This window comes from Plectropomus leopardus, chromosome 4, assembly GCF_008729295.1.
Source record: "Plectropomus leopardus isolate mb chromosome 4, YSFRI_Pleo_2.0, whole genome shotgun sequence".
Classification (NCBI taxonomy): Eukaryota; Metazoa; Chordata; class Actinopteri; order Perciformes; family Serranidae; genus Plectropomus; species Plectropomus leopardus.
In genome coordinates this window covers 31,885,370-31,957,458 of record NC_056466.1, presented here as the reverse complement: position 1 = coordinate 31,957,458, position 72,089 = coordinate 31,885,370, and the positions used below count along the sequence as shown (strand labels likewise).

Below are 72,089 nucleotides of genomic sequence, written 5' to 3'. Positions count from 1 at the left end.
GGTGCAGTGTCACAATCAATGTTGCTGCTAATCATTGACATATTCCAGGCTGTGATCATAAAAAAAAAAATCTACTTTGCATGTAGTATTTGTGTGTGTGTGTGTGTGTGTTTATCATCTAAAAAAAGTAGTGGCATCGTAACAAAAACCTGGCATTTAAAGGCTTAAATTTCTGAAAATTAATAAATATTTGATATTTGTGATGCTGGTTTAAAAAAATAAACTAAATGAAAGTATAAAATCATATAATTGTATGATATTTTTAGAGCCTAAGTTTAAAGGGCACATTTTGTGTGCAGAGCAGTATGAGTGTATTTGGCACTGCATAATTTTGCAACATTTTTTTAAAAATGTATAAAAATGAATGTTGATGCTAACCATTGACATATGCCAGGCTGTGATCATAATAACAACTACTTGGCATGTATTATATTAACAATAATTCATTTTTTGTGTTTTTTTCACATGTTTGTATATGTATATGTATAATATTTTTTAGAGCTTGATTTTGAAAAGCACATTTTGAGCACATAGCAATACAAGTGTGTGTAATATTAAAGCGGGCCCTATGTGTTTATGACTTTATGTGGTTATAATGCAAGCAACATGTACAGTGTGGATTGGGTCTTACATGCACAAATGATGGGGACTTTGCAAGAAAGCTTAGCCTGCTCTGTGTTTCCTGCTCCCAGAGCATTCCCAACTCGTACACTGGCAGCCACGGAAAATCCTAGTGGGAACTGTGAAAGAAAATTACACAATGACAGGGATTATTAATGTGTAAATACACTATTTTAGATTATAATAGTATTTGAAACAAATACAACCTTGATTCCAAATATCCTGGGACACTGTGCAAAAAAAACAAAAAAACAAAAAACAGAATGCAATAATTTCTAAGTCTGTTTTGACTTATATTCAACTGAATAAAATAAAAAGATAAGGTATTTGATGTTCAAACCGATAAACTTTTTTTTTTTTTTTGTAAATTATATAAACTTGTTGAATTTGATGTCTGTAACATGTTCCAAAAAAGTTGGGACAGGGGGAACAAACGACTGGGAAATTTGGGAAATACTCAAAAAACACCTGGAACATTGCACAGGTTAACATATTAACTGGTAGAAGATTAACGGATCATGGCTGGGTATGAAATGGGCATACTTAAAAGGCTCCGTTGTTTACAAGCAAGGATTGCCAGTTTGTGAAAAACTGCGTGGGCAAGCAGTCCAACAGTTTAAGAACAACATGCAATTACAAAAGATTTGGGGATTCAACCATCTACAGTCTGTAATATCATCAAATGATTCAGAGAATCTGGAGATATCTCTGCAGGTAAGGGGCAAGGCTAAAAACCAACATTAAATGCCCGTGGCTTTCGATCCATCAGGTGACACTGCCTTAAAAACCAACATGATTGTTTGAAGAATATTACACCATGGGCTAAGAACACTTCAGAAAAACACTGTCAGTAAACACAGTTCATCGCTGCATCTACAAATACTGGTACAGACTCCGTCATGTATAGCGAAAGCCAGATATCACAAAACATCCAGAAACAACGCTGACTTCTCTGGACCCGAGTTCATCTGAGACGGACTGACACAAAGTGGAAAAATGTGCTGTGGTCTGATGAGTCCACATTTCAGATTGTTTTTGGACATCATGGACATCATGTCCTCTGAACTAGAGGAAAAGGACCATCCAGATTGTTACCAGCTCAAAGTTCAAAGCATCTGTGACGGTATGGGGGTGTGTTAGTGCCCATGGCATTAGAGGTAACTTGCATATCTATGAATATAGTATGAATGCTGAAAGGTACATACAGGTTTTGGGGAAACATATGCTGCCATTCAGACAATGCCTTTTTCGGGGACGTCCCTGTTTGTTTCAGCAAGACAATGAGACATATTCTACACGTGTTACAACAGCGTGGCTTCGTAGTAAAAGAGTGCAGCTACTAGACTGGCCTGCCTGCAGTCCAGTCCTGTCTCTAATTAGAAATGTGTGGCGCATTATGAAATGCTAAATACGACAACAGAGTACAGACTGCAGGACAACTGAAGTCATATACTACACTTCAGTTGTGTATACTAACAATTCTCAAACAGCTCCCTAACACTGTGTGTTGAAAGAGTGTTGAAAGGAAGATCTAACACAGTGGTAACTATATTCTGAACATTAATTATCCTATCTGCACTGTATCCAAATAACTATAGGTCAAAAAGGATTTAGAAATCATTGCAATCTGATTCCATTTATGTTTCACAAAGTGTCCCAACGTTTTTGGAATTTGGGTTGTTCTTGCCTTAAAGGAATATACTGGTTATTTTTTTTATTTGCTTTCTTGCAGAGACTTGATTAAATGAATGACACTACTCATGTCTCATGTCTGTACCATTAGCGAATTTGTGTTTCCTAGGATAGCGAGGGCATGGCCAGCCCTCCTCTGCATCTGACTGTCACACCCTGACATTCTTACTCTGACCCTAAGGCAACAAGTATCAGCAAAAACGGAAGGGCGAGTCAAGCCTTCACCGCATTAGGAAAAACAATTAGTATTAGTATATATTGCTTTTTTTGTCCAAAGGTAACACAATCCATCTACTAGTGATTAACACTGTAGTGCTGCCAAAAATGACAAACTATTCCTTTTTGTCCATGCTATTGTTATTCATATGTTGTAAAGAAGGTGAGGCTCAGTTGAAAAAGAGTCAATGTAAGATATTTCTGTGCACCAATCACAATCAAAATTTGATGATGCTGCTTGTGTGCTTTTGAACCAAAAATTTTAAACTTCCACTTACTACACAAAACAAAACACAATACTCAATACATCTAGAAAGAAAATATTTTTTTGTTTTTTTTTGTTTTTTATTGACGGCTACACATCCCAAATCATCATTTCATGGGAGCAACCACCAATACACTCTGAGTATCTCTAACTACAAGGCTTGAAAAACCAATGAGGAGTTACCATGTAAGCTGTAATGCACAGCTGGTATGCTATGGACTGAGCTCCCAGCTCAACCTCGCTGATCACACCGGCTAGCAATCCTCCGACTTCAAATATCCACCATGATAGACAAATCATGAGCATACTGGGAATGGCCAGTTTGACGAAGGGTCCCCACTCCTGCAGACAGTCCAGTGACCAGCCTGTGGGTCAATGATGTGGAGTTACAGACTGCAAATTAATTAAAAACCAAACACTTGAATGCTCATAAAACATGCTCAATTACAACACTATAAAATACAGAAGTGCTAAATAGGGATAACAACGTTTTAAATACTGTTAAACATTTTCACCATCAAAATCATGTTACAGTCATTGCAAAATGGAGAAAAGAACTGACCTCCCCATGTGGCCTTATGCAGACCCCTCCACCAGATGTAAGTGAATAAGAACACAGCCAGCAAATACTGTGAGATTGCATTAGCTGCAGCAGATCCACTTCAGCAGGATCATGGAGAACCAGCAGGTTCAAGAGACAGAGTAGTGAAGGAGAACAAGGAGAAATGACTCATTTCCTGATAAATACCCACAGGTTGACTGTTACAGTAATCTGTGCTTCATATAGTTTCTTTTCAGATTGTTATTGACACTGTGCCTCAATAATATAAGCCTAAACTAACTGACACAATAAAGAAACCCTTTTACAATGTAAAAGTTCTCACTAACAGAAGATAGTAACAAATTTGCAATCGAAATTTGAGAGATTGCATGAAAAATTCTTAGATCTTCAACTTAAACTTGTAAAAAATCAAGCAGAAAACGCAGCGGTTCAAGTTATTATGATGAATTGGAGTGCTGGGTCAGATGGACAGTCAGGTAGAGGTTAAAGACTAAAATGATACCTTGTTGATATTCACTACAGCTGCAATTGACATAAGCAGGAATATTGATATTGACAATGCTAAAGACTGAGTATTATAGTACATTAATAATTCATTCCATGTTATTAGGATTTTTTTAAACTCACGCGACTCCCAGCTCCAGAGGATAAAGGAAGACGTAGTTGATGATTACATTGAGGACATTTCCAATCACTCCGGTTATGACCTGAGGCCACATTATTCCCTGTAACCCACAGCACAGTTTAATGTTGATAACATCAAGTGTTCTTCAGCCATGGTTATATTTCACATCAATGCCTTGTATCAGGACACTGCACCTGATTTTGAAGATACCTTCCTTCTAACTGGTACATAAAAGTTGCCTGCAGAAAGAGACACACACAAGATTTCAACAGTGTTAATTTGGGATAGCTTGATTTTAGCTTGAGCATAATGATTAGGCTTGGGTGGAATCATGGTGTTTCGGTATGCCAGGGTATTTAGGAATCCTATGTCTTTGAATATATCATATATACAGGCCCTTTTCTTTCTAAACTAATTGTATGTCGTGCACAGCACGCACCACCAGAGCTCAGTCTCTGCTCTCTGCTGATGAAACAGGCAGCTGAGTCAAAAGACACTGTGATACCTAGTGGTGGACGGAGAAGTTACAGAACTGTAAACATCTGGCGGCCAGCAGGCAGAGAGAGACCATGGGTAATAACAGTGTGTTTTTTACATGAATTGAATGAAGTTTGTTTTATGATGAATACATCTTGAGAACATCTTGTCTTAACATAATGTAGGCTTATACTGTGTATTGTGCATAGCACTGCGCACTTACAACAAATATGCCGTATACCCCGGTAAAATTTCAGGAAGGTATGAAGGTAAACAACATTACATACTGCCCAAGCCTGATAATGATTATATAACAAATAGACACACACATTTGCAACATGTTGAACAAAGGATTGGGTTATATAATAATATACTGTATAAGGTGAGAGGATAAAGATTTGTGATTCGTCAATATACAGGATTGACCAAACACAGACATTTTGTTTTTTATGTACAATTGGTTTCTCATTTGAGTTTCTTCAAAATCAATAATATGATAGTATTGCAATATAAAATAAGATAAAAGATTTAAACTGAAAAGACCTTGACACAAAGGGTTGGGAAGGAAAACAAAGTTCACCAAACTCACCGGCAAAGCAGGCATGAAGATCTTCACATACAGCTGGGAGAGACTTCAAGCAGAAAGACAGTGTGTATGTCAAAAATATGTAGAACTGAATGATAACACTAAATATGGTTTTATACATATGAAGCTACCAGTAGAGGCAGAGATATCAGCGTGAGCACAGGTCACTGTACATGTAGGCTAACAAGTCATAAAGTGATTCAGAGCCGATCAAACTGTCAGCATTGCAATCACAAACTCCATTCTCTGCTCCACTGCAGACAAAAAAAACTCACCCTGGGGACTGACCTGGCAACCTCTGGGCTCCATCTCATAAAAAGCTAAACACAGTTAGAGACTAACTGGTGAACATAAGTCCCATTTCCACCAAGCAGGTCGGTTCAGTTCAGTTCTGTAAACATTTTTTCCGTTTCCATTACAAAAAGTTGTGGACGGTACCAAATGAACCAATCCTAACCATCCTCATTATTGGTCACCCTCAACAGAGTTTAATACATGACTATTCTGGCACAGACATCTACTCGCAGGTGAGATTTAGTCACATGTGGCACATGGCGGGTGTTAATTTCAGACCCCGCTGACAGTATTTACTGTGATTTCAAAGCACAATAATCACTCAGGATTATCATGAAAATCAAAAATGTGAATGACAATATTAACTGTCTGGGAATTTCACCACAATTGTCGTGATAACCGGTAACTGTTACATCCCTACCCCTCTGCTTGGGTTACCTAGCACACAGATCAGGAACTAAAAGGTGGAGCTAGAAACACTGCAGTGCATTTATTGGTCAGTAGAGAATCAACACTCTGCTCAGGGCTGAGCTGTGGCTGCTTTCACCACTGTTCATACCGTGACAAGTTTTTCTGCATTAATAAACTTTCATTATAAAATAAAAGGATGTTTCAGCCTCTAGCAGTAGCTGGAGACTACGAAAAAAGCATTTCATCCACTAGGCCAACTGCCAGAAACTTTTAAGGCCATTGCACTGTAATCTTACTCAATGATAAGCTGAAGATCAGCACACCTTAAATTTCAATACAACAACTTTGACCACTCCATCTGTTTTTGTTGTCTCTCTTGAATGACATATACTTTAAGTAATGAACAGATCTTTCACCGCTTAGAAAATGTATATTAATTGCAACCAGATTATGTGATCTGCATATATTCCGATTCTAACTTGGAGAAAAAAAATTAGGCTGAGCGTTGTTCCTGGGCGCTTTGGCATCTCTAAACCCCAGCTCGATAGACAAACCCGCTATTTTTAAATATCCCATAGAGATAGACTCTCACTCCAGCCTGCTCTTGTTTGTTCTTAAAATGTCAGCATGCAGCCCTGGTCTGAATATGATAAACAAGGTGCACACTTCAATCTGTATCAAGGGGGGGAAATCAAATGCTGGACAGAGCAGTAAGTGACAACAACCCAGCCAAAATTTAAGAGTACTGTCTGTGGGGAAAACGATAAACTGATCTAGGGTCTAGGTACATGTTTATAGGGGCTACTTTTGGTTCCAAAGGTACTATACCAAAAGCTTCTGGTGGAAACACAGCTATAGTGACGCGTTAAGCAGCTTAAGTCAGATATTTTTCTCTGGAGTTGGTGAAGATTAGTGATGCAGGATATTGGATTTTTTTTTGCCCATAGCAGATGTGCCAATATAAACAGCCCATTTGGCCACTAACCGATATCGATTTTTTTTTTTCCCTACCTCATTTTAATGATCATCAAGTCTCTTCTGTAGTGGAATTAACATCATATTATGCCAACTCTTATCTTATCATGATGGCCCACCAGCAGATGGAGACACAAAATACAATGCTTTTGAAATGTATGTAATATTCATTCATTGTGCAATAATAAGAAAAATACTTACTGAGGGTTGTTGTTTTGTACATGTTCACTTTATCAATAAAAAAAACATTTGTGATATCGGCAAAAATCTGCATGTTGGCTGATTACAATGTTGCATTTTAAGGCCAATATCTGCTGAAACCCATGACATGCATCCCAGTGAGGATCAAACCAGAACTAAAAGGAGAGTGACATGAGTTGTATAGGAAACCCAACCCGTTTTACTGGGCCTTGTTTCAAAGAGCAGATTTAATAAAACTCTGAGCCTAACCCTGAACTCTGTGTTGATGAACCCTGAGACGGAAAACTCTGGGTTTTAATTTCCCAAACTGGCTGTCAGTCTGGATAAGACCACATGTACAGTAGTCAAGTCAAGTCAATTTTATTTATAAAGCCCATTATCCAAAATCACAATTTGCCTCAGAGGGCTTTATAGCATACAACATCCCTCTGTCCTTAGACCCTCATATCGACTTAGGAAAAACTCCCCAAAGTGGGGGGAAAAAATCACAGAAACCTCAGGCAGAGCGACTGAGGGATCCCACTCTCAGGACAGACGAACGTGCAATAGATTAAATAAAAACAATTAAGTTACAAAAGATGACAAAATGAAAAATATAGCAAAGAGAAAGATAGCAAGGATTTTTTAAATTAAAAATTGACTAACCTGGCAACCTCTGGACTCTGTTTGGCAGCAAGTAAGAGATTTTCAGTGTTGATGAGAACAGCCCAGCAGGGGAAACAGGCCAGCAGCAGAATCAGAACCCCCCTCTGGAGAATCACTCCCACACGCTTCAAGTTTCCGCTCCCATACGTCTGCATGAAACAGGCAGATAAATAAGTGGAGTGAACAACACGGATCATGCTACCAAGCAAAGGCATGAACAGGCCAAGAAAACAAACTTGATACAGAAGCTCAATGTGCAGCAACCTCTGGAGAGGACACTACCTGAGATATGAGAGTATCACAAGTGGACGACAAACCAGTGCCAATGGAAACACCAGTTACATTAACCACCTGCAATTGACAAAAACATTATTAATCAATAAAATTTCAGAGGGCAACAACAATAAACAGGTGTTGATGAGCTCAGAGGCATGTCTCCTCACAACAGCTGCCAAAGATACTCCTGCTAGTTGAGTTTTCCCCAGGTGACCACAGAACACCATGCTGATGATACTGATCATGAACACCATCAGCTGGGAAAGGACCTGGAAAGCAAAAACAAACACAATATCCTTCCTCATTTTCTTGTTCATAGAAATCTCAGTGTACATATAAAAAAATGTGTTTGTATTGAAAGAGTAGTTGAAACACAAGTTGTCACAGAAACTTCTAATCACACACTAAAACCTTGACCAGAGTGAACAGGTGTGCTGCAGGGCTGCAGGACTGCACAGCATATTTATCCCCTTGTCCTACATATTGTAACAATGTCCGGCATTTTGATTGGCAATGGCTCTCAATGTTTTTCTGCATACTTTTCGCTGTTTAATTACTTTGAGCGCTGAAGCTGAATTCATTGTGAGCTACTAACAATAGAGGGGTAGCACAAAAGAAACAAAAGAAGGAGATAAGCATGTATGTGTCCTGCTACTAGCAAAAGAGACGGTTCGTTATCCGCTACATTACCAGCAAAGTCACACGATCAGAAACAGGATAACAAGTATGCAGATGAAGTTACACGATGCTACTAAACTGTGTTGCTGTGGACTGACCAGGTTATCACATGGATGTATTAAGAAAGTATGGATACAGCCTTGGACGTGGGCCCCCGTTCATTCCTATCACAACTGCTCACTGGTGCATGAAACAAAAAAAAGCTCTTTTTCGGGTACAGAATACCCAGATAAACGGACCCATAAGGCTTGCACAGGACAGACCTTCTCGGGTAACTTCTGCCGGTGGAGCAACTGACTTCTGGTTTAGCGCCTCGCTAGCTTAAATGGTACAAAAAATGTATTCCTGCTGCTCTTTTACACTTTCCAAATTTTATCGAACTGGACGGCTTAAATCTAGATTGTGAAATGAGTCATTTTTCGGGGGGGGTTTGATGCTCACAAAAAATGATCCACTGCTTTACACTTTAATCTCTTTACCAATGTAAGTTAATGGGGAAAAGTCTTTCTGGGCCAGTGGGCATCACGTGACAGACTCAAACAGTGTAATTCCACTTTTGGCCTCTATGTAAAATTTGCATCAGAGCCTGGCGCACTTCCTGGGGGCTTGGGGCATCATAGCGGAGTGCTTGTTACTCTTCTTCTTCTTGTGTGTGTTTGTGTGTGTTTGTTATGTGTCCTTTGCATATCTCAGGAACCATGCATCCCAAGCCCCCAGGAAGTGCACCATTGGTTGATGCAAAATTTAAATAGTGGCCGAAAGAGGAATTACACTGTTTGAGTCTGTCACGTGACGCACACTAGCCCAGAAAGACTTTCCTCATTTGCTATATGGGGAAAGAGATGTTTGTAAATCAGTAAATAATTTTTTGTGAGCATCAAAACCCCCATAAACGTCTTCTGTCCCTGTCTGGATGTAAACTATCCTATTCGATAACATTTGTTAAGTCCAAAAGAGCCCCAAGATTAAATTTTTTAGACCGCCATTCAAACTAGCCGAAGCTTTATCCGGAAAAGGGTCACTCTGCCAGCAGGACTTAACCGCTCAGCCGCACTCGGCAGCATTCGGCAGCATTCGGCTGCCGTTAATCTCTACTACACATGCTCTATGGGCCAGTAGACCCGAATATTTTACACATTTCTAAACCCGGAAAAATATGCCATTGAGCAGCTTTAATAGGAATGAACGAGGCTCCGCCCCCACTGCTGTATCCAGATTTATGATAGATCCATGGCTCATCCAAACTACCTCACATGTGGCAGGTGTATTTCTAGGGACCCAAGCGTGTATGTTGTCGAATTTGATGCAATTAAATAAAATAAAGTTAATAAAGTTGGAAAGAAAAACACGGATTTGAACTTCCTGGATCATAATTTAATAATTTAATTCCGTCGGTCACAATAGTGGCCACAAAAAAATGTTTTCAGTTTGCTCTAAAAATGTTACTGAATTTTGTTTCAATGCATTTCCGGCAAATACTGAAATTATAGTCTCAAATGAATAATGTGCAATGTCACATGTTTGGTGTAAATTGTCACATGACCAGAGCAGTTCTCTTCCTGGTTGTATGTTAACATAAAGATAGGACAGAGATTTTTGGCACACATATTCTTTAAGGTGTCTAGTATTGATATGTGCATTTGCAATAACTCATCTTTGTTCAGTGTTGTTATAAAGTGAGTGAACATGTTGCCGTGAACATGGCAGCAACAATAGTAAGCGGTGGATAACACAATGCATCTACATTTACTTACAAATGTAGTTATTTACAAGCCTGGCTGTTTAACGTCATACTATGAACTTATGCAAGCAGATCATGACAGGAACTACATTATCAGTGATGATGACCTCCGACTCACCGCCCTTTTATCCCATCATCCACCCCGCTCCCCAACCCCTGTCCACTGTTGAGAATGAAAAGCAAAGGCCCTCTACCCGCCAGAGGGTCCAGTCAGAACAGCGAAACTCAACTTGCTTTGCCTGGGGGCCACTTTTGCAAAATGACAGGAGGCGTGGGGTCAGTCGCAGCAGCCCCATATTGGTTCCTAGGGTTTTAGGACTTTTCTTGGATTTTAGGACATTTCTCTGACTGTAAGACATTGGGGATGTTTTTGGGATTTTAGGAAATTACTATGATATGAGCACATTTCTTAGACTTTGGGACTTTTCAAGAATTTTAGGACATTTCTCTGAATTAAAGCACATTTCTAGGATTAGAGACATTCCTAGGATTTTAAGACATTTGTAGGTTTTTAGGACATTTCTTGAACTGAGGACCTTTCAAGGATTTCAAGACATTTCTCGAATTTGAGGTAATTTCAAGGATTTGGGGACATTTCTCAAAATTTATATGATTTCTAGGATTTTAGAACATTTCTCAAATTTTAGAACATTTCTCAAATTTTAGAACATTTCTAGGATTTTTAGATGCTCCTCAGATTTTAAGACATTTTTAGGATCTAAGGAACTTTCCAGGATTTAAGGACATCTCTAGAATGTCAGGAAATCTCTAGAATGTTAGGACATCTCAGGGATTTTATGACAGCTATTGAATGTTGGGACATTTCTACTATTTTAGGACATTAAAGGCTTGGCTAGGACCTTTGTCAGGGGGATCCTCCACTGGCACTTTTCGATGAAGAAGCTCAAATTTGATGCTGTTTTACGCACTCTGGCACCTTATGTATACTAGGGCTGCAACAATAAAAGCAATAAAATCGATTATAATCAATTATTAAATGTGCTGGAAAAGAATAAAATTATCGATTCGTTGTGTCGCGTGATTAGTGCGTCACTCACTGTGTGGCAGGATTGTTAATGTCACATGCAGATGGAGAAGCCTGTGTTTTGAAGAGGCATGGCTGAGGCAGAGAGGACGTTTTGTACGAAAACTTCAAAAGTTTGGGAGCACTTCACATTATGCAAAACAAGGAAGCGTGTTAGCTGCAACATATGTAAAAGTGACAGAGCCTGGCACAAGAGCACAAGGGTTATGATGTAGCATTTAAAACGAAAGCGAAAGTGAGGGAAACAAACAAATCACAGTTGTGCCATATCTGCAGAACAGTGTGGACTTAATCTGGCTGGTTGTCTTTTTCTGTGTTTTAGTTGTGTTTTGCTTTTTTATTATTTTATCTATTTGTTTTTTACTATCTTATAGCGAGGTGGTCTTACAGCAACTGAAATAAAGACTGCAGTGGAATTACTTGTATTTGCCGACTCTAAGAATGAAAAAGTAGCCTTTCAAAAAACACTCCCACGCAGTCAGAGACCATTGTTCAATAATTACAGCCCAGTGCGATAGGAAGTCTTACCACCGGAGCAGCGAGTTTGAGGAGTTGTACCATCTCAATCCGGTATTCCGGCGGGATGAAGCCTCCGGTGCACTTTAGGTAGCCGTCACCGGTGTTCCGTGCAGGAGCTGCTGCAGGAGCTGCTGCAGGAGCGTCCATACCGAATCAGACGCGCTGTAAACGGGCTGATATCTGCAGCTGCTCCTCTGTGTTCAGCCTCGGATCCTCCACAGGTCTGTCACTAACATAGCCGGTAAACAATTGTAAAGGAGAGGGCACACGTTTTGGGGGACAGACTGTGCAGAGCAGTTCTTCAGAATTGGCTCCCGCCTCAAACCGAAACGGAATGTGCCTGGTCACGGGTCTACATCATGGCCTGACGTGAGCATGTCATCAGGAAATGAAGACAGCAGAGATCATGCTGGAGGTAATGTTACAATAACGGTTTCTGCAGAATGTTTTTACAGGAGTGTTTGATCACCGGAAGGAGAAGGCAGCGGGTCATCTCCACATGTCCCGACCGTCACCGTGGATGTATTATAGGGAAGTCTGGATACAGCCAGACCATAACTCTGCTCTTGTCTGGTGAGGTGACGTAACGCCGACGAGCAGCGGTAACATCACGAGACCAAGAAGAGACGCCTGCTGCTGCTCTCGTGACTCCTCAAAATCAGATCAAAATGAAAAACCAATTTTATATATATGGGCCTATAGGCTATCTCTCTCTCTCTCTCTCTCTCTCTCTCTCTCTCTCTCTCTCCGTCAGTGGAACCATCATGTCATGCGAAGACAGTCGTGAATATGGAAATAAAAGACTATATTTTTTTAAATAATATTTATAATTTTGTATTATTATCATTGCCTGCTTCACAGAATGAACACACAAAAAAGGCCAACCAGACAATTCAATATAAAAGAACATTTAAATACAGTTTCAAACAAACAAACGGGATTCAACAATTTTAATTTAAAAATGGTGGGGATTTGAGATCCTATTAATTGATATATCAACACAATTTATTTCTGCACCTTTTGGGCCTCTGACATCAGCAAAAAATCACAGCCTGTAGACACAGACTCCCAAAAAGATATTGATTAACCCAAATCTTTCAGTTTACCCTCTTTCTATGTGCGTCTATGTTATGTAACAATACTTATAAGATATCTATAATATGCAGTAGGAATGAATAATAGAAAAGAGGGTAGACTGCAAATTCAGGCCGGATTTGCTTTAACACTGAGTTCAGACCATGTTATTCGATTGGACAAAAGGGGGATTTATATAACAGATTAAGATGTATGCGTGCAGCTTTATATATCTGACAATGAATGTGAATACATACTTCTGTTTTTGTGTGTACACAGTTATAGTTGTGAATCTACACAGAGCTTTATGCATCTGGCCCCTGGTGAGCGTGGTCCTCCACAGCTCAGTGCAGACCTGGGACTGATCTGAGCCTACAGGTTTGGGGGAATATTTAGGATTTACACAAGACCCTCACACAAAGAATGTGCCATGTAAACACACACTATCTGTGTTTTCCATACTGACCATCTCTTAGATATCGATCATCTTGTAAAGCAAATCATCCACCAATCGTCATGCTTCCGTGAAGATGCTTTACGAGTGAAAGACCATCCAGTTATTTTTGCACCACCTTAAGCAGGTTTTTCCCTTGTATGAGAAGCTCTGTTCTACTGCCTCAAGTTCAGCATTGCACGTCATGTATGTCTTTTACACTTTATACTGGCAGAATACAACTTTTCAACATTATAAACATTTTAAAAATCAGAGGAAGAAATCTGACTTCGCTCATGTTGGAATATCCAAAAGCCTTATGAGCAAATTAATTTGATGTAAAAAGTAGGTGCCTGTGCAAACGCAGCATCAGTCATATTTGGTTGTGTTTTTTGGGGGGGATTTGCAATATAACTTTCTGAGTAATTAATCCAAAATAGAATTAAGTACTTCATAGTATAGTATTTTGTCCAAAATAGGGTAAAAAAGTCACAGTATAGTACATTGTCCAAAATTGCATAAAAACGTTATAGTATGACATCCAAAATAATATGAAGTCATAATATAGTATGTCTTCCAAAAAACCATCAAAAACTCATAGCATTGTATGTTAACAAAAATGGCAGAAAAATGTTATAGTGTGGTCTGTCGTCAAAAGTAGGATAAAATAGTCACAGTATAGTATGTTGTACAAAATCGAATAAACTAAATAACATTTTTACATGTTTTGTCTGGAGAGGAGTCTGACGGAGCGTAGAAGATACAAGTGGCTGAGCAATAAAGAAATTGCGAAAAGAAATTCTTGTCATTGTTTTTAATGGTGGAAGTTTGGAAGGATTACAAAGCAAGAGCAGACGTCATCATTCAGTCATTCACAGATAAAATCCCTGATGAAACAACGATGCATTTTATGGCTTATCACAGCATGCTACGTGAGCACAGATTACGAAAAAAAAAGCTTCCATTTCCATTTGTTTGGGGCAATTTTCTCTTGGAGATCATGGTAAAAGTAGGCTACTTATAATCTTTTCTGTTGCAAACTGGGGATAAAATACAGGAAATTATAGTCTGTTGCAATCACAGGGAACAAAACAGGACAAGGTAACAAGTGTTTCATTTGCCATTATCAATACATATACAGAAAACCACTCACTGTAAAAACAAACTATTTGTTTTGAATTAAAAAGTTAGAGTTCAGGCTGCCTTAAATTTTTAATTTGACTGAATATGAGAAGACAAGTTGAATCATTAAAACACTGCCTCAATTTATCCTCTCAAATTCAGTCAACTTAAAATTTCAGGGAGCCCGTACCATAGCTTTTTTTTAAGTTAAAATATTTAGTTTCTTCTTACAGTGCTGTCACTGTACCAATAAATTGTGTTCCCAGTACTGCAGTGGTGAAATTGTTTCTGAGAACTTGAATTTCTCCAGTGAACATGCAGGTCCGGTGAGTGTCAATCCCTGTTATTTGAAGAAACATTCCAAGTGAAAAAATGCTGTAATGCGACAGCTTATTCACAATAATAAGCTTTACGTAAATAAGTGTTTTAGGCTACATGATATTGTGACAAATGTGTTGAGTTCAACGGACTCCAATGAGAGGGTGTAAACCAATACTAGATGTTCTCTGAGATCCTCCCACTCAAAATGTTAATCGAAAAACTGAAAAAGCACATACAGATAGCCAACAGTGCTACACACTGTAATCCTGCACTGCTCATGTTCAGTCACTGGTTCCCTAGTGGTGGCCATACTGGGAAATCTGGAATTATAATGCACTTAGTGTAAGGGACATATCAGCCCATGTCCTTCCTGACTGTCCCCAAACCTCACAGAGAGGTGTGCAGCTTTTTATGATCTTGAAAAGCTTGAAGATTGCTTGAAACTTAAGATTCTTATAAAATGATGTAATATACCATAAATATCTTTTAGGAAGTCTCATTAAGCCTCATATAGAGAACAGACAACAACATCATGGCACAATGCATTCTGGGCATTCTTCAGGGCACACCTCTCCTAAGGAGAGAGAAATCCAGTATGGTGGGTGGCGGTATGCACCTGATAGTTGGTATTGCAATTTGCAAAAAAATGCATTAAAGAAGTCCAACAGCAAGTGCAACATGCTGTACCGAAAGAAGCCGAAGAAGGAAGCAAAGAAGCGCTACTTTGAAAAATTACAGGAACTAAATGGCTTCGATCAGTGTGATAACAAAGCCAAATGCAACTTTTTGTGGAGTAAGCACCTACAATTGCAGTTCAGAAATTATGGAGGTTAGTAACTTAATGGTCAATAAGCACACACACCTGTGTCACCACTTAAACCTCAAGAAAACAACATATTTTGGTAGTTTCTGTCGTAGTGATTAACGTTAGCTGTAAACATGGAGGGTATTTAGTTTTTTTTTTTTTTTTAATCATTTGTTTGATATTAGTAACAACCAAAGAAAAGATAACAGCGTAGAGGAACTAATGGCAAATACTCACTTGTTTTTACTTGATGTACCTGTGTGAAAATGCCTCGTCGGTATATGTTGCTGAAGTTTGTTTGTCTTACAACTGCTACCCATGATGTAACGGGACACCTCTTTGTCAAGTCAACAACCTGAGATCCATTGGTTTGCTTTCACGCTGGAAGGCTAAAAAATAATAAGTCACACTCCATTTACGATGCGCACTCCACGCAGGTTGCAAAATCTGTTATGGCAGTTGATACTGCAGCAAACATTCACAATCCCTGTAAGTTTTCAAGCTGGATAAACTCAACAGCATCTTCTTCTTCTTTTAGGCTTATTGTCAGTTGGCCAACAATGTTTTGGTAATTACTGTCACCAACTGGTATTGTACTCGTTCTCTAAAACAGCTTTTGTGCCAAAAGTCCCAAAATGCTTTGCAATGCTCAATACGGCTGACGTTTTGATCCTATTCTCTATTGAAGTGAGATTCTTGTTCTCAGTGTACATGTACTACAAGTACTAAATAGAAAAAAAGAAATAAATGTATGGAAAAGAATGGTGGTTGAAAGCCACGTCACCATGCACTGGAGGGTTCAGTGTTTCATCTGGAGGTGAAGAAAAAGACTGTGAACAAATAAATGAGAGAAAAGCTAGCAAATGTATTACATTTCCATAAATCATACTAAATGTCTGTACAAAATGACAACAAATTGAATGTGCAAAGAGCTGTATCTCATCCAACGGTTGTTTCATAAAGTCACATAATGTGCATACATCAGCATTCTGTTACTAGAGTTATAAAATGGCAAATGCAGCTTCAGGCTTGATTTGTGGGATTTGATCAAATAATTTCTCCCCCTAGTTTTTGGTTTTGTAAACAGTAACATTCAAAGAAGTCCTCACTGAAAGCCCGGAGAATGTAAAGATATAGAAGCATCAGTAAACTGCAGTGTTTCTTATCTTGACATGGTCAATCAGTCATACAAAAGGCCTGTGTATGAGCGGAATCATACGGATTCTCTGTGTTTTTGAGGTCGTGTGCTTGTGTGTGTTTGTAGAAGGCCCTCTACTCCTCCATCTAAAGATATGCCTGTAAACATTTGCAAAGTTCTTTCTTCCTTGTCTCTACATTCCTTGTTTGCTCACTGCAGTAACTTCTTAATTAAATGAATATATAAATAAACATTATAGATAGAATACATTCAAGTACATCAGTTCCTCAATACTGGAATGCAAGCAGATTCTGCTTTTGCAGCTTGCACCACTCTACAGTCTGGTTGTTGGCTGACTGTTTGGTTTGTGGGCTACAGTACGTGCACAGCATAGTCAGTAACCACATGCACCATGACCATCTCAAAACCTATGAGATTGAGAGTTATTGTGATCATTTGAACTGTCATGTAGCTCGGTGACACCAGTGTGTTTCTGAGGGAACCTCAGCTCACGCGGCCCATCCTGAACATAACTGTCCTTGGTCACTCCCTGCCCACACCCGCGGCAGCTGTGGGCTCACTGCTGACCTCATGTACTAAAGGTTACACACCGCAGGTTGCTTGTAGGTCATTTCAAAAGACTTCAGAGGCTGGGGTTCACTCATAGTGCAGTGAGTGTGCGGAATAGCTGTGTGAGGCAGAAGACAGAGGCGGTGAGCGCGGTGCACTGTTTGGCAAGCAGCTTGGTGCTCAGGTCCTGGCAGCTGCGCTTGCTGCTCGCTCGCTCCGCTGCCAGACAGAAGTCCCTGAATGAACGGGCCACATCTGCCAGACCTGCAACTGCCTCTGCGTTCCTCCGGTCACACCTTTCGCAACCAGAGAACCATAGACATATACCCGCTAACTCCACCAAGGTCCGGAAACTGTCAGCCAGGGAGAAAAGCATTTCCTCTGGGCTTTGTCCGATCCCCACCACCTTCTGGCAGCCTGACATCAGCCGCCGTGCCTCTGTCTGGAGCACCCTCTTGTTCTCTGTAAAGTGGGCTGGGCAGGTGTCCCTCGGGTGGCGACCCCCATGGCCTGCTACAGATCGGTCAGCACCACTGCTCTCCAGAATGGAAAGGAGCTGGTCCACGTCTACGCGGAGTACTTGGAAACCTGCTGGAGGTTCTGGATAGGGCTGCTGCCCGAGTCGACTGATGGTGTCCTTTTGTGTTTGTGACAGGAAACGGTCAGAGACGTCAGACAGTGGTGAGAGGAGAGGGCTGAGTTCAGAGGTAGAGGAAGAGAAAAGGATGGAGCGTGGGAAGGAGGGAGAGTGGGTGGAGGAGGTGGACAGAAAGCTGGGAACGTTTGGAGAGGTTATGAGAGGGAGACCTGATCCAGAAGTCTGAGTCACACCACTGCTCTGTGTGCGGCAAGAGAACTCGTAGACTGTTAGCTCCTCGTCAAAGCTGTCCCCACTGCCGAAGCAGTTGGTATAAACTGTTGGGCAACCACAAGCATCCAGTGGCACCTGCACCCCTTCCACAACTGACTCGCATCCAGACGCTAGCACAGAAGTGCAGCCAAACTCAGTCTTCAAGGGTGGGGAAGTCTCCAACTCGGCCGGGCTCTTTGTCTGGGACGGATCCTCACAGATGGTAAACACCTTACAGCCTGAAGAAGGTGTTGTTGCTGAGTTTGAATTCTGCTCTGTGGGCCTACAAAGACCCATCAAAGGTCTGTCGCTACTGGTCCGTCTAACTCTCTGTGACTGACTATGAAAAGGGAGTCCTGGCCCGTTCAGATTCTGTGTAGTGACCACTATCGGAGGGGCAGTAGAACGTGTCTGATTGTTCAACTTATAACCTGGAAAGTCTTCATCTGGACTTGTAAACTTCATCTTTGGAGCATCTTTTATAGGACCAGGAGTGTTCATCTTTAGGCCTGAAGTGTCTCTTTGGAGTCTGTTTGCTATCGAGGCTGGAGGCTTGGTTATTGGTCCTGGTGTGTTCTTGTTGGGTCCAGTGTACAGAAGCTGATTTTGGTGTTGAGGTTTGGGCTCAGTCTGGACAGGCAAAGGAGAGCTTACTTCCTTCACCTCTGACACTGAATGAAAACTCTTTGCCGAGCTTGTTTCAACAAAAAACTCTTCATCAACTTCGGATCCTGTAACTGTTGCATCTGAATCATCTGACTCCACTGATTCTACAGTTGTGCCCATGTCGAACTCCACTGTTTGTGTGATGTCATCAACATCCGTAACTTTGATGGTGATCTCAACTTTGTCTCTACTGTTGTCCTCAGCAGAACTCTGAGCTATATTCCCTACTTCAGCTTGGGTGACGGTTTCCTGGGAGCGCGATAAGTAAAGGGGCAACTTTTGAATCTTCTCCCTTAGTGTCGAGGCAGATAAGCGACTGATAATGCTCGGAGAACAGGTCTGAAAAAGGAAGTGAGTTGGGGAGGGAGGCGCTTTGGAGAGATCATGGAATGTGGCTGTGTTACTTTTTGCTAAGCTAGGACTGGGCATAGTGCAATCACTTCTGGGTTCGTCTTCATTTTGATCCAAACATGAAGAACTTCCATGTGTGACCTCACTTTGCAACCTGGCACCTGAACTAAACGTAGGAGAGGTGGCACTTGTTGCAGCTCCAAGCTTTGCAGTGATAGAGTTTATAGCTCGAGTATAATCAGAATTTACTGAATACATTTTTGGATGTGTTTCCATGTTGGTAAGAGACTTAACAGTCTTTTGTGACTCACCTTTACTTGCTGTGGTTGAATTTCCACTGATGCTATGCTTTGTAACTAAAGCCCAGTCATCTTTCTTGTCACTTGAACTAGAATTTAAGGAATTACTCACCTCTTCATCATCAAAAACATTGTCTGAATTGTTGCTGTCAGTAACTTCATCACTAGTGGTCACAGTGGAGCTAACACCACCCATGGCTTCATCCTCATTAACACTGGTCCTGATGTCTACAACTGATTGCGCTTTACTGGTGTGACTTTGTTTGCCAAGTGGCATCCCCTCAGAATTAGAAAAAGACATCTTGGTTGAAGTCCCTGGGTTTTCCATGCCACTGTCTTCACTCACAAAACAGTCACTTTGGGATTTGTGAAGAACTGCTTTAGGAGGTAGCGGTGTTGAGGGTGGAGCAGGTGGTGGTGAGTATGATGGAGGGCTGGACTTTTCACACACACCTTCAAGTTTATGTTCCTCTGCGTATTTGTTTTGCTCTAGGGCAATCAGATGTACTCCCAAAAGGCCATTACTGCTCTTTTTATTAAGGTCTATCAAACTTGTCAGCAGTGTGTTGGCCTCTGGCTGCCTTTCAGCACCTACGAGTGGTCTCTTTGAACTGGATGAGTACCCTCTCACCCCCTCCTTCTTCTCTCCTCCCCCCTTACATTCCTCTGTGCTATCTGGCAAAAACATGTGTTTAGTGAACGGCCCATTCCCTGACACACCTGCTGTCTCCTCCTTCTCTCCCTCCTCTTTCCCCTCACTCATCTCTTCCTGTTCCTCCCCTTCCTCCTTCCCATCACCCCTCCGATCAGCACTCTCCTTTCCATCTGGATCCACCCGACAGCGGACAACTGTGATGGTGGGAGCTGCTACCTTCACCAGATCTGTGACTGATTTGGATTCCATTGCATCTGGTTCCATCTCCATTTCTTGTTTCCTGCTCCTGGAGGGGGCCAGTGGACCTCTAGCCTGCTCATTGGAGTCCAAACCACATGGAGAGCTAGGTCCACGTGAGCGGGTTATGGGCAAGATGGGTTTTGACTCCAGCTGAGCTGGTTCCCCTTCAGAGTGAGTCAAAGAGGAGACAGTAGGACTGGGATTTTGGGTTTGCTCTGAAGGTTCAGGATCTAAACACAGCATCTGTGCATCACTGGCTTCTGCCAACAGGTTTTTATGAAGCCTACTAGAGACCAGGCCCTGCTTTTCTGGATCTGGCTCTGGATATGACACTGTGGAGGTGTAATCAGTTTCCATGAAGGAACGGCGCTTCCGGCACCTTTTTCTGAGCTGGAACAATGTTTCTCCGCCTCCTCCTTCCTCGTCTCCTCCTTTTCTCTCTTCCTCCACTTTGTCTTCATTGTCTGCATCTGTGACTGAAACTCTGATGTCACTGAGGCTGAGTGTGCTGAGGAAGTCTAGTTTCATCTCTGTGCTGATATCTGCAAGATAGTAAAAAAGGCTCAGCTAAACTTATGTAAAAGACACTGTACATCAAAAACAGCTTTTTATGTTTTCTTGTTTCTTCAACATTTTTCAGGTCCAGGACCCCTTAAAGAGACAGAGCAAGGACCCCCTGCTGCATATATGGAATTGAGCTGTATGTGAAACTGAACCTATATTAATCTGCAATTGCATTTAATGTCTTTTTCAGACATATTTTTATTTTTTGGAAAAAAAAAAAAATTTGATGGCTGCAGTACCTCTGAGGACCCCCTAGGGGTTGTGGCCCCTCAGTTAAAGACCCATGGCTGAGAGGGAAAATCTCTTTAAAGTGAAACCACTAACAACTAAAATATATACCAAATGTGACAAAGGGAATGGCTGCAATTTTTTGTCATGTGTCACCCGCCAGCCAGAGAGAAGTGGAACAACTGATTACATTTTTAATTTGATCACAAACACTTTCATTAATAAGTTGATTTTTCATGTGTTTGAAAAATGTATATTTATTTTAACCTTCTACCTTTCAACAGTCTACCTTCTGTATTCCATAAATCCATAAGTTCTTCTTCTATGAAGTATATAAAGCTACAGAACAAAAAACAAACTAAATAAACGGTACACATAAAAAAAGAAGGTAAGGTAAGGTAAGGCTCAAGTAGTGCTCCCTTAAATGACTGCTGTTGTCTCTGCTGTGGTGTAACATAACCACTAGATGGCAGCAAAGGCAAAATTACAGTCTGTGTTTTCATCAATTTACAGAGGATTCATATAATCAATGAAAACTCACCTCTCGGTACGGCCCCGGAGGTCGGGTCTTCAGGAGAGGTGAATCCGTCTCTGGCATCAAAGAACTCCTCATCAGAGCTGCTGTCTCCAAAGCCAGGAGGTGGATGTAGGATGGGGACAGGCTCCAGGTCAACCGCCTTCACTTCATCTCCCTCAACCCCGTCCCAATCCTCTCCCTCATTCTTCTGCAGCGGGTGGGGGAGGCTGCGAGCGCTGTCGGGGGTGATGTTGGAGCACAGTTTGTAGTAGCAGCGTGCGTCACTTTGGTCAAAGTTAAACACAAACTCCATGTGGGAGGAGGGGGAGGATGGAGATGGGGACGGTGGGTGTTCTTTAAAACTGCCCTCTGTGCTTTCGCTTCCTCTTTCACCTGCTCCTCGCAGCGTCTCGCCCGTTTCCTTAAACATCTTTCTCCTCCTCCTCCTCAACTCCTCCTCTTCATCTTCCTCCTCGCTGGCCTCTGGAGGACTCGGCAGGAAGTCCACAAGGCGGGAGAGGTCAGCGAAACACAGGGAGGTGTCGTCAGAGCAGAGGTTACCTGAATGTTTCTGCTGAAGGTTGGAGGAGGGGGAGACAGGAGCGAGGAGTTGGGGATCAGCTCCGTCGCCTGACCTCCTGCAGCCCTCTCTACCTCTGTCCTGAGTTGTAAGGATGAGGGGGTGGGTGTGAGCCGGTGGCGGGGCGAGGAGGTGGGGCTGAGCGTGCCCATGGGTGTAGGGGTGAAGATGAAGGGAAGAGTGGCTGTGGGCAGGAGCATTGGGATGGACGGAGGAAGAGGAACATGAAATTAAGTCATCTTCCTCCAAAGCATCGAGGGAGTCGCTGGAGGGGCTGGTAAGGACACGAGAGTCAGTATGACAGGAATCTGATGCTTCAGATGGCTGCTCCTCCGCTGCTCGCACCTCTTCTCCTCCTCCCATTTCACCTCCTGCTCCCACTTTTTCCTGTTGTTCCCTCACATCGTTGTCCATTACCTTCCTTTGTCGATCATCGTGCGCCCTCTCTGCCCCTTCCTTGTGCTCTGTGTCTTCATTCTTACTCTCTCTCTTCTTTTCCTTCTCAGGGTCAGTGTCCTTTTCTTCCTTTTGCCTTTTATCCTCCCAGTCTCCCTTTTCTTTGCCATCTTTGTTTCTTTTTGTGTTTCTGTCTTTTCTTTTTCTTCCCTCGGGGTCTGACGAGGATCTACCTCGAGGACAGGGCCTGTTGTCATGGGACACCTGGGCGACCAGTGGCTCCATGTCCAAGTCTGAGGAGGTTTCTGAGTCGCTGCCACACCGAGACACATAACCTGTGAACACACAGCGACATGAGAAGGAGACAGCTTGTACAGAACATTGCGGTGTGACTTTATGGAGGTATGTAGGGATGGGCGATATATCCAATTATACTCGACTTACTGCAGGCTGTTCCACTTACTATATATCAAATGACATGATATATCACAAACATTGAGTATAAATTATCCCAACTAATGTCTGCCTTATAGGGTTTTACAGGATAAAATGACAGTTATAAGAATGTGCTTATTGAAGTCTTAGCAACGGGAACACTGAGACTGCATCAATAAAAGGTCGGTAGTGTCCTTTAAAAGACTCAAAACACAAGGGACAGTGAGGTAGCTGCTGTATGTGGGCTGCTGAGCCGGAGTTCTTCATACAAACAAACTGCAGCACATTTCCAGCTGTTCATCTTCACACCAAGAGAAGCTCAAGAGAAATCATTTTGGTTCTCTCGCTCTCTCCTACGGTTCTCTGCCTCTCACAGACACACACACAAAGTAGGGATTTTGCAGAGCTCCAGACTGTGACTATTTAGTCACATTTTGCGACCATGGAGCACTACTGCGGTTTGCAAATACAATTAATATCTGAATTGGAGAGCTGTTAGTTTGTTTCCAGCTTACAGAGAAAAAATCATCCCATTTAACAAAGCTGTGGTAACAGTTTAACTTAATGAATGGTAGCGTAAGCAGGTGAGGCGTGTGTTTGTACATGCAGAGCTATGATTGCGACTGGTTGGTCCAATTTTGCAACCACAGAGCATCAATTCAACTTCAACAAATCTTTGCAATATATGATCTGTTTGTTGCCCGCTCACACAAGGTGCCGCAGAATCTGTTTAACTGTCTGCTAACGTTAACATACAACTTTTTACCAGAAGCTTCAAGTCCACAGCAAAAATAATCTAAACCTTTGGCCTGAGATGAGCCTGGTCCCTCAAAATAAAAGCACCATGGGGCTTGCTTTCCTTAAATCATAACAATACTTTTTTAAAATTTCATCATTAAAGTACTTTAACTTCCTCATAATTGTCTTTTCATAAATGTTTTTATAACTAGTGTGTTACACTTTATTATATGACAGTAGCAACTTTATTTAATTTTATTATAACTGCAGGTCATTCAATGATTTTGTATTTTAGTAGTTAACATTAGTTTAAAGGACATTTAACATTATCAATATATATATTGTGTATCCCGATATAGCTTTAAACTATCACAATGTTAATTTAAAGCCATATCGCTCACTGATCAGCCGTAGACATATGAATCATTTTTATGGCTGCACATCAGTATAAATGTGTACCTTCCTCAGCAGACACTCTGTGCTTCTTGGAGTCATGGATCCAGGGGAAGATGTTGAGGTTGGGGTCAACAAACACTCGACAGTACCCTGCGATCAGGCAGGACATGTCTTTGGCAGCTGCTGACTCCAGTAGTAATGTGATGGGCTTTGTTTGAGAGAGGAGACAAGATGACACGAGATGAGAAGTGGAAATAGGGGGAATGGAAAGACGATTTCACCAGTGGAAAAACACTCAGCATACAGCAAAACTGTCACACTGAAAAAGGGTCATTACATGATGAAAAAACTGGCATTTCTTTTGCTGCTTAAGTCTACAAATTGTTTACTGGAGGGATTCTACCAAATAATGTTAACAGGTTAATAACAAGACAAGGTCAAAACCTGGTGTATGACTGCGCCGTGTATGAAACGCTAGGGGACTTGTACCCGATAATGTAATAATTTCCTCAATATGTAAAGAAACTTGCGCTTTACCTAATCAAAAATGTAATAAAACCCAATAATGTAATAACTTGTATAATGGTGTCATAAAATGCCCTGGCTGGTATTATAATAACATTTTTAGTGACAATTTTATAACCTTTGAGGTCATTTTTCAAAACTAATGATGTAGTAAAATGAAATAGTACGCTTTTTTTTGTTGGAAATGTAAAGTGTGCAGGCATACAAAATATATATTACTGTTAGTGTTGTGTTAGCCTACCGACAACACTAACAATTGACACTTATTTTATGTTTTGGAAATGTAAACTAAAGACTTTAAGCAGAATTTGAAATTTACGACAGATGGCAAGTCATATGTTGATATTAGGTAAGGATGTCATAAATTAAAATCCCTATTGATGAGAAATTAATTATGGATTTTCTAGTTTTAAAGGGGTGCCTGACAAACTGCTTTAACACTTTTTTTTCTAGGTATATTTCACACTCTAAATTCCAAATTATGTATTATGGTAAAAATGTCACGACATTTTATTACATTATAAGTTAAATTATTACATTATTGGGTTTTACTACATATTGCAAATAAGCAAAGAAGTGCAAATGTTATTACATTTTTGGGTATTATTGCATTTACAGGAAATTATTACATTATTGGGTGCTACAATGCTTTTAATTTGAAACAGGAAGTGGCTGGCATGTACTCCATCACTGAATATATTTTGCCTCAACTTTAACTTACTGAGCTGGCCCTGTTGCAGTCCGGCCCAAAATTCATGTAAATACTCATTAAAGAACAGAACACGTGGAGTCAGACAGCAGGAGGCAGCGTCACTCTCTGGAGTTGTTTCCACTTATCATTTAACACAACCCTCCTCTCCCCTCTTCAGCTCCGGGTGGGGTTGTAATGTTACGCTCCTGCGTGACTGGTGGCAGCTTCACAGTTTTCGGCCACTTTCTGAGCCAAGTTCAGCTGACAGTGAGAGTTTATATAATGTTTCATTGGCGACAATTACCAATAGGAAAATTGTATTATTGTAGCAGCACCCGCTCTGACTTTATAACACATAGCAGCTAATAACATTTTAATTTAAGGCTTGTGTCATACCACGGCTGCTCCTCAAACAAAGGGATGAGGTGATCCTCTCAATGGTACAAACAAATAATACAATACACCATTAAAAATGTATAAATGTACAATATATAAGAGAGAATATAGAAAATAGGGGGACAGGAGCAATAAGTTACACAAATAATAAAAGAGAGCACATCTTATCAAATAGTAGTGATCTCTGATACACTCAGTCTGTGTTTAATGCCTGTATGGCATGGGGAATGAAGGACTTCTAAATATTCAGACTGAATCTGACCCTAAATCGACGGTCAGACGGGAGCAGCTCAAACTCTGAGTGTAACTGGTTCGCCAGCTCCACCAAGCTCTCATGCCCCACTGGTTACAGAAAGTGAGGGATACATTAATACAAGCCGGTCAGAGTCCACTGCTCTGTCACTGAGTCAGCGCCCATTTATTTCATGAGTCCAAGGGTCAGTGGGAAACAGCAACACTCATCACTCATCACTTCATCACTCACTCTTTTTTAGGACTTTTTTTAGGGCTGGCCTCACCTCTGCTGTCCACCCAAACAAAAATTTTGATTTAATCCTTAGGGACTCTTTAGCACATCTTACGCGGCTTTTAATTCTTCATTTTTTGATAATTTTGGCTGTATTCATGCATATGGGATACATTTTGTCAAGATAGTGTATTTTTGTTTAATCTTGGAATTTCTAGCTCAGCTCCTTAGTAAGTCTGAATACACCGTGGAAATCAAATTATAACATCCATAATGTGTTGTGCAAATGAATGTGCCATTTAAACTAATTTAAACTGCAATTTTTGATTCCACAGCCATCAAAGCACAAAAACATACATTATATTATTTCTGGGTGTCATTCTAGGATTTTTACTATTTTCCACCTCATGGCATCTTTTTTTTTTACCATATTTGGCGTATGGAGAAAACATATGGTATTTTCACTAGGTGCACTGTCACAGTCAGTGCTGCTGCACATCACTGACATATCCCAGGCTGGGATCGTCAAAAAAAACATCTACAACATCTAAAAACATAGTGGTATCATGACAAAAACCTGGTATTTAAAAGGTTAAAATTATGAAAATTAGTAAGTATTTGATATTTATGATTAGGATTACGTTGGTTAAAAAATTTACTCAAAGAAAGTAGAAAATCATATTAACGTATTATTTACCTATATTATTTTTTAAAGCTTGATTTTTTAAAGCTTGATTTTTAAAAGCGCATTTTGTGCGCAGAGCAATAAGGGTTAATTAATCTATTAAAGATGACAGCTACACTATATCTATTTCATGCTTCAAGTATTCATAACTGTTAAAGAAGTTGTTTGATTTGTGAGCTTCAGACCTTGAAAGAGGCCAAAGTGCCGATGCATCAACTGCACCAACAAAGGCTGAGCACATACTGCTAATTGGTACACAACCTAATATAATCCCCCTCTGCAGCAATGCTTGTGATGCTGATTCAGTTACTTCAAAATAAAAATGCTTTATGATGAGGTTTACAGTACTTTGCATATTCCTGCTCTCACCTTGATGTCCTGCAGGTATATCTTGACCAGGCTGACCTTGTCGGATTCAGGCAGCAGCTCGATGCGTGTGATGCTGGTGAACTCTGTCAGGGTGGACAGGATGCTCAGTTTGTGATTGACCACCTGACTCACGCCGTAGCGCGCCCCCACCAACAAGGTCACCATTGATTCCCTGTCCTGAAGCTGAGGGGTGGGGAGCAGAGAGATGGAGGAGGAGAAATTGTTGACATTGAGAAGATTGAAACTTCAATCAACCACATTGCAACAATAAATAAATATACATTTACAGCAGGGCTGTCAGAGTTAATGCGTTAATTCTAATGCGATTAAGGTCCCTATGTATTGCGTTTTTTAATTTACACTGCGCTAATCGCCATCAATCCTGTCCAACATTCCTGTCTTTAAGAGGCTATACCAGCCTGAGTTTTAAAGCTAAAGTGATGATACTGGTATCATATGAAGACCTGTCCAGTGAATCCAGTGGTACCAACCATGTCATGCTAGTTTTTCAGAAAGTTAGGATAAATTTTGACAAGAAAAAACGGCTTGGCCATTTCACAGTGGCCCCTTGACCTCTCACCTCAAGGTATTTGAATAAAATTGTGGATACACATTACTGACATGCCCACTTTATGCAAGTCCCATGCAGTCTGGGGCAAAACCAGGAAGTTTTTTGCATGAAGTTTAGGGGTGGGAAATATATCGAATGCACTATATATACGTATATTAAAAAATGACTATATCCCGAACATCAAGTATAAATTTTCCCATTATTTTTTTTTAAGCCACCAACATTCTTGCTCTGTCTCCTGCAGCTCTCTGCCTCTCACCGACACACACACACAAAGCAGGGCTTTTGCAGAGCTCCAGAGTGTGACTTTTAAGTCACATTTTGCGACTATGGAGCTCTACTGGAATTTGCCAATACTATCAATATCTGAACTGGAGATGAATCCCCACGGTTAAAGGCGCGGCAGTATCTGTTTAACTGTCTGCTAATGCTAACATCCAACTGTTGGAAGCTTCAAGTCCGCAGCAAAAACATCAACACCTCCTGTCTGAGACAAGCCAGGTCCTTCAAAATAAAAGCACAGTGGGTTATCTTTGATTTATTTAATTATAACAATGCTTTTAAAAATGTCATTATAAAAGTACTTTATTTAACCTTTACATTCCTGTAATAAAATTAAAATGCTATTATAACAGTAGTGTATTCAACTTCATTATTTGACAGTAGAAACTTCATTCAATTTTATTGTAACAGCAGTTCATTTAATAATTTTGTATTTTAGTAATTAACATTAGTTTAGAAGACACTTAAATATATCGATATATATATATATATCATGTATCCTGATACAGAGTTAAAATATTGCCTTATTATTTAAAGCCATATTGTCCAGCCCTAATGCATTATAAATGTGTTATTTTTGTTAATAAATTAGATTTTTGTATCATATTTGAATATTTCTGCACATTAGAGTCCATAAACAGTCTAATTGTTCCCACCTAAGAGCTGAGCACAAAGGTGGAGCTAATAACACTGATGTCAGTGGGCAACCGCATCGGCAAAGTCAGCAAATCTCTGTTTTGGAATGTGTGAATCTCCACAAATGAAAATGTGGATAAAACTAAATCGAAGATGTGAACTACAGCTGCTAAATGGGTAGAAATGGACTGCAGACCAGCCAACACGGTGGAAGACTCGGGTCTATGTGACGTCCTCAGGTTGTGGAGAACAATAGTTTCATGCATACAGGACCTGTATGAATCACAGAGAGCAACTGAACTGGAACTCCTGAAGAGTGTGAATGCTGTTCTTTCATTCCTAATCTTAACAATCTGGTGAGACTTGCTTTGCCTTGTCAATATGGAATCAAAACTTTTTTGAAATACAGAACAATTGAATTGTGATTAAATAATATGATTAGTCCGGATATACAGAAATAAAATTAATCATGATTTTTGACAGCCCTACTTTACAGTGAACAGCTGAACTACCTACCATCATGGTGGCGCTGAAGGATTTCCCTCCGAATGACTTGAGGTCGCTCAGCTCCTCCAGGTAGTTGATCCGGGTCTGATCCACTGACAGACCCTTCTGCTTGGGATCGTGCTGTGATTGGCTCTTCTTCATGTGGTAGCCGATGGCCTTCCTCAGATCTTTTTCTCGCATATTCCTCAGCAGGGTGGACGACACAAAGTTCTCAATGCCCCACGTCTTCCTGGAGCAAACACACAAACACACGCTGAGAGGAGCTGTCTGCGTTTAGGATGTGTGAATTTAGAGTATGGAAAAGCATCCTCTTTATCCCAAACCTTTTTTTGCATCTTTGACGCTCACCTGAGAGGCTGTGTACTACAAAGCCGCAGCTGTATGATACAACTTGTGTAACTGTGTGACTGTTCAGCAGAGTGCTGCTCAAAAAACATGTTCTGTAAATATTTATTATTGTCCCACCAAAAAGGTAGAACCAGCATGGAACCCCACTTTGCTTTTTGGTTCAGTTCAAATGTGTGTCTCACGTGATCATCTTCAGGTTGGTCTTTGGTGACTGTCCACAGCTCGCCAGGCGCTCCTGGATGTGCAGCGCAGCGAGCCGCAGGGCGGTGTTACACCTCATCTCTATTGCAAAGCGCTCCTGCAGCACATCATTCACCCCCTGACACACACACACACACACACACACACACACACACACACACCCACACACACACACACACACCACATTGTAAATCAGTTAAAATTTAATTTGAGAAACATTCTAATGTTTCGCGCACATTTCAGGACCATCCACCCACTCATTCAGACTGGCTTTTGTTATGTCTGGGATTTGCATGGGTTTATGTTTTATTTAAGTAAGCATATATATATATATATATATGTGTGTGTGTGTGTGTGTTTATGTATATTTATGTATGTATATTTTTTAAAGGTAGGTGTGTATATGAATGTGCATGTGTATGCAGAATGTGTATGAATTCCAACAAGTGCTGCAGCCTGGAGGTGATGTATGGCCCGACCTGCAGGTAGAGGTACTCAAAGGCAGTGGGATCCTCCTGCAGTAGCGTCTGGAGGGTTTTGGGCATAAAACAAACACGGAACAGACATCTGTAGTCATGGGCTTCTTTCTTCTGGACCACCTGAAGACACTCGCACACCCACACACACACACACACACACACACACACACACACACACGCACACACACACACACACACACACACACACGCACGTATGCATTGCTTCAAATGTGTGTCGTTGAATGCAGGTAAAAGCATTAGTACTGCCACAGGTTTAACCAACTAACAAATGGAGCTGTAGTGTACACATGTACTTTAAGGTAGAAGTGTAAAACAATTATTGGCGTGCGTGTGTGTGTGTGTGTGTGTGTGTGTGTGTTCGTGTGTGTACCTGCTGTATCCTCTCCTCCTCATGCAGCAGCAGTAGTTTGGTGATGCTGTGCTGCTGCTCGAGCACCAGGGAGAAGTGTTCGATGCGGCTCAGAGAAAGCTTCTCCTTCAGTGTCATCACAATGTCCTGATGCACACAGAAAACTACAGCTGAGAGACAATATTTGATAACATCAGGAAACAATTGCTGAGCTGAGCTGAGGATTGTACGTCTCAGTGAAGCAAGCGGAAGTTGGAGTGTTTGGCAAATCTATGATACTGATGTACAGTGTATCTAATACTGATAAAACGGAGGGAGAGTAAATATGAAGCTTCCTGCAGACTTGACAGTTTATCACATTAATTCATATTTACAGAGTTGGCTTCCTCAACTCCTACAGTCAAAATATTTTGTTTTATAACAACCCTTAGGGCCCACTTTAATATTACAACAACAGTGCTAATCATAAATATCAAATTTCAGAATCTTAACCCTTTAAATGCCAGGTTTTTGTCATTATACCACTATGTTTTAAGATGAAGAAAAAAATAATTATTTTCAATATACTACATGCAAAGTAGATTTTTTTTTAAAATTATTATTAACACAGTTTGAGATATGTCAGTGATTGTCGGCAACATTGATTTCGAAAGTGCACCTAGTGGAAATAGCATGTATTTTGTTCATATGACAAATATGGCAAAAATGACTTAATCAGGTGGAAAATAATAAAAACGTCACATTCCAAGGCAAAAGCCCAGGCTGTGGGATCCAAAATTGCAGTTTGAATGGGTTTCAGTGGCGCATTTTTTGCACTTAACAGTCTGAATGTAATAATTTTGTTTTCACGGTGTATTTCAGACTTATTGTAGGAGCTAAGATGGAAATTCCAAGATTAAAAAATACACAAAATTTTCCAGGAAACTTGTCATAATTTATGCCATAGGCAAGAACACAGACAAAATGATCAGTAAAGAATGAAAAGCGCATAAAATGCACCAAACATTCCCTAAGGGTTACGTGAGCATACAAATTGTCTCTAGTTTCTGACTTGCTTAAGAACCGCAAATGGGCACATCATGAACCTCGGCTTCCTTTTCTTAACCCTCCAAATTCTACTACAGCTGATCAGCATCTGGTATTAACAGTAAATAATAATAACTAGTAATGGATATCAAAACAGACTCTAACATTGCATAGTACCTTGACTGTGGTGTTGGGGTCAAATTTAAAGGCCTTGGTCTGCCCGTTCTCCAGATACACCTTCAGAACATTAGGCAAGAAGAGCAGCGAGTTGCCCTGCAAAGCAGACACGGGGTCAGAGGTCAGGGGAAGTGTCAGATGAAACTGTGTGCGATCTGTGAGTGTTGTAAAGCTTGCTGGTTCAGGGGGATTGTAAAAACAGCCTGACAGGGAGATATGAGATGGAGTCAAGAAAAGAAGCAGACTGTCTCTCTGTGTTGGTGTAGATCTGACCAGATAGCTTTTTCTGCTGTCAGAATGTTTGTCCTCAATTAAATTATAATTTCTTATTCAAAACCAGAGAAGGAAGACAAGGAATGTAAAACACAACAAAAGAAATACACACACACACACACACACACACACACACACACACACACACACACACACACATACACGATACACGTATGTATTTTATACACATACATATAAACTGAGCTGCATGCACACATGCTGAGGGATGTACCTAAAGTGAAAAAGGTTACAGAAGCCTAAAAATATGAATTAAGATTCAGAGATTTAAAATTAGATACATTTTGAAAATCTAAGTTCATCAGGAAGGTCGTTCGAGAGTAACAGCAAAAGCTATAAAACCCTAACAGCCGACAGCTTCCTGCCTGATGACATCAGACAGTAATTCAGAGGGGCAGTCGGGGCCACGAAGGTCTCTGAATGAGCAACATCGCACGATTGCACATGGATAATTGCACATTCTAATAATAAAAATAAAGTTATAAAATAAGGTTAAAATCAAATGACACACCTAGGTGTAATTTTAAAATTTTAGCCAAATTTCCAGAATATCGACAAAAGAATTAATGCCCTATCCATCCGCTACGGAGTTGAGTAATCGAGACAAAACAGCTGGTGGTATGATGGAAATATGACATTTCTGTTTGTTTCATCTTTTAATTTGAGGAAGGTACTGAGGTAAGGTCTTTTCAGCGCTTCACACAGATATGATGTTTTCATGTGCTGCTATTTTTAGTCTCTTCAGTGATGTTTCTGTGAGCATTCATGTAAGTCATGATTTATTTGCTATTTTTTTGCCATCGCATGTTGTCACTTTTTGCCTAAAAGTCATTGTTTGTTTTGATCAATACACAAACTTTTCCTTCCTGGCCAAGCTTTAAAACTTTTTTTTCTGTTTCCACTTTGTGCAGATCAAAAATCACATAAAAACAGCTGGATGGAAATGCCGCTAATGACATATGTGTGTGTTTTATTGGACTTTAATTGGAAAATTTGACAGGCATTTCTGCTTTTTCACAGAAACGTTTTGTAATTTTAAATAAAGAAATTTAAATACTTTGGAAATTACAAAATACTTAAAGTGCACCAAAGAGAAATAAGCCGTTTCATTTTCAGCTCCTCTCACAGAGCATCCGGCCTGTTTCTGTGTGCCCGGCGTGTTCACTGAAGTGAGTCATCTCTCCTGCCTCAGCCCTGTTCTCTCATCATTTTAGAAAGTGTTTTTCTGTATTGAAACTGTGGTGTAATGCAACATTAATGTTTGTACATTTTCCAGTTCAAACGTAGAGCTTTCAAATTTTAGACAACCCCTCCTCTGTCATCCTCCCATCTTCCATTTCTCTCGTTTTATCTCCATTTCAACAACAGCAACCCACCCAAACCCCCCCTCACTAACTCTCTGCTTATTGTTCTGTAATCAGAGACATTACAACTGGAGGATGAGGCAGATATTGATCGGTGTTTTCTCTCTGATTAGTAATGGGCACTTCAGCCTCTGTGGTTTTCCTCATCCAGCTAATTTCACATCCGCTGGCAGGATGTGAACTCTGACCAACCAGTGCACCGCTTAGAGGAGAAAAACTGCATGCAGTGTGGAATAATAACGATCAATCATAAAACATAACTCCCTGTTATTGTTCAAACATACAACTGGCAACAATAAATCCCATTTTTAAAGCACTGACTGTTGTATCAGTAATGTTGATAAATCATGAACCTGGAGGGTAAAGCCCAATGGCAAATGAAAACAGCAAGTTACTAAACCCAACACAAAATTAAAACAGCAGCACAGAAACACAGCAGCAAATCAGAAAATACAACGGCATGTGGTGAGATTCTTTGGGCATTTGTTGCATATAAGGTGTCCGTAGAAAATTTGAAAATCCAAAAATAAACACAAATACAACCATTTAAATTTGTATGCCCCTACCCCAAGCCAAAATAAAAACATCAGTCCCTCTCCAGAGGTTAAAAAATTAACAGCTCTTCCTCCCTCATAAATAACAAACAGTCCCTTCCCAGACTGCTCTAAGTCTTGTGATTGCCTTTACCCACTTAGTCATTATATCCCTATAACTGATGATTATCAAAAATCTCATAGTGTAAATATTTTTTGAAAGCACCAATAGTAAGCCCTGCAATGTTTTTGCATATTGATATTGACATATTTGGTAAAAAATATTGTGATATTTAATTTTTTTCCATTTCACCAGGGCTTAATTTGTGCTGGATATAAACAGTGTGTGAAGAACACCTTTGACGTTATATATTGTACTACAGAGATATCCACTGCTGAACAGCCAGGGACGGGCCGTCAATGGATACAGCCGTCAATGGATACAGCATAGCAGTTACAGTCTCACTGAATTAGTTGGTTAGTATGTAAAAAACATAGCAATAGCAGAAGCTCCAGGAAAATGAGCATAATCCCATCAGAAGCAGCTCGCATTGTGCAAAGTGTTGATTGAAAAAAAAAAAAACAGAGAAAAAGAATCTACACACTGTTTTTATGTATTTACAATCACAGGAGCCATGCAAAGTTACAACAACTGCAGCAGCTTGCTCCAGATGGGGCTCTGAGATGGCCTTGTTTTTCTCTAAATCATTATCTTATAATCATATAATTCTGTATCCTCTAAAATCTGACATTTTTGCAGGTCCTTGAACACAGTGTGGCAGGCAGAGATGAGTATAACTTCTTTTTTTCCTCCACAGCAGTTTGTCACTCACGGGGTGGATAATATCTGTTCATATCTGATCAGATCACATCGCTGGATGAGAGGAGCAGTTTGCAGATGTTTGTCAGTGAAAGCAAGGTTTTAGACGACGCAAAATGAACAGTTTAGGTCTGTTGCTCCATCTCTGCCCTAACTGAACCATGGTATATAAATATTCCAATAGTGCTCCTAATTAACAGTCCAGCACCAAAAATGTAGTAGTGGGCAGCGGATGTTTTAGTAGTAGCAGCCCGCCACAACTAAACGAATGTGTGGGAAACCCTGGGGGGTTTAGCTCATTTGCAAGTTCTAAGCATTACGGATGCAGAATATCTGCATCCACTGTTCTCACCTGAGAGTGTCCATTGACTTCCACCTCCTCAGCAAAGTGAACTTTGACAGGATTCGACCTGAGCTTGGCCCTCTTCTCTGGTGTGATGAATGAAGACTTCGGGCCCTGAGAGGAACACAAATCCATAAATCAGGTTTGAGGTTTCATCAATGAATCAGGTAAATCAAGTGGTTTTTTTTTAAAATAAGTGAATGTGGACTGAACATGGTGCAGTTATATTTCCAGCAAAGCACACGAGAGTTTGACCAAATGGGAGTTTCCTGCAATGTTCATGAATCCGGTGTAGGTTTTTATTATCTAGGTTTTTATGTGCAAATCTACTCACAGATTTACTGACATTTCATAAATGAGACCCATTAAGCATTGTGCTAGAATCAGCTTTGATTATTCACGAAAAAAAGTTGACATTGTAAAAAGTTCTAAAAAAAAATCACGAGCACTGTCTCGGATGGATGTGCACACTAGATATTGCAGAAATGTAGACAACAGAGAGAAGAATGAGACAAGAAATGACGGTATGTAGATGGTGCAGCCATATTTAAAAAATGCATTAATGTAGTGAAACTAATACTATTTCACTTTGCAATTCTATTAAAGGATTTACATTAAGAAAAAATACATTATGCATTCATATTAATCTTAGGTACATGTGCTCAGTAACAGAGAAGCACATTGTTGCCTCCATTACTGCAACACCAGTTATTGATGGGTGGTGAATTGAAAGCACCAGAGGAAACGGAAAAACAATCGTCCTGCTCATCTACCACTCTCTAATTAGAATAACAATCTTCATCGCCTTAAAATTTTGTAACCATCAACAAGCATGACGTAGATTAATATTTTCTGGGAAAGGATAATAAATCCTCGAAGCTCAATAATGATTCCTTGGAGGAGCTGGGAGCCATAAATCAGACGGTGAAGATGCTTCTATCAGCAGAGCGGCTGATGAGGATCACTAAGGAGCAGCCATTTACATATCTACTTCACCTCAGTGCAAACACGTTAGCATGACAGACTGAGCTACACACACACACACACACACACACACACACACACACACACACTCACATAGTACAGATTGAACGATCATGATACAGTGTGTATCTGTCGGGGTGTGTATGGGGAGTCCTCGAGGTTGTAAAGCGTTGTCACACTGATGTAGTGGTGGAACCTTGGTGACAGGTCGCTTGTTAGCAACAATCCCTGACCTCACTGACATGCTGATTAATGGCTTTGTTGACAATAGCATTTTAAAATCCCATGTGTATGAAGACGGCAGACATCTATAACATGCAAACATATGCACGTGTTTGCTTTTACAAGAGGAAATGTTAGAAGTTCATCTTAAATTCAGCTGGAATGCCAATTAACCCTTTAATACCTGAGCAGATTGGCTTGATTTCTTTCAAAATAATTGTGAAGAAGACAATGAGCATCAGAAGAAGAAAAGACCCAGAAATTAGCAAGAAATGAATAAAAAAAGACCAAGAAAATGACCTGGAAAATTAGTTAATATATATATATATATATATATATATATATATATATATATACACACACACATATATATATAAATAAAATGATAAATAAAAAACAAGGCAAACAAGACATTTTTTAATAGTTTTTTCCCTAGTTTTTTTTTTTTATTTTTCTCTCGACATTTTGCCTTAGATTTTTGAAAAAGAATTTTCTAAATGTACTATTTTCTTGCAGTTTGAGAAACATTCCTGACCATTGCATTTTTTACATGTTTTTAAAGAAAAAACACTTTTTTTCAGGATTTAAAGGTCTCAATGCTTGTCTTTATGCGTAAGTGCATGTTTGTGTGTTTAGACTCACCTGCATCGTTCTGAGGACAGTCATTGTCAGCGTATCTTGACACTCCCTGAAAAACAAAGAGGTGGCTGTATGAGGTCAGAGCAGAGGTGTGGAGCTTCATTTCAAACATTTTGTGCTACATGTGTGTACATATCTTCATGCATGTGTGTGTTTGTGAGCTGTCGGTGTAGACCTGATTATTTCAGCAGCTTGCTCCGGGGTCAAGTCTTCGACCGCGATGTTATTGATCTTCACAAGCTGGTCGCCAGGGACGAGACGGCCATCTGCGGGACCACCTGCACACACAAAATGTCCTTGTGTTGTCACGCCTCAGGGTGTTCAGCTGGCCTGCATTCATGCAGCAACTGGGCCTGATGACAGGCAGGAGCTTGTATTCTGGTGATCTCCTTTCATCTCACACTGATGCATAATTTTTCACCCAGCTCTCCAAACCTAACCATCCCATCACAGAAACCAGCAACCACGAGCACATCAAACAACTGTGTGTTTCTCCACCTCATTAAGCTGTCGCTCACCTTCCTTAACTCTATCACAGTGTTTAACACTAACGTCACCTTTCATCAACTTCATTACTTTCATTAACCTACGTCAGCATCCATCTCTTCAGCTGTGAGTGGCTCAAGATATTAACCCACTCATATCACTCGAAATGCCTTTTTCAAAATCAAGCTTTAAAAAAATATTATATATATAATAATATTTTACCCAACATAAGTCCTAATCATGAATATCAAATGTTGTTTGTTGTAATTTTCAGAATTTTATCCTTTAAATGTCAGGTTTTAGCCATGATGCCACTATGTTTTTAGATGCCCCCCCCCCCCCCCCCCCCCCCCACACACACACACACACACACACACAAAAAATGAATATTTAAAAAAAATACATGTTAAGTAGATTATTATTATTTTGATTATCACAGCCTATGATATGTCAATGTTAGCAGCATTTTTTATTGCATTATTATTTGTTGTACAGTACCAAATACACGCATACTGCTCTGCACACAAAATGACCTTTTTGAAATCAGGCTATAAAAAATATCGTACATTAATATGATTTTCTGCTCTCACTGAGTTTATTGTTTTTAGCAACATCAGTCCTAATCATAAATATCAAATATTCATTATTTTTTTGAATTATAACCCTTCAAGTGCCAGGTTTTTGTCATGATGCCACTATGTTTATAGATGAAAAAAAAGAGAATTGTTTTCAGTATACATAGCCTGGGATATGTCAATGATTAGCTGCAACATTGATTGTAATAGTGCTCTTAGTGGTAATAGAGTGTATTTTCTTCATATGCCAAATATGATAAAAATGACATCAGGTGAAAAAAAGGAAAAAAGACAAATTCCAAGGCAAAAGCCCAGAATGACACAGAAATAATACAATGCATGTTTTTATGCTTTGATGGCTGTGGGATCAAAAGTTGCAGTTTGAATGGGTTTCAGTGGCACATTTTTTGCATTTAACAGTATGAATGTAACAATTTTGCTTACGGTGTATTTTAGACTAATTAAAAGCAAGTAAAAAATGTACTTTGTGTCATAGTTGTTTGGCCCTCAGGTCCCTAACACAGTCTTAGCTGTCTGAGTTTGTCTAAGAATTTGAAGTACTCATGGGAAGGGACTTAAAATCTTAGAAACTTAAAACTTAAAAGGTTTTTCTAGATTAATAAATTAGAATTTTCATTCTGCAGCCATGCATTTAATTAGGCAGTGGTGATAGGTCCACTGAATTACTTTTTAGCATGCGTTAAGAAAGATAATAGTCTCCCATTAACATGGACATTGATCAGCCTTTCACTGTCTCCACAGACTACCATAGTGTTACTATTATCACCAGCATCTTCAGCATGTTTTTGTCTGAACAGCATGAGGTTACGCCCTGATACTGAGTAATGAGTGTGATACGAGTTATTACTTAATGTTACATCCAAAATAACTTGACACCAATAGCTCTGGAAATGCTTTAAATAAAGGATTCAATTTTAACTGTCAATATGCTGCAGCACCTGCCAGAGTGAATGGGAGAGAGGCAAGCTGAGCCAAGGGCTGGTGGAGATATTTGCTACTGTGTGTGTGTGTGTGTGTGTGTGTGTGTGTGTGTGTGTGTGTGTGTGTGTGTGTGTGTGTGTGTGTGTGTGTGTGTGTGTGTGACAAGCAGAAGCAGATGGTGACAGAGCAGACTTGAGCCAGACAGGCCAAAGTGAGGTAATCTGTGCCTGGACCTCAGGGGGATTCAGATCCTCGAGGCTCTGCAGCTCAGCAGCAAACTGTACTTCAGTGTACAAATATAGGCAGAATATGTTATATGTATTTCATGATGTTTAAGTGATTGTTTAGTTTCAGCCAGATGATGATATTAAAATATGGAAGCTGTATGTTTGTGTGTTCAGCAGTTACAGTATTTTTTAAGCATAAACTGAATCTTTTTAAGCTATACAGACACTTTAAAATTCAGATGTCTTATCTGCTTTATAATATGTAGTTATGGAAAGTATGTCATTGTTATTACCTGTAAACATTCATGGAGGTGGCATCTAGGGGAATTAATCAGTATAAACATAGTACAGGAATGCACTGACAAAATGCACTGTGCAGTTTGCTAGTATAGCTTGTTTTCAGTCATGTGACCCCGATGATGTGTGAAAGTCAGATGGGGGTCAGGAAGTGAAGAACACCGGTTGGGAATCATTGGAAATTGAGAAAAATTGAAAATTTCTAGAGACATTGGATATGATCCCTACACTTTACGTAAAAGGGATTTTACCCACGGGTTGACTGATTTGCTTGGCATGGAGGTGATCAATGTCACAAATGACTTCTTTTCAACTGTTGTTTTGAATAAAAAACCTGATTAATAATGACAGACGACATCCAGTGTGGAAGTCTCCAAAAAGACAGTGCAGTTTAAGGCTGGATTACAAAGCTTTTGATCACACCAGAGCCTGTGTTGGAGTGGCAGGGTGGCTAACATTAGCTACTTCATAGTGTCCAGTATGTCAGAGGCACTCAGGTGGAAAAGCTTTACAATGCAGTTTATTTTAGCATAATATTGCATTGTAGATCCATTTATTTTTCACCTTCGGCACCTGAACACAGAGCTAACTTACCCAGTGACAAGAAAAAAAATGCATTGGTGGACACATAACGCTGCCAAGTAGGATGCACTCACTGGATTTTGACCGATTCAGTTCATCTAAAGAAAATGCACAGATTTTTTGATTGGTTGAAGTGAAGAATTTCAGTTGACCAAGATTTTCTCTGATCAATTACAGCCCTACTGCCAATTGACTCTTTAGATTAAAGGATGGCTTAATTCAGTTCAATTTTATCTATAAAGCCCATTATCAGAAATCACAATTTGTCTCAGAGGGCCTTACAGCAAATGACATCCCTTTGTCGTTGGATCCTCAAAGCAACTAGGGAGAAACTCCCTAGCCCTTTAACTTGACCTGGACCAGTTTATGGATTCATGGACCAGTTTAAAGACTCCATTCACCATTATGTTCAGACCCCAAAAATGTGGAGAAGATTACAAGCTACACTTGATCTTCAGACACAAAACCCCCCAAAAATGGAGAGTACAAAGAGAAACTAAGGTATGTTCACCCCTCCATCAGCAAAACAATGAGACTTCCTTAACTATTAATACATAACAGTGTTAAATAACTTATGTCATTTAACACTGTTTCAGTCATATTTGAATGATTGATCATGCACAACATCCAGGCTGGCATCAGTTCCAAAAGTTAATGCATCCTAATCTGAAGGAGAACTATGATAGCTGTAAATAGATCACATGCAAGATGCTATATGAGATGAATGACTCTATTTTAGGAAAGGTGGAGAGATTGCAGCACTCCTTAGATGTGACATTTAAAGCAGCCAGTCGCTGGAGAAAAATTGTGATTCTGAACAGAGATGCAGCATGGGTAACCATTAGTGTCACATTACTCTTCTCTGAATTCAGCACAGAAATTGAGCATCATGTACCATAAAACCATCTGTGAGCAGGTCAGAATCATGCAAAACCATGTGTTTACATTGTGACCAGTAGGGGGTACTGTGCCATAAGATCCAGTGGAGACGACCCCTCAATCCTGAAACGCTGTGGTAAGATCTGGTAGTTTTGCAGTGGACATCAGAGCCTATTATATCCTATACTGTTATGCTACCATTTATTTAGCAATATCATATTTTTTCAAATGTAGGTGCTACATACCACAAACCTCACAGGTAGGCCTATTAAGTAATCAAAAATGACTTAAAATGCTGATGAAGGATGCAAAGGTATCCAACATCAAAGCTAACCAGTTTCGGTGTGATCTGAACATGTCCTATAACTTATGGATGAAACCATTTCTAAAATTTTTTATCTAATGAAAATTTCTGTTTCAACCCATATTTGTTGGCCAACATTTACCAACATTTTTTTGCAACCCCAACATTGAACCCAAGTCGGCGCCAATGCTGCTAACCCCTGTCTTAACCACATATTACATAACAGAAAGTGCATTAGGCGCTTAATTGGAAGAGGCTCTTGGGGACAGTGCATAGCCTGGGAGGAAGTGCTACCTGAGAGCTTCACATTAAAGTATATAAAGATATATATTTAAAATACTCCCTGGCCTTGAAAAGCCCATTTTTTGTTGTGCTTTCTCATTATAATAAATATTCTTTGTATACACACACACAAACACACACACATACACACACACACAAACACACACAAACACACACGCACGCACGCACACACACACACACACACACACACACACACACTGCAAATACACTGAGATGGGACCAAGTCAATGCAAGTCTTTGCGCTTGCCCTGAGTTATGTCCCAAACAGGTCTACACATTGAATTACGTCCTAAACAAGTTATAATGCATACTTCATTAAATATTAAATTCACAAAAATCAGGCTTTTTTAATATGCATTTATTTGTTAAACCAGGCTAGTTAAAAAGTTACTCAGCTGTTAAGCTAATGTTTACTAAGCATTAGCTTGCTACCTGTACTTATATTAGCCTCGACTTATTGTTCTTTGTCCAACTTCAAATGTCGAACAAAGTTGGAAGTTACTGCGTTTTTGTCTATAATTTTCATCTAGACCATTTTGCAGACTGCATTTCATTTTTGTTGACCACCACATAGATTTTGTATGTGAACAAAATGATCTTTGGTAACTTTTTTTTCCAGCTGGCACTCAGAAACTTAATTCAAGGTCTTCATGGTTCTCTCCAATAACTTTACTGGATGCTGTTGGATTAGAAAAAAATGCTTCAGGGAAATTAAGTGTTGACTTAAGCTAGTGTATTCAGGAAATGGAGGGAAAAATTGACTCGGCAGACTTTAAATAACATCCTTTTAATCTTTGAGATTGGGGGAAGGTATCGAGTATTATCGAGTCATAGGGCTCCAGTCCATGTGAAGTCCTGAGTCATTGGTGTTTAAGTCGAAGACATGTGACTCGAGTACACTCAGCTATAGCTCAGAGGTAGTGCAGGTCATCCTCTTATTGGAAGATTGGCAGTTTGATCCATGGCTCCTCCACTTAACATGTCTAAGTGTCCTTGAGCAAGATACTGAACCCCAAATTGTTTCTGATGGCTGTTATATAAGTGTGTCAGTGTGTGTGAATGGTTAAAAACTGAGTAGCAGGTGGCACCTTGTATGGTAGTCTCTGCCACTAGTTGTGAACATGTGTGTGAATGGATGAATGTGAATCATGGTGTGAACCCTCTTTGAGTGGTCCAAAATGACTAGAAAAGTGCTGTACAAGTGCAGGTCCATTTACCATTTACTTCTGCACATATGCACACACAGGCACACACACCATGCACACAGGATCTCAGTGACACAGTAGATTTTTGTGATTTTGTGGCCTGCAGTATCAGCATACAATCTCAGCCTCCCCTGGAGTTTCCACTTTTTACAGCCCGTCCTGTTCTCTGGCCAGAGGCCTGCAGTGGTCTGGCACAGCTCCACTCTTACATTTGCTGAGGACTTGCTTTATGCAAAATCAGAGACAATGGGGAGAATGGGATGGAAAAATGCCTCGTTTTGATCGGGCAGAATATATTAGGTAGTATACCTACAACACCCTTGAGTAAGTCCTGCATATCTTTGAGTATAGCTCTAACCCTCCCATGGGTGGGACAGGTCTTTCCAGGGCTGCTGCTATGAAGACTGTTGGGCAGGAGACACTGACAAAGCAGACCAAAACACTGCAGAGCTTGGCAGCAGAAACTGGCATAGAAAATGATATCTCCAGGGGAGAAGCAGCCTGGGCTGGTGTTGGGGAGAATTAGAGGAACCAACCAGACATACAGTAGCTGAGCTCACCTAAACCTGCACTGTCAGCTCTTGAATCAAACACCCTCACACTGAGTAATATTGAATTTCTTCTACTCATTATTTGTCCAGGGTGAGAAGTGCTGCATTGCTCTTCGGGACAAGAGTTACAAATCTTTGTATATAAGAACCATGTTTAAACACAACAAGGTTTGTATATAGTATAGGTCCAATTCAAAGTTCAGAACAGGCACTGGGTAGAGAAGGGGTTAGCTGTTAAAACGAATTCCTATTTTGTCTGCACTAGACCTTCTTGTTAATAGTGCTTTCATTTTCCCTCCTTAATCTCGAGCCATACCTGGGGTGACCTCCTGCACGAGGATGGGGTTCTGGGAAGACAGGGTCAGGCCATGTGAGTTGAGGTTCGGGTCCCGTTGGATCTGAACGATGAAGCGGAAGGGATAATTCCTCTGATCCGAGCCACTGCACTCTGCTGACTTCCCGTCCACCGCAACCCGGTCTCTGGAGGGGAGCAAGTGGACAATTCAGAATCTCACCTGGCATATTATTCAGTCCCTCCAGGACTCTGTGATGTTGTGACTGTAACAATTCACACAAATTCTGCGTGCCCTTCAATTTCCTCCAATGACTGCAACTTTACTCATTTCTGTGCACAGCGTATTGATCCACTCAGCCTCTCTCTTTCGCTCTCTGTCTATCATGAGACCACTGCTGCACCTGGGACAGTCACACATCGTGACACAGTAACTGTAAGCAGTATGAGGCTAATCATACTCAACAGTTATTAGCGACTCTGATTACTGAGACAAGCCATTTTAGTGTCACTGTGAGCAGCACTGGAACGCAAACAAGTGAGCCCCACACAGCTCAACCTGAGTGAAGCCCGGTCCTGCAGCACAGAGCAGGGGAATTTTTAAATCTTCCATAGTGAGGACACTTATTTCAGATGCACAACAAAATTTAACAGATCATTTTAAAACACTGGACATGGATTACACATTTGAGCAACTTTTAGAGGATTTAACTTTACAGACTATAAAGCTTCACAACAGCTGTCAAGCTGTCGGGGGCACACTGGGCTCTCCTTCACCTGATGCTGAAGCTGTTGTGGTTTGGGATCTTGGATTCTCCCTCACCTGGCGGAGAGGCTGTGAGTCGCACAGAGGTCTTGCTTTTATCTGTGTCTGACTCATCTGTAGTGTATTCCTTCTGTTGCTCACTCTCTTTACAATCACCTCGGTCTGTTTGGTCCTCGTGTACCTTGCGGTTTTTTAATCTTCCTGAGTGGCTCTGACTTACATCACAAAGAAAACTATGAACCAGCTAACATTTTTTTGCTTAAATATTTAGGTCAGTATTGGCTATGAAAATGCATCATATCATGATGTGAGTCTTTGTAATTGTAACTGTTTTAAAAATACAAATTCTTATGATTAAAAAAACGCCTAAAAATATCACAACTCTTTAGAAAAGCTACCACAAAATCCGGCATTTCAGGTTGTAAGAATCACAAAAAAAGCCTGGAGGGACTGACTACTTGCATTTCTGCTCTGGCAGCTTGATCAGTTATGTGGTGGACACCTTCATATTCGTGTTAAGTACAAGGATAAGGGGAGAAAGAATAAATACAACCAACAGTAGCAAAATACAGCATAAGTTATGTTATTTGATAGACAAAACTGATGCAGCACTGCAGCAACACAACTAATGGATTTCCAGTGACCTCCATATCTTCACACAGGTGCCTCCCTCAGTCAATGACATACAGCTCAGATGAAACTGAGAATTTAATTCATGTATTCAAGAAATGAGACAAAAACAAAGGCCTACCTGCTCAGAGAGTGAGACCTGCTGCCCAGATCCCGGGACCGTCTTAGCCATCGTCCCACCACCTGCTCCACCCGACTGGTTCTACGGGATGGGGAGCGGCTCCTGTCCTGCACCTCCATTTACCTACCAGGAGGGAAGGTCAAATGAGTTACACATGCAGTATAGTTGATTGAAGGGCTCTACATTACCAAAGCAGTGTCGGCATGCTGTAATGAAACATTCCATGCAGGAAGCAAATCAAACAGGAGGGAGCTCAGCTGCTAAAACCCCCAAACCAGATTTCCTCAACAGTGAAAAGCAGCCACAAGTGTTTTCTGTCCATTTCAAAACATCTTAACAAGTATGAGGAAGTGAAATGTGTGTAAATCAGTCAATACTTTAACATGATGTTAGAAAAAGTGGAATTATTGCGTTAGTCCGACTAAAACTGGACCTTTAAAATACATGTCAACATGTTAGTCCGACTGAAATTGCACTAAGTCGAATTTCTCAAAGTCGGACTAACACACCTAGATAATAGAAGGTAGAAGGTAGATTTATTGGTCATTTTTTAAACAACATTTAAAAAAACGAAATTCCGATGTGGTTTGGTTTACTCTTTCATGTATACGCCTCAAACTGACCTGAATTGGCCTAGGCGTTCTGCGAATGCTCCATAGTCCCTGCACCAGGCTTTGACCCAGAAGTCAAAAAGCATAAATTTGTAGCAAAAACGCAGGAAAAAACAAAAGAAGAGGCTGGGAAGAAAACAAAACCAGACACAGGTACCAAATAAAGTGTAGAGAATGTATGAAATGTACTGCACCAAAAAGTTATCCATGTTGTCACCGCTGAATATGCAACGCGTTTGCCACTTGCTAACTTGTTTGGTGTGTGAAGAAATAGGTCAACTGGAAGATAGGTCTAAAAGCAACTAACTGAAAGGGGGCATATGTAATAAATGGATTAACCCCCAGTCCTTGTATACTGGGACAAGACCTGTAGTCCAAATACATATCAAGCTATAACTGCTTCACTTAACTGTGCATGGAAACATACTGATTTTTTTCACAAGACAAACTTTTTTACAATCATAATGCAGGATGCAACTCAACCACAGGCATGGAAATAGCTTGCATAATACAATGCTTCTGACACACACACACACACACACACAGACAGAAATAGAGACACAGACACAGACACACACACATTTGGCTTGGGACGTCTGAGGATTCGACATGGGCTGAGGCCAGCGATGATGTCACTTGTGACTTCAGGCAGCCTAATAGCCTCTTAGCCTGAGTTATGAGCCAATTGCCTGCATGTTGCATTCAAGCCTCAGTAAACATCAATATCAGTAATTCCTAATGATCAATATCAATGGTGTCTCCCTTAGACTCCCCTGTTGTGTTTGTTGTGAAGCAGGCGGTCGTCATAAATGCCTGTCAACGGGCTGTGGTGGTTGGTGAGCTGGGTGTAATGGACACGGGTCACGTCTGGTGTCTGTGGGTTAGTCTGGCTGATACATGGACCTGTAGCTGTGCGTTAATGGCTCTTTGTGGAATCTTGCAATGTTCTACGTAATGCCGTATCCATTTACACACACACACACACACACACACACACACACACACACACACACACAAACAACACTAAGGCCTATGGACATTTATGTTGTCCTTGAGAGACAGATATACTGGAAAATTGACTTGGATCATTGTGTTTAGTGCTGTAACAAAAGATTCATTTTATTATCCATTATTCTGACTATCGTCTCCATTAATTCTTTGGTCTATGAAATACAATAATTTTCAGAGCCCAAAGTGACACTTTCAAATAGATGGTTTTGTATAGCCAGCAGTCCAAAACATAAAGAAATCCAGTTCACGAGCATATATGTTTGGCAAAGACAAACAACACATTTTCACATTTGAGAAGCTATAACCAACAAATTTGGTCTCTTTGCTTAAAAATGACTGAAACGATGAAATAATGTTTAAAGCAGTTTTTGTCAATAAACTGAAGATTAATTGATATATCATTTCTGCTCCTACTGATACTACAGTGTGTGTCTGCACAGATGTGTTCATATGTTTATCAGCACATGCAGCCCATGCCAGCAGACCGTGCAATAAACATTTTGGGCCGAATGCCGCAAGTTGGTTTATACCCTTACAAAAATCATCAGACAACGAAATTTACATCATGTGTGGTCTTTGGACCTTCACAATTATGCAAGCTTCAGTAGATTTCCATAACTAAATGACAAATGGCATGAACAAAGGTAGTTTTTAACACACCACATATACTTTTTTAATGTTAAGGAACACCCACAGAATAATGCTGTTTGCATTATAGTGAGCGTTAATTGTTGTAGACCTCGAGTTCGTCTGCTTTGGTCTAAATTAGAGACCAATTTTATTACAACGATGCATTAATTGCCTTGAGTTGGTTCGTGTTCTCACGTCAGAATTTACATGCAGACCAAATGTCCAAAAGAGGACCAAATAAAAAGCCTGAAGAAAACTGCTCTCTAATTTTCAGAATTTCCATGCTGGCAAACTTCAGGGAAAAAAAAGAATCTGAAGAAGAGTACACTTGCAAATCCAGATACAGAAAAAAGGTAACACTTTCCATTTTCACAATGGAGGGAGGCAAACCATACAGTTTGAAAAGGAGGCGCGGCTGTGACTGAAAAAAAAAAAAATGTTTTGATGCACTGGAGGCACCGAATAAGGATATCATGGCAGTGCACGAGGAGATGTGCATTAATAATCCTCCGGGACTGGAACACGCAGGCGACAAGACATCAGAAAGCTCTTTTCTCTGAGCTGTTTGATAAACACTGTAGATTTCAGTGTTCTAGTGTGTTGTTGAAAGTTGTCAGCTTATAAATCATCATCCATGGCTCCTCCGGTCAACATGTTGTAGAATCCTTGGGCAAGACACTCAACCCCATATTGCTGCTGATGCTCTGCCATTGGAGTGTGAGTGAGTATGAATGGTCACGGAGTAGCAGGTGGCATCTTGCACTGTAGCCTCAGCAATCAGCGTGTGAATATGTGTGTGAACGGGTGAATGTGACTCGTAGTGTCAAAGCACTTTGAGTGATTGGAAGACTAGAAAAGTGCATCACAAGTGCAGGACTATTTTAGTCTGACCAAATCTCTATGAGACACTGCATCTCCTTATGAGTCCATGTGTTTCTGCGATTGTTCAGATTCATCATTTTGCTTTTGGTAGTTGAATTAAATTAAACTGGTACTTATTCTCATCCCATAATGCACCATAGCTGACTACAGAGAATGGTTTAACCCAAACAATGCGCAATGCGTCCGCAGTTGGTTCGGATTGAGGTCTGAACACATCTTCACCACTAAGGAACCATAGCAGAGTTTGTTCCTAACTGGACCATCTCCTCAAGAAAGTCACAGTACAGTTAATTTGCTGTGCAATCAAATGTGATTACTGTGTTCACAGTTGCCCAAAAGAACTGCGCTTAGGAGGCAGGGATGAGCTTTAGTTTGATTCAACCAAACCAAACGGGGCAGGTGAGAAGGTACCCTAAGTAACCTAACACAGTCTTGTCAAAAGGCCCCAACATGAGCAAGTAGGGCTGCAAGATATGCAAAAAAAAGAAAAAACATATATCTTGCAACTATTTTTGAAAGATATTGCAATTGCCTTATGAGTCATGGTTTTAGCAGGAATGCTAGTTTTGGCATTTCATCTTCACTGAAAACAAAAAATACAAAAATGAGGATAATGTGATTTTTGCTGGGGTCTGTACCAAGCAAGCATGTTCCCTTACGTGCGGAATATGAGTTCCAGGCCTGAGAATCTGTGTAGCACCACAGTGTTTCATGTATAATGTTATGTGGTGACACATTTTACTTTCAAGAGACACAGCTCATGCAATTTGGATATTCTTACTGATGACATCACATCCCTCAGCCCTGGCTCCTCTCTATTTGCTCTATTGGGTCTGGCTCCAAGCTACATAACAGAAATGTTGATCCAGTATGAGCCAGTTTGCAGCCATAGATCCTCAGGTGGGGCCCCTCTGGTCTTAAATCTACAGGTGATGTGTTTTTGGCTTTGGAATGACCTGCCTGAGGAGATAAGGCTGCAGAGTCAGTGACTTCTTTTAAATCACTTCTTAAAACCCCTTTTAATAGACTTGCGTTTATGTGATGTCCTCTTTTTATTTATTTGACCTTTTCAATTTATGTTTTATTTATTTTATTTCCTTTTTTGTGATTTTATTGCTTTTGTTATTGTGGTTTTTGGTCTATTTATTTGTATTATTTTATATTGATATTTCACATTCTGCATTACTTTTCCTCTTGTTTTAACTCTACCCTAGTTTCGTCTCGCTTGTGTTCAATAGGACTGTTTGGCTTTCGCTGTTTGGCTGTTGCTATCTACGTATCCCATTTCTGCTTTGTTTGTGAAAGCACTTTGTTAACTCTGTTCTTAAAAGTGCTATATATTAATAAAGTCATCAGTATTATTGTATTATTATTGCACTTAGCTATATTATGATTTAAATAATGTTTCAAATATTTGTACAGCCATATTAGCAAGGATTACAAGGCTTTGCACACACACACACACACACACACACACACACACACACACACACACACACACTAATGACTGAGGCAGTCAGACAAAGACTTGGTCATTAGCCGTTACCTGATACCTCCTTCACATCATCGAAGGCTGACTCTAAACAGCCTGGGAAACAGATATGTACTTGTGAGCATTCATGTAGAATCACCTTACTGTGAATGACAGGTGGGAAAGCAAAAAATAAGCAGTGAATGAATACAAATAAGCAGTGAATGAATACTTGAACAGATGAATGAATGAATCGTTTACAGCAACCGAGTAGGACTTCAGCAGTTTGTGCATTCATACCAAACTGCCATGGTCTGAAGCACGCAGCAACATACAGAATACACGATGTGTACTTTTATATGCACATAATGTGGTAACAATTTTCACAAGTGCAAGTTGCTCCTGAAAACATTTAGCCTCATGCCATTGGCAACATGTACAGAGGTCAGCGCAACAAACTGATGGGCTGTCACATTATGACAAACACAAATGAAACGGTGCAGGATGACTTCTCTGACTCAAGATCTCAGTCAGCTACAACAGCAACGGGGAGAGTTGTGTATAAGACAAGGACAGTGCATCGCCAATGCTTCACCATGTGTGGGTTCTGTGAAAAGACATTTAATATACTAATGCACATTTCACAGAATCACAGATGTGCCAATCAGCGGGGCAGGACAACAAAAACAAACAAACCGGAGCTCGACTCCTCATCCCTGCTGCTTTCAAGCAGCCTTTGAACACTAAAGGGGAATAGAATAAAACATTTACAGAAGCATTTGGCACTAACTCTGGTGGAACTAATTAAAATACTCAATCTAGTGCAACTTTTATTTTTTATTCAATTTTATTATTATTATTATTATTATTATTATTATTATTATTATTATTATTATTATTATTATTATTATTATTATTATCATTATCATCATCATCTCATCATCATCATTATTTATTTATTTATTTATTTATTTATTTATATTTATCAATCTCATAGCAGAGGAGATTCTCTTTGGTTTTATAATGTTTTATGAAATAACACCTGTTCGGAAAGTTTTTTGTCAGTGGTTGTAAAGTGTTATTTCTTTTTTAAAGAAAATAGTTTATCAAGACGGCCAGTGGGCAAAATGTTCCCAGTAAAAGGATTATATCTGTCTCTGATGTTTGCACAACTTCAGTTCATTTTATTTCTGTGTGGAGTTTGCGTGTTTTCACAGTGTCAGCATGTGTTTTCTTAGGGTTTACCAGCTTCCTCCCACAGTTGAAAGTTGTGCAAGTTAATAGGTGACTTTAAGTTGCCCATAGGTATAAATACAATTGTAAATGGTTGTCTGTTTTTATGTGCCAACCCTGTGATAGTTTGTTGACCTGTCCAGAAGGCTTGGGCAGTATAATGATATCACGGTAAATCAGGGTATTTAGAAATCCAAAAGGTATGTTTTCAATACCATCATAAAAACAGGCCCTCATCTTTCTATTAAACTCATTGTATGTAGTGCACAGAACGCACCACCAGAGCTCAGTCTCCGGTCTGTGGAACAGACAGCTAAGCTGAAAGACACATCAGCACCTAGTGATGGAGGGAGAAGTTACAGGACTGTAAACAGCCTGTGGCCAGGCGGCAGCGAGAGTGCGTTGGGAATGACAGCATGCTTTTTTTCATCCAAGTCCGCGAATTAAGGATTTATTTTGACCAAACCGGAGGTGGTGATTGTAGGACACTTTTCTTTCTCTTTTTAAAAAAAAAATTAGCTGAAAGTAAGCAGTGTACTTGCCATCTTGTTCTGTGTGGAATTTGATGGTTTCCCCTTGTTGGCATGTGTTTTCTACGGGTTCAACGGCTTAAGTCTAAAGATGTGCAACTTAATAGGTGACTATAAGTAGCCCGTAGGTAGGCTAGACAGAGATAGGCCCCAGTCTACCCAAGACCCTGAAAAGGATCAGTGGTTATGGCTCATAAATGAATCAGTGAATGAGTCAATTTAATCAAAGTTATTTATCACATTAAAACATATTCCATCTTTTACTTTAAGTGAAAGGAATCTGTCCAGTTCCTTTAATTTGTACATCTAAAACCATGTAATGTTGTATGTTTATTGAAACGAACCACTCTTGCAGGGTGTTGCGGTAAGGGGATACCTGGAATTTCCTCAGTGGTCTAAGGTGATAGAGTCTCTGCCTAGCCGTTCTCAGGCCCTCAGTGATGTGGTTAACATGAATCAAAATTAATGCATTCTTATGCTTTGATTTTTTCCACTGCACTGAACTCCATGTGTGGTATGAGCCAAATTGCTTGAATACAGTAACACCCTTACAATCAAGTAATAAATGGTTAAAAAAAGGGATGGATGCATGAGTCCAAACAATATGTATGACTGAATGGTTGATAATTGAATTAATTCATGAGTAGATGGAATGATTGAGTGAATGATGTCAGCAGGCCTGTTGTGTTCCTCAGTGAGTACATAGAGAAAGGAATATCCCCCTGACAGTGTTGCTGATGATGGGCATTAGCATCATCCATTAGAAAGAACAAAAGGGCTGATGGGGAGGGTGAGGGGGGTTTCTGAGGAAAGAATAGAAAAGCAAGGTGTTTGGTGCATCATCAAGTACAGTCTAATGTAACAGGAGCAGAAAACTGAATGAATGGAGCATAGAAAACAATTGTGATAGAAGTTGACCGAGGAGGACGGCTTAATGATGAAAGTGGTGACACACCCAGGCAGCAATCTCTCCTGGGGGATCTTGAGTCATAAGCACATTATCCATCCATCTGTCTGTGAATACCAATCTCCTGCTTCTCTCTCGCTCTCTTTCTTTTCATCATATCCACCCCCCCTCTTTAAATCTCGTCCATAGCTCACTCTTCCTGTTTGCTTCGCTCACAGTTTCTCACTTCTCAGGTTACAGAGGCACAATGCAGAAGTGTACTTAGGTTTGTCAGCTCAGCAGCATGGCGCTCTCACGAGTGACATGGATACATACACAAACATAAAGAAACAGACCTCGAAGCTCTGAATTGTGGATTTCCAGAGGAGTTACTCCATTCTAAAAGTGGATAATGATGGATGGATTTCAGCCAAATGTCAAACACTGGGACAGTGTCTTCATGCACATCTAATCCGCTCTAATCCCGTAAACATGTTTCCCTTCTCAAGTGGCTTTGATCAACTATACTGATGAAGTACGAGCCCAGTGGTCCAGAGATCCACTCTATGTAAAATTGTGTTGATATGGCAGAGCCATTCCCATTTTGCAACCACAGCATTCAAGATAAGAGATCAAGACAGGAAGTGTCGGCAGAATTTTTTTAAAGGTGTAACATTAGAGGCTGCTGGGAAGATAATGCTGTACTTCCCTCGCACATCAATCACAAGACACGCTGCATTTCTCAGCCTGACACTTTTCATGAGTATTTTTGATGCATCCATGCAGAGTAACTTTCATTTCCATGCTTGGCTTGAATAGCTTTTTTAAAAGTTTAAATCATTCGGACATACCTGGAATTATCCAGCAATGTGAGGAAAAAAAGCAAAGTCTGAGAAAATAAACATCACTTTGACCAAACACTTGTATAAAGCCTACATTTTTTTAGCGACAGCATGTGCTGCCAGGCACTTGCACTGTAGTCACCTGGATGTTGTTTCTGGCAGAGTCTCAACACAACGGTAAACTGGTAACCCCACAGTGGGAACATTTCTGTATTTTTTTTTAATCTCTTCAATAAAATAAATGAACACATCAAGAAAGCTGTTTCCCTCTGCTTTCAGTCTTGGCTTGGTACAGACTCAATTGATATTTCCTTCATCTAATGTAGACACAGTATCTGTATTTCCTTCATTTAACTGGTCAACATGATGTTCCCTGTACGTCTGTTACAATAGCATGTTGTTAATTTAACTTCCCTAGAGAAATAAAAGGTCCTTTTCATACTGGTGCTTCCAGTCTGTTGTCTCTTTGTCCACTATTCACCATGCAGTCCCCTACTCGTGTGTCCCCATCCCACTCTGACTATTAGATTATTGTTAAACTGTGGGAGGAATCACATTCTCACAACTGTTAATCTGATCCTCTTTCCCTTTCACACAACTGCATGGAGCTTAAAGAAAACCTCCACCCACAGAGAATTACATATCAAATCTAATGTCATTTCATGTATTTTATGTCTTTATTTTTTGACTTTCAACATAATCCATAATTCATTTTGGAATGAAAAGTGAAAATCTGCATAGACTCTATAAAATATATAGATGTGAGTGACCTATACAACCTTTAGGCCAGGCCTGTTGATCTGCCATGGTGACATACTCATTGGTGTGTTATTATGTCCATACCCACATAGTTGGGACAGTTCAGCAGTGCTGCCAAGAGACAATCAAGTTGCATTTTTTTTCAAGTTTTAAGTTCATTTGCAATCATAGTGATTCACACAATATCTGAACTTGCCAAAAAAAATAAATCAAGAGTAATAATAATAATAGAAATAACTATATATTGTGGTTTTATGCGTTATGAAGGATATATTTTCTTGATTCACCTAAACTGAAAAGTATGTCAGGACAGTTAAATACACAATTACATTGTTTTAATAAGCTACCAGCGTTTGAGTTCCCTCGCTCTGTCCTACAGCTCTCTCTCTCTCACAGACACACACACACAAAGCAGGGCTTTTGCAGAGCTCCAGGCTGTGACTATTAAGTCACATTTTGCGACCATGGAGCACCACTCTGACTTGCAAATAATATTAATATCTGAACTGAAGAGCTGTTAGTTTGTTGCCATCTTACAGAGAATAAATCATCACATTTAACAGCGCTACGGTCACAGTCTAATCTGCTGAGCTTCAACCATGTATTAAGTCACATTCACATGCGACCACGGAGCACCAGAGCGACTTGGAAATGTTTGTAACATTTGAACTGGAGAGCTGTTTGTTTGTTTGTTGCTTGCTTATAATGAATGAATCGTCATGTTTATATCTGTATATCTCTATCCGTTTAACTGTCTGCTAACGCTAACATCCAAGTATTGACTTGAAGCTTCAAGTCCACAGCAAAACATCAACACTTCCAGCATCATGGGTCCCGCTTTGGGTTATTTCATTTGAAAAATACTTTATTTAAATTTCATTATGAGAACTTTAACTTCCTTATAACTGTATTTTATTACCGATATTATAACAGCAGTGTATTAAACTTTATTATACAACAGTAGCTACTTTATTTAACTAATTTTATATTTTAGTAGCTTACATTAGTTTAAAGGACATTCAAAATTATTGAGATATATATTGTATATCATGATATAGCCTTTAAATATCCTGATATTATATTAAAGACACGTCCCCCAGCCTTGATATGTAGATTTTTTTTTTTCCCAACAAATTCTACTGTAGCTGCATTGGACATACAGTATCGTAACATGATGGTAAACTCTTCCAACCAAACTAGAGGTCAAGCTGAGGCTTTGTGCTCTTTTTTATCACAATTCTTAAATTGGAGTCATTTGTGTAATTAACTCAGAAGTATTGAAAAAAAAAAGCATTAGAGTGCTCTGTGTAAACTAAGCTGATTAGGACCAGATTGGACAAAACATATTTTCAGATTCTCAAACCTGTGCAGTGATTTTCTTCCTCACCTGCATGTGACCAACAAAGCTGTTTGCATCAACTTTTCCCAATCTTTTAAAACTTCGTGAACTTCCTTTGACTTAACAATATGACAGTAGGAAACTTTTATGTCGTCTCCAAGCAATGAGGTGTTTTCGGATGGATTTGTCCTTTTAATGCAGAGGCTGAGGATGGGCAGGGTAAAGCACTGCTGCAGAGGAAAACACACACTCACAAGCTGAGTAATGGGGCTGCAGCAGCACTTACAGTATACATTATGCCCTCCTGCCTACACTTAAGCTCTCTGTTGTACTTTCATTCATTACTTTGTCATCTGTCATCTCCCCATCTCCATATTCCCCTCTGCACAGAGTGTGTCTTTGCGTTTCATGCATACTGAAGGTGCACAAAACACCTAATTTTTCAATTGAACAAAAGAACCAGATACTACAACTACCGAGTCGCACATAAGACACACACACACACACACACACACACACACACACACACACACACTTTTATAAAGGATCTTTGTAATATAATTTCTGCTAACGTGTGGTATATTCTAGCCTTACTCTTACTTACAGTTAACTTTCTGTCAGTGTCTTCATAGAAATATGATGTTTTGGAAAGTGTTCTTGTCATAATCACACTAGTCATAATCGCTTGTCATAATCATTTGACCCTTTTAAAACCGAGCAAAGTGGTTTAATTTCTTTCATAAACATGGGGGAAAAAAGAAAATAACCAACTTTGCAAGGAATGTCCTACAAATTGCTAGCGATTAGTGAGGGTTATGATAAAACTACCTAAAATTAGTTTTAAAAAAAACAGGGAAGCATTATTAGATATATATAATAATGTTATATTTTAGATTATGTTATGGAAAAATTATTAAGTATGTAAAATATTTTTTAAAATTTTTTTAAAATCTTTTTTTGTGCTAAGTTTTGGGCCATGTCTTGTAAATGTAAATTGTAATTGTTGCCTAAATTGCTTTTTGACAGGTTTTTGAGAGAAATCAAAACAGTTTGCTTGAGTTTTAAATAATTAAACTAATGTAGCCAAAATTACATTCTGACCAATGAAAAAATGTTTCATTGGAAGGTATTTCATCTACAAAATTTAACCTATGAGCAGCATTTTTACCTAACCAAGCATTTTATTTGCCCAAAGCTATTGTTACAAATCCTGGTCTCTAAAGTCAGTCTTGTTTTAAGCTTTATTTATCCATTTATCTATCCATCCATCCATCCATCCATCCAATCATGCATCCATCCATCCATCCATTCATCCAATCATGCATCCATCCATCCATCCATTCATCCATTCATCCACCAACCCATCCCTATGACTTCTCTGTTTCATAAAGCTCCATTCAAAAAGTTAAATAATTTTCTTTCCAAACAACCTTTACATGACCTCGACAAAAAACGTCCGAGAATTCAAAGAGGGAAACAGTGGTGCTAAGAGAACCCGACTGCACTCACAGGTTCCACGAATATGTGACGGTGTTCATTATTGATGTGGGTCTAACCTGGTGAAACTTCCAAAGATGGACTACTAAGAAAGCACTTTTTCACTGGACTGTGTTTTATGCACAACATTGATTTTTTTTGTTTTGTTGTTGTTCCTTCTGTTTGTTTTCTTATACAACATTATGATTTAATGATTTGTCTGTCTTATGTTGTTGCCTTTGTGAAGCGGATCTGAAAAAGATCATTAAAAAATAGATTAAAGAATAGATTAAAAAAATAATCAATAAATAATAATAATAATAATCATTATTATTATTGTTGTTGTTGTTATTGTTATTATTATTGTCTTCATTATTATATACTTTGACTAATGTATTCTTAACTCGTGTTTGATGCAGGCTTTATAAAATTATTACTTTTTTACAGAGGTTGAAATTAAAATATACAGTGGGTACGGAAAGTATTCAGACCCCCTTAAATTTTTCACTCTTTGTTATATTGCAGCCATTTGCTAAAATCATTTAAGTTCATTTTTTTCCTCATTAATGTACACACAGCACCTCATATTGACAGAAAAACACAGCATTGTTGACCTTTTTGAAGATTTATTAAAAAAGAAAAACTGAAATATCACATGGTCATAAGTATTCAGACCCTTTGCTCAGTATTTAGTAGAAGCACCCTTTTGAGCTAATACAGCCATGAGTCTTTTTGGGAATGATGCAACAAGTTTTTCACACCTGGATTTGGGGATCCTCTGCCATTCCTCCTTGCAGATCCTTCCAGTTCTGTCAGGTTGGATGGTGAACGTTGGTGGACAACCATTTTCAGGTCTCTCCAGAGATGCTCAATTGGGTTTAAGTCAGGGCTCTGGCTGGGCGATTCAAGAACAGTCACGGAGTTGTTGTGAAGCCACTCCTTCCTTATTTTAGCTGTGTGCTTTGGGTCATTGTCTTGTTGGATGGTGAACCTTCGGCCCAGTCTGAGGCCCTGAGCACTCTGGAGAAGGTTTTCGTCCAGGATATCCCTGTACTTGGCCGCATTCATCTTTCCTTTGATTGCAACCAGTCGTCCTGTCCCTGCAGCTGAAAAACACCCCCACAGCATGATGCTGCCACCACCATGCTTCACTGTGGGGACTGTATTGGACAGGTGATGAGCAGTGCCTGGTGTTCTCCACATACCGCTTAGAATTACGGCCAAAAATTCTATCTTGGTCTCATCAGACCAGATAATCTTATTTCTCACCATCTTGGAGTCCTTCAGGTGTTTTTTTAGCAAACTCCATGCGGGCTTCATGTGTCTTGCACTGAGGAGAGGCTTCAGTCGGGCCACTCTGCCATAAAGCCCCGACTGGTGGAGGGCTGCAGTGATGGTTGACTTTCTACAACTTTCTCCCATCTCCCGACTGCATCTCTGGAGCTCAGCCACAGTGATCTTTGGGTTCTTCTTTACCTCTCTCACCAAGGCTCTTCTCCCCCGATTGCTCAGTTTGGCCGGACGGCCAGCTCTAGGAAGGGTTCTGGTCGTCCCAAACGTCTTCCATTTAAGGATTATGGAGGCCACTGTGCTCTTAGGAACCTTAAATGCAGCAGAAATTTTTTTTGTAACCTCTGCCAGATCTGTGCCTCGCCACAATTCTGTCTCTGAGCTCTTCAGGCAGGTCCTTTGACCTCATGATTCTCATTTGCTCTGACATGCACTGTGAGGTCTTATATAGACAGGTGTGTGGCTTTCCTAATCAAGTCCAGTCGGTATAATAAAATACAGCTGGACTCCAGTGAAGGTGTAGAACCATCTCAAGGATGATCAGAGGAAATGGACAGCACCTGAGTTAAAATATATGAGTGTCACAGCAAAGGGTCTGAATACTTATGACCATGTGATATTTCAGTTTTTCTTTTTAATAAATCTGCAAAAATGTCAACAATTCTGTGTTTTTCTGTCAATATGGGGTGCTGTGTGTACATTAATGAGGAAAAAAATGAACTTAAATGATTTTAGCAAATGGCTGCAATATAACAAAGAGTGAAAAATTTAAGGGGGTCTGAATACTTTCTGTACCCACTGTATCAAGGAATATACAGTCAAAAAATCTGCAACACTGAGAATGGCTGCTCACACTCTCCTGTCTACTCATATACATTGAATAATAATAATAATACAAAAGCAAATCCCAATTAGTGTGATTATGTTAAAATAACTTATGTAAGATAGGCTTTATTAGGCCTACAGATTGTTTAAGGCCTACAGATCGACTACTGTAGGCCTTCATATCATAAAGCTCCTCCAAGCTCTGCTTTCAGGATTTAGAAAATCTAGTTTGTGACAGGAGACTGTGGCCAATCACAACTCATCTCAGAGAGAAGGTGTTTCCCATTGGCTAATTTATGAATACAGATGCTTATCAAAAAAGAGTCTAACAGAGAGTCTGACAATAAATGAAATAAAACACATGTCAAGATCAGGTCAATATTTAAAGCTATTCAGAGATAAAGGAGAAAGATGGTAGAGTCCTCTGCTGTGGCTTCATGGTCACGTTTATGAAACCAACATTAGCTAGAGCCTCAGATCACACTATGTTCTCCGCCTAATTCCCCGCTGCCACAAATGAGAACGTGTAGCAGCTCCAGAGAGTGACCTCCAGACAGCAGCCGCCAAAACCTGAATCCAGCCAGCTTCATGGGGACCGGGCAGCACAGAGTCACCGACGGATCGCCGAACTTTCTGTCGCTGTTACACAGGTCAGACACGGAGCTGCCGCTGGCCACCAGCCTGCTGTGACACTCTGCACTGGAGGGATCTGCAAATTAGAGCTGCGAAAGCCACCACCCAAAGCTCAGTCTCCAGAGCTGCTGCCTACACTGCTCCTGGAAACAAAGGTGGACGGACTATGGGGCAGCTAGCAGCGAATTCTTTTCTCATCTGTGGTCTGATAAACAGAGAGACAGATCGGGGCAAGGAGGGGTTAAATGAATCTGCTGCACGCAACTTTACCATGAAATACGACTAAATAAATCAATGTATGAAACACTGGCTAACTATATAGAGCGTGTGCATTTGCCCACGGGCATGTGGGAGGGGCTTAGGACAGCGAGCTGCAGGAAGAGGGTGTATTTCAAAATTCTGCCTTCAGATTTCTGCCCCCCTCAGCTTTAGAGAGAAACAGTAAATAGGGATGATAAAAAATATAAAAACAGAATAGGCGTATGAGAAGGAACATTAATCGGGCATGACATATAACACAGCAGTGTCAGCCTCTAGTGTGACATGTAACATCAGGGTTTCTGCAGCTAATATTTAAGTAATATTTAATGCTTTTTATAATGCAACACAGACTTAAGTTTAAGACCAAATTTATAATAGCCTAAATTGAAGACCAGTTTTATTTTGCCCAAATGTTTATTGTAACATTAAACGTTTTTTTGTCCAGTGATAAAGTTAGATTATCTTCATCAAATGTTGACAAAAACAAGCCTTTTTTGGCTCGTGACAGTGAACGTTTTCTTGGTGATTTTGTGTTTCTCACTCTGCACGTGACATTCAGCAACTTGGATTCCCATCACAAAGAGTTTAAGAAGATGAATTTATTAAATTGTTTAACCAAAAATAGATTTACCACTTATTTTTGTAACATCTGAGAATTTCAAAACATTTGTAAGATTAATTTAAGTCATTTTGAAAAAATTTAAGGCCTTATTTTTAGAGTAATTTGATCATTGCCTTTTAAGACTGTTAAGGATCCGTGGGAACCCTGAACATACGTATTAGCAGCGCTTTCTAAACAATAACAAAGGCATAATGTGAATAACAATCATTTAGCTGTTACATGGCGGCTGATCTCGTCCTCTGCTCAGAGGGTAAGGAGCTCATGATTCTCACTGTTTTAACAATTTGTGGACATTTATAGCGGCTGTTCTTCTTTAGCTAAATGCTATTAGCTGCTTTTAAAATCTCCCTGTGGCGGGCTGCATGCCCAACACGCCGTCCAAACATCACACCTGTCCTGCCAATGATCCCAGCCTTCTCCTGCCGTGTTAATACAAACACCGTCTCCACTGTATTACAAACAACGATGAGAGTTCATACCAGGAGGAAATCAGCAGTTTTGCAGAGCGGTGCACAGAGAACAAACCTGCTGCTCAGTGTCAGCAAAACCAGAAGCTAACTGTTGAATTTAGAAATACGGAGGCAAAGACACACACCCCTGTCTACATCAGTGCAGCACACCTGATGATGACCCTGATGCTCCAGCTCAGACACTTCTTTGCCTGCTGTCCTCCTCACTGCTCTGCATTTCCCATCTGAATTTTAGCAATGTTTTTTTTTTGGTGTCAGATTTCAAACTTCTTATTTAACCTTGTCTGTACTGCGCCTTTCTCCAGATGCTGCACTCACAGAGTGTGTGATTGCATCTTTTCTGTGTGTGTGATTTTAGATCCAGAAATAATGCCACTAAATATCAATACTTGTTTGCGCTTCACTTCCCGCAGCAGTACCTTCACTTCATAACTATTAAAGTTCTTTTTGCATTTTGATTCCGGTGCTCCGACTTTTTGGCATTTTCTCAACTGAAAGATATCTCTTTGTGACCTCTGTCTGTATCTGCACACGGCCCTTCAGTCTCATGCCCTTTTACAGGCATATGAGGGCGTTTACTTGTGCTAATTAGGAACAACTGGCACATGTTTTTCAGTTTAGGAGGAGATTCATCAATTTGAGAACACGGGTGTGAATAATTCAGCCAGTTAAGAACACGTTCATAAATCTGACGTAGAGCTTTCTTAAGAAATTACTTAAGAACTATTTAAGAAGGAATTCAAGAAAATACTTAGGAAGATATTGGTGAATGAGGCTCAATGTTTTTCACAGGCATTAATTGACATGGCGTCCAAAGATATCAATAACAGCTTGCATGCAAACATCAAAAGTCCACTGAACATGCTGCCATGTGGGACAAGGTGGAGGGTGAGAATGTGTTGGTATTGCATGTGCTGAAAAATGACTCGCAGCTTGATACAAAAGTTTTTGCATAATGCTCTGAATGCGCACACACAGACAAACACACACACAGAGCAGGCGAATGGGATTACAGAGTGTGTCTGCAGCCTGTGAGAGGGAGTGTGTGCGTCACTCCTGCTGAGCCAGATTACACTGAGCTTCACCTCCACCTCACAGGTCTGTTTCAGGTAACAGACTGGCTGTAACCGAAACACAGACACTACTCGCATCCCTCTCACTGTCTGCCTGTCTCACTCTCACGCTCTCTTAATCCTTTAATCTTTCTTTTTGTGTACACACACAAACAATAACTGTGTAATATTTGCATTAATCGTTGCAGAAAGGCACACACACACCTGCTCTCTGCCCTGTGTATCAGGGCTCCATGAAGGCGCCGGTTACAGTCCCGCTCTGCTTTCTCTCCGTCCATCGTTGTGCTGAGGAGGGTCAGCGTGACGTGTCTTCATCTCCTGAGGGGCAAACACAGTGTCATGGTTAAGTCAGAATCATTTTGCATATTAAAAAATAATCCAGTTGAATGATACATAGACAGACAGATAAACAGACTGAAGCACCAGCATCAGAATTGTTTTTTTGTTTTTTTTTTTTTTAAATGTAATTAAGGTTTTTATTTTTTAATTCATTTTATTTCATTTCTTTTTTTTTATACAAAATCTTCAAGTTCTCGCCTTCCTCAGTTTATATGATGCCACTTCTTTATTTATTTTTTTATCTTTTCTTTCCCAGAGCGGTAGAGATAAAGGCCAAATACAAAATATAGAATAAAATAAAGAAAATCTTGTAGCAGTCCACAGTGCCTTATCTGGACACAGAAAAAAACACAATGGAGAGAAAAGAAAAATCAAAGAACAAAAAGTGATCACGTTTTAGTTTTCAGTAGTACAATAATAATAAATCACACAGCCAAATCACATCCAATTGTGCTCTTATGTTTTACAAATTTTGTGGGTATTGATACTCCTGAAGGAAAGTTAACCTTTTATCTGACCCTCCCCTCTCCGCCCTAACTGGCTTAAAATGACTTGTGATGAAGTCATATAAATAAAAAAGATAATACTTTTAATAAACAAATTAAAATAATAATAAAATAATACTCATACTACTAATAATAATTACAATAATATTGTAATGAATTTAAAAATAAGAAAAAACAGAAATAAGTATGACAAAAAGATTATTACAAAAATAAAAAAATACTACTACTAAAAATAATAATAATCATACTACTAATAATAATAACAGCAGAAATAATAATACTGCTACTCCTACTACTATGACTGCTACTGCTACTGCTACTAATAATAATAATAGTAAATAAATAAGTGAATGAATAGATAAATAAATAAATAAATAAATGAAATTTAAAAATAAAATATACAGAAATAAGCATGGTAGAAAGCTATATGATTGCAATAAATAATAATCATCATCATCATAATAACAATAATAATAATAATACAAATAGAGTTAAGGATGTTCCTAGTTACTATAGCAACAAAGTCAGGTCTTAGAGGCCTGATGTATTGCAGCCATTTTTCCCAGAGCCGTGTAACAATGTCCATCTTTTGGTGCAAAGAGAAGATAATTTTTTCCATCACGTAAATCTCCATCGTCACATCTATCCAGTTATTCATGTTTGAACCAACATGCATCATTTATCTTCTACTCGGCACTTTTTCCCTGCTGCCAGCGAGACGCCCATTACGTATTTGCCAGCACCTTTTTCATCCGGGGGATATAGCCGAAATACACGACTTTAAAATCTAATGGTATATGCGTGTTAAACATGGTTTGTATTGCTTTGTGCATCTCTTTCCAGTTATTTTGTATCTTTAAAAACTCCCACAACACATGGTTGTGCTTTGCAGATTGACAGCCGCAGTTAATCCAGCACTGAGTGCTACCACTGTCATGGTGTGCTGTCATCAGAGGGCAGATAAAATGTCGAGCCACATTTTTCCAGCAAAATTCTTTCTGTGCATGGGAGTTAGCACTGTTCCACTGAAATGTACAGATATCTTGCCATTCTTCATCTGTTGCTGACAGGTCTCCTTCCTTCTACCATCTTTTCTTTTTTTTCATATTAGCATTCAGACTGTGGAGAGACTTAAAGATTCAAGAGATGACCCCTCTTTTAATATCTGATTTATATGAATTGAAAATAGTTAAATGAAGGGTTTTACTGGCTTCTCTGGTTTTTTTCCTTTTTTGGTTTTAAAACTTCCTTAACCCTTAGAAACTTGGATAGACATCAGTTTTCTTGTGCTGTGTTCAGACACCTTTCACGAGTATTTAAACCTTCTCAGCTTGATCTAATTGGTGTGATTTCTGTCAAAAACATTAGAACAAGACTAGGCTAAAACCTAATACATGGTTGGACCATGTACCGTGGGTCCCAACCCTTTTCCTTCGGGGACCTCTCTACTATCATTGAGCAAACTGATGTCATATTTTAGGGATATTTCATATTATATTAAACTCATAATAATAACATTAGAGAACAACTGATTAACTTTACAATCAACCCAAATGGCTAACTGCAGGAAGTCTGTGTAAGATTAGATTGGTTTTAGGGCTGGCATCCCATACTGCAGTTCAGCCAAAAAGGCAATCATCAATTTGGCATGAAATATCCCGCAAATTGCAGAAAAATCAGTAAAAGGCAAAAAAAAAAAAAAAAAAAACTGAAAATTGAAAAAAAGGGAATAAATAGAGAACTATTACATAATATGGGAAAATATCAAGAAATCTCTATTGATAATATGAAATTACCCTACAGGAAAAAAAATCATTAGAATTATTTTTATTATTTTTATTTTAATTTCCTCTTTTTGTTTCTTTAATTTTATTTCTTTGTGACATTTTGTGACAATGTAACATTTTTCATTATAAATTCTTCATATTTTCTTGCAAATTTTGAGGTCATTTTTTGTTAAATTGCTCATCGCCTTCTTTTCATGGTTTTTAAAGTAATCAAGCCAAATTGCTCAGGTTTTAAAGGGTTAACCCTTTGAAACCTAGGCAAATTGGCTTGATGTCTCTAAAAAATCTGGGAAGAGGGCAACCATCAACTTAACAGAAAATGGCTCAACCATTAGCAAGAAATTAGTCAAAAGTTGTGAAGTTGTTACCTGATTAAATGTATAATAAGAATTATAAATATAGTTTTCTGGACATCTTTTCCTTATTTTTTTGATCATATCAATCTAATAACATTCCCAGCTAATTTTCAGATAATTTCCTTGTAGCTTTTTATGTTTTGTTTTTATTTTTTATGTTTTTAACATCTGCGGGAATTTTCTTGCCAAGTTGCTCATTGTGGTTTTTTTTTACTGTGTTTTTGAAAGATATCAAACCAATTTAATCGATTTCAGAAGCACAAGGAAGCTGATGTTGATCTAGGTGTTAAAGAGTTAACAATTTACATGTGCTTGTGGAGGGAGAGAAAAGAGAGTGAGCAAAGACGCAAAGAAAGGAAAATGAGAAGGAGAAGGCACAGAGGAGGAGAAGGAGGATGAACAGAGACAGAAAAAAAAAGAAATTTCGCAGAGGGAAAAGACCAGACATGCCAAGTGGTGAAAAAAGCACTTTGTCATCAGAACGGTTGATAGACAGACACAGATGACGGTGGAGAGAGAGAGGGCGGAAAGGAGGAGTGGAAGTGAATAGAGGGGGGCAGAGGAGGAAGATGGAGAGACAGACGTGGCGAGAAAGACAGCAGGGCTCCATGATCGCAGCAGGACGGGCCTGCCCGGGCTGCCTCTGCTGTTTGTGGAGTCCCACTTGCCCCTGCTCTGCTCCAAACACCATCCATATTTAATGAGGCCCTTACAAAGCCCTGGGAAAAGAGATGCTGGGAACTCTTCTGCCCCCCCGCCTCCTCCCAGCTCTGCCTCCCCGCCACTCAAAAACTCACCCCTCAGTACCTTTCTCTTTCATAATTCTCTCTTCGCTCACTCTTTTCTGTTGTCTTTCCATGATTTTTACAAAATCTCTGTTTTGATAAGTTATTTTTAGAGATTGATTGTTTCCTGCAGCTCCTTCCGAGGCACTACAGACTGTTAGGCATGCTCACAATGCTAACATCAGCTCAGCATGTGGATGAAAGTGGAGTGTTAATTTTAGTCGCGTGCATTTCAAATGGAGCGGCTGCTTCTTCTCTTTAAAACAGAGCAGAATCTCTCGGTCAGAAAGAACAAGCATTTTCTCTCTCATACCCACTCACATTCACAAACAAATTGAGGCACATGCTCTTTGTGACTGTGTGCTGTGTGTGTGTGTGTGTGTGTGTGTGTGTGTGTGTGTGTGTGTGTGTGTGCGCGCGCGCGCGTGCGACAAAGTGGTTGATTTTATGAGTGTATGTATGTTTTTATTATGTGAGTGAGTGGTTGGACTTTGTGTGTGTGTGTGTTTGTGTGTTACTCAGAGTGCTGCGTGCATCAATAATGTATCTAGATAATGCAGCCGCTTCACTCTACCAGGAACAACTAACAGGCATACCGACGCACAGAGGAAGACAGAGAATGAAGGGGGTAAGACAGAGAGAAAGAGAGAGAGACATAGAGGCAGAAACAGAGAGAGAGAGAAGACGTGGCAGCAGAGAGGAAAGATACAAAAGGTAAATGTGAGTGATACAAAAATGGAGGGAGAAGGCGAGGGTATGACGGGCGAGGAAACCTAAAGAACATGTGTCACACAAAAGTGTCAGGTATCGTTTGCGATCAGTCTTTCGTGTTTTAAAGGGACAGTTCACCCCCAAATCAAAAAATACATATTTTTCCTCGTCACTGAGATACTATTTATCAGTCTTGATAGTTTTGGTGAGGTGCAGAGTGATGGAGATAGGGTTGCAGCGATGCACCAGTTGCAATGTATCATGGCATGAAAAGTGATGGTTATCACACCACATACATTGGCATACCTACAGTGTTGAAAAAAATGCAACTGGGCAAAGAATCTCACATATATTTTAGTTAGACAGATGTGCTGTTGTTGGGCCTTTTTTCTGTCTGGCTGATTAAACGCACAGAAACCCTCAGAAAGCTAAGATTTCTGTTTCAGTTGCTTTACATTTCTATAAATGCCATTTGTTTGGGGAAAGGACTCTAATTTTCAAACTATAAAAGTGGTATTGAAACTAGACAGTAAATGTGCAATATGAGTCTATCAGCGGGCAAAGCCTCAGAGAATGTTTTATCTTTGATTCACAAATCTGTTAGGGTATATTTTTCATTCTTATATTTCTCCCATCTGCTCTCCTCTAGACCCAGAGGACTTATATGCTCCCTAAGGACAGCAGAGAGTGGACACAATCCACTTAGCAGCTCACACTACAGTCAGACACACACACACACATACACTCACACACACACACAATCCTCGTGACCTGATGACCTGTTCAGGTAAAGGCCTATAAATTGACACAGACAGTGTTTGGCTGCCACAGTAAGTGTGTCTGTGTGTCTCTTAAGTCACACATGCTAACAGGTAAACTCCAACACATTTAATCTGCATTAAATGGATTCACTTGGACAAAGTTTACACAGATTTCTCAAGAAGTTTGGTTTTATACACGGTGCCAGACAGAGAGAAGGTTCGTCATGATTTGTTGCATTTCTTTCATTAGTTGATTCATATTTCAAAGCAGTTTATCCTGTGGAGTCTCCGGGAGCCAAAGTTTGGCTGTGGTTCAGAGAACACATTTATCTTCCATCTCCACTCAGTCAATAATGTAAATGGCTGTTTGTGGCAAATATGAAAATAGGATACGAGGTCACTGCTGCTATCATATTTATTTTTGTGTAGCCAATGTTTAAACCCTGTTTCTATTTTTTCAGTTAACAAATGCTTTTGTGAACTGTTTAAAGGCAGCTATGAACCCTCCGGTTCCATCCTGTTAGGAGATATCTGCCTACCTAGCACTTAGACAGACAGAAGAGAGAGACAAGCATCAAGGCAAAAAATCTGTCTTTCTATAGTAACCATCATAAGCATATCTTTTCTTCACTACTGTGTGTTTTTGTTTCATTCTTATGTTACACAGGCTTTCCCCATGTGTTTTTTGTTTATGTTTTGCAGTGAGCTACAGGTGCCTACATTTCCCACGGGATTAATAAAGTATCTATCTATCTATCTATCTATCTATCTATCTATCTATCCATCTATTCCTAAATATAGTTTAGCAGCAGCATTCGTTCTTTTGCTTTACACTGGTTCAAAGAAGTGACATAAACAATCATTTTATGTCTTGACTATAATTATGAGTCTATATAGACATTTGCAATTGAATTTAAGGCTTTAGGGAAGCGAGGATGGTTTAGCAGCTGGTCTGGCTGCTGGTGTGGCTGCTGGTCTGGTTGCTGGTGTGGCTGCTGGTCTGGCTGATGGTCTGGTTGCTGGTGTGGCTGCTGGTCTGGTTGCTGGTGTGGCTGCTGGTCTGGCTGCTGGTCTGGCTGCTGGTCTGGTTGCTGGTGTGGCTGCTGGTGTGGCTGCTGGTGTGGCTGCTGGTCTGGCTGCTGGTCTGGTTTCTGGTGTGGCTGCTGGTGTGGCTGCTGGTCTGGCTGCTGGTCTGGTTGCTGGTGTGGCTGCTGGTATGGCAGAGTTTTCACTAGCTATGATGGAGCTGGAACGCAATGTAGGTGTGGCTGCTGGTGTGGCTGCTGGTCTGGCTGCTGGTCTGGTTGCTGGTGTGGCTGCTGGTGTGGCTGCTGGTCTGGTTGCTGGTGTGGCTGCTGGTGTGGCTGCTGGTCTGGCTGCTGGTCTGGTTGCTGGTGTGGCTGCTGGTGTGGCTGCTGGTCTGGTTGCTGGTGTGGCTGCTGGTATGGCAGAGTTTTCACTAGCTATGATGGAGCTGGAACGCAATGTAGCAGTATCTAGTGGACACTAGGTTTTCTAAATACAGTATACTGTAGATACTCTGAGCATATGTGATGCAAACACAGACAACTATGCAGCAAATATGTTTTACATTATGTAATTGCTCCCATGTATTTTCATACATATCCAGGGGCAGAGGCTGGAAGAGGTAAAGGGACACAGTTCACTATGCCCTGGATAAGTCTGGCCCTCAGACAATCATGGTTATAAGATAATAAATTGCATGGTTCACACCACATTAGGTGGCCCAGACTTAAGAAAAAGGAGGGGAGAAAAGCTGCATGCCTAAACTACAATGTTTTTTTTCAAGTTCTAATGTTATTTTTTGGGATCCAGAAGAAGAAAATGTGATTAAACATTGTCCTTTAGAGGCGAAAATAACAAAGAGTTATGAGCTATGGCTTTCCCCTGAAAGCCAGCAGCTAGACTAGGTGTACATTTTCCTTTGAGCCCTACCGATTTATTGGTCAGCCAAAATATTCAGCCTGATATGGGCCTCTCACAGATGTGTCAGTCTTGGTGTATGTGTTTTTCTTATATGCACTGAAAAGGGAACATTTTTGAGAAAATACTCTGCAGAAAACGAGGCTTGAGGTAATATAATTATGGTGGAAAGCAGTGACTCCATTGTTTACGATGCAATCAGCACTGCAGAGTCGTGTGCTGCCAGCACATGTAATGTTAGCAGAGAGCATCAGCTGATCAGAAAATTCATCATTTTAAGCAGTTTAAGTCGCGCTTAAGATAATTGATTAGGTGATCGGGTCAGAGCTGATCAGAAGCACAGCACAGTTCCCCTGGTGTTGTCTACATGCCCAGCTACATACAACAGCCACTCTAACGGCTGTCCACCGGCAGAGAGGAAAGGACGAGTACAGAGTCAGTGAATGCAAGCTTTTAGACCAAGCACAATGAAAAGTTAAGTTTCACTTTCACTGCCCCTGCTGTTCTTCTGCTCCATCTGTGACAACAGTATGCTCTGTGCTCCCAGAGTGTGGTGAAATGTATAACTTAACTATACATATATATACAGTATATTTCAACAGAAATCAAAAGTAAAAGGTCTAGCTTCAAAACTTGAAAATCCATCTGACAGATGATTTAATCGTGGCAGCCCACCACAAATAAATTAATGTGTGAGAAAGCTGTAATCTTACCCCTGTCCCCTTCTCTTATCCTTCATGACAACAAGCTCATCACACTTGTTTGCTACATTAATCAATTAACTAACTACCCAACCTTGGAACTCCTTTTAAGGCTGGGCAATAAATCAATTTGATCAATTAATGTGGTATATTTTTTAAAATAAAAATCTAGATTTTCTCTTTAACATCCTCCACCGCTCTCTTAGGGCTTCCATAGTTCAGTCTCATCTGTCGTTTGGTTCAGTTTTGCGGCGTCAGATCTTAAACAAACTACAGCCCGCTGCAAAGTTTGTTTAAAGGCTGTTGCTACGAAAGGCAGTGGCACAACTGATTTATTTCAACATTTCAAACAGAGGCAGCAGCCAAGTGGGAGAATTGTGTCTCACTCCGAGATGCACAAGACTGCGTCAGCCCACAAACAGCCAGTAAAAAGCAGCCGACATTAGTGGGATCATTTTCCCATTGTGTCCCGTATGACAAGAAAGCCACCCACTGCAAAGCTGTTCCTGATGCAGTCGTATAATGTGCATATCGCTAAAGGTACGGTGGCCATATGTAAAGTGGTAGAGCCTGGGCTTATCCACATGCTGAAAACTATCAACCCCAGGTATGTGCTACCAAGCCGCCCTGCCTCATCTGTACAACTGTACACGTGAAAAGATCACAGAGAGCCGGAGTGGATGTGGTTTGACTCCACTACAACAGACCTATGGTCCCGTCATATGAACACAACCAAAAACATTTTGTGTAGACATGGAACTAATGCTGATAGACAGTTGTACAATTTCAGAATTGGTCATTTTCAATATTCGACTGTTTCAACTGCAAAACTGCACGATATGCAAAACTGACTTGAAGCCCTCTACATCATACAGTTTGCCCTTGTTAATTTGTATCACTAAAATCAAAGCAAAACTTACTGTGAGTAATTTTTTTGTCATTTGTAGTTTGTTTTTAAGAGGCAAAAAAACCAAAAAAAAAAACATTAAAATTCCAAATCAAGTTTGGTGTGAAAAAAATCAGAGATTTTATTTTTAGGCCATATAACACAGCCCTAACTTCTTTATGCCTAGTCAGCTGAGTGAAAGCTAATGTGTGAGCATCTATTCACATGACACTGTTTTGTTCAGGACTCAGTTTGGTGCATTTGTATGACCATGTCGGAGCAAAATCATTAGGGATGCACAATAAGATCAGTAGATATTGACTTTAAAATCAAATATCGGAATCAGCAAATTTGCTAATTTTTTTCAGATATCACAAACTGATTAAAAAAAAAAACCATGAACCCTAAGTTTTCATATTTTGCACAATGAATGAACATTGCATAAAATAAAAAGCATTGTATTTCATGTCTCCATTTGCTGGTGGGCCATCACAATAAGAGCATGGAGAATATGATGTTAATTCCACTACAGAAGAGACCTGATGATCACTAAAATTAGGTGTGGAAAAAAAGTGGATATATTGATATCGTTATCAGTTATCGACCAAATGAGTTATTATATATCGGCATATCAGACACTGGCAACAAATTGTGCATCTCTAAAAATCAGTTCACATCCACATAGAAAGAGTCTATTTTCATTCCAGTTTAAAATTTCACTCTCATGGCCTCCACATATCTAATCAGGAATTCTTCCCTTAAAATCAACACTGATCTCAAAAAATGCCACAGTTAGGCACTAGTTTCACTTCCTCATCCTGTGTGTAAGTACAAGATTCCAATAACACCCCTGCATGCGTCAGAACTGGTGGAGGTAAAATCTGCAGTAAAAGGTTTGTGATTCAGCAGGCAGGTATAAGTTTATTGTCTGTCTCTGTTCAATAAAACTGATGGATCGCTTCTGATGGGCCTACGGTACTAAAAGCGCTTAAGGAACTATTTCTGCTGTTGTCGGAAACCCTTTAATCAGTTGTTTCAGACTGAAGCCAAACTGGCAGAAAGTGCTGTCTATATGGCAAAGGAGATTAGGGTAGACCTAAAACCTTTTAGACCTCATTAGAGCAGGTGTTCCAAACCTCTTTACTTTCTGAATCAACATTATGTCATAATAAGTCGG

General features: G+C 39.9%; 2 protein-coding genes across 3 annotated transcripts in view; both read right to left on the bottom strand.

The window, feature by feature from the left end:
• LOC121942571 (multidrug and toxin extrusion protein 1-like) overlaps positions 1–12,343 on the bottom strand; it is an 18,217-nt gene extending 5,874 nt beyond the window's left edge. For both annotated transcript variants that reach the window (XR_006105813.1, XM_042485819.1), the window contains exons 1-10: positions 11,839–12,343; positions 8,014–8,115; positions 7,853–7,921; positions 7,571–7,719; positions 5,048–5,090; positions 4,176–4,220; positions 3,984–4,081; positions 3,357–3,454; positions 2,978–3,159; positions 632–740 (exon numbers count right to left, since the gene is read on the bottom strand). Coding sequence is in view for 1 of the 2 variants with exons in the window: in XM_042485819.1 (XP_042341753.1) it covers positions 632–740; positions 2,978–3,159; positions 3,357–3,454; positions 3,984–4,081; positions 4,176–4,220; positions 5,048–5,090; positions 7,571–7,719; positions 7,853–7,921; positions 8,014–8,115; positions 11,839–11,976 (1,033 nt within the window). In the remaining variant the exon portion in view is untranslated. The remainder of the gene's footprint in view (positions 1–631; positions 741–2,977; positions 3,160–3,356; positions 3,455–3,983; positions 4,082–4,175; positions 4,221–5,047; positions 5,091–7,570; positions 7,720–7,852; positions 7,922–8,013; positions 8,116–11,838) is intronic.
• Positions 12,344–17,377: 5,034 nt separating this feature from the next.
• Positions 17,378–45,411, bottom strand: LOC121942334 (FERM and PDZ domain-containing protein 1). The gene is made up of 14 exons (XM_042485511.1): positions 45,293–45,411; positions 43,800–43,963; positions 37,308–37,410; positions 37,136–37,181; positions 35,297–35,401; positions 31,937–32,032; positions 30,755–30,880; positions 30,364–30,483; positions 29,866–30,002; positions 29,345–29,564; positions 27,340–27,522; positions 24,271–24,415; positions 21,687–22,973; positions 17,378–20,895 (listed from the first exon to the last, which is right to left on the bottom strand). The coding sequence occupies exons 1-14, from the start codon at positions 45,409–45,411 to the stop codon at positions 17,384–17,386; spliced, it is 6,363 nt and encodes a 2,120-aa protein (XP_042341445.1). The 3' UTR covers positions 17,378–17,383.
• Positions 45,412–72,089: the final 26,678 nt, after the last annotated feature.

What these genes read in the sequence shown, in the direction of transcription:
- LOC121942334 (XM_042485511.1), bottom strand. Translation starts at nt 45,411, where the DNA reads ATGGAGGTGCAGGACAGGAGCCGCTCCCCATCCCGTAGAACCAGTCGG. An exon ending in AGGTCTCACTCTCTGAGCAG is followed by an intron (nt 43,964 to 45,292) that starts GTAGGCCTTTGT and finishes GCTCCCCTCCAG; the next exon opens with AGACCGGGTTGCGGTGGACG. An exon ending in CTCCGGGGCCGTACCGAGAG is followed by an intron (nt 20,896 to 21,686) that starts GTGAGTTTTCAT and finishes ACTATCTTGCAG; the next exon opens with ATATCAGCACAGAGATGAAA.